This window comes from Schistocerca nitens, chromosome 7, assembly GCF_023898315.1.
Source record: "Schistocerca nitens isolate TAMUIC-IGC-003100 chromosome 7, iqSchNite1.1, whole genome shotgun sequence".
Taxonomy (NCBI): domain Eukaryota; kingdom Metazoa; phylum Arthropoda; class Insecta; order Orthoptera; family Acrididae; genus Schistocerca; species Schistocerca nitens.
In genome coordinates, this window is record NC_064620.1 from 76764185 (window position 1) to 76836273 (window position 72089).

Sequence of the window (72089 nt, forward strand, 5' to 3'; positions counted from 1 at the left end):
ATTTATTAGCCCCAATCCATATTCACCCACTATGTTTCCTTCTCTCCCATTTCCTACTCTCGAATTCCAGTCACCCATGACTATTAAATTTTCGTCTCCCTTCACTACCTGAATAATTTCTTTTATATCATCATACATTTCATAAATTTCTTCGTCATCTGCAGAGCTAGTTGGTATATAAAATTGTACTACTGTAGCAGACGTGGGCTTCGTGTCTACCTTGGCCACAATAATGCGTTCAATATGCTGTTTGTAGTAGCTTAACCGTACTCCTATTTTTTTATTCATTATTAAACCTGCTCCTGCATTACCCCTATTTGATTTTGTATTTATAACCCTGTATTCACCTGACCAAATATCTTGTTCCTCCTGCCACCGAATTTCACTAATTCCCACTATATCTAACTTTATCCTATCCATTTCCCTTTTTTAAATTTTCTAACCTTCCTGCCCGATTAAGGGATCTGACATTCCACGCTCCGAGCAGTAGAACGCCAGTTTTCTTTCTCCTGATAACGACGTCCTCCTGAGTAGTCCCCGCCCGGAGATCCGAATGGGGGACTATTTTACCTCCGGAATATTTTACCCAAGAGGACGCCATCATCATTTATCCATACAGTAAAGCCGCATGCCCTCGGGAAAAATTACGGCCGTAGTTTCCCCTTGCTTTCAGCCGTTCGCAGTACCAGCACAGCAAGGCCATTTTGGTTATTGTTACAAGGCCAGATCAGTCAATCATCCAGACGCCCTTGCAACTACTGAAAAGGCTGCTGCCCCTCTTCAGGAACCACACGTTTGTCTGGCCTCTCAACAGATACCCCTCCATTGTGGTTGCACCTACGGTACGTCCTTCTGTATCGCTGAGGCACGCAAGCCTCTCCACCAATGGCAAGGTCCATGGTTCATGGGGGGATACTTACAGTAATACTTACAGTACTACTAGCACTCCCACATTTACTATGTCATTTATGTACTATATCAAAACTATCAAGCAGTAGTTTTGGTAGCGCGAAACTCTACATACGACTAACACTGCCAGAAAGAGAAACCCGAGACGGAACTGTGCTGTACTGAATGGAAACTTGAAGGCGAAAAGTAAAACGGACTTTATTCTTCCCGCCATGAAGTGCCGTGAGTGAAAGGACCAAGTTAGTTCCGGACAAGACACACAGTGCACACCACCGAAATTTGTAGTTTTGTGCACTACTTTCAGTGCGACATAGATAAGTGGGACAAGAAACCAAACTAAATGCAACAAATGTGTAACGAGCCGCCGGAGACCATGTGTTCCTAGTACCAAAATACTCTGAATGTATCCCTGAACAACCTCTGAAGGTTTATCGGTAGAGTTCCGGTTTAGCCTACACATTACACACAAATATTTGAATTTTTGAACTGTGTGTATTAAATGGACATGTAGAGAAACAGGTTTTGAAAAATCCCGATTTGCTTCGGTTTTGAAGCGTGAGGCTTGTAAAAGATTCTGATTTTGTTTATAAATAGCCTTGCGATCCTATCAACAATTTCATTGACCCAGTATTTCTTTGTTTATTAAAAATCGGTCACAGCCTTTGTGCTGTGTTTGCTTGAATTTTAACTGTAATTTATTTATATGTTATAGCTATAGTATGAGTTTAGTATTTTTAAATCTGAAGTTTAGTCAGGCACCGAAATTTGTTGGAAGTATTAGCTGGTAAGTTTTGCGACCTCGTTCATGGATAATGAACCCTGCAGGTTTGGGGACCACTGAGCTACGTCGTAACTATGTAAAGCATTTAACGACCTGGAAAATTGTACGCAGCTAACAGACGAGCGCTGAACGAACAATAAGCTACCTCTCGACGGCTGCCTGTGTTTACCCTCCCTCCATTGTTTCAGCTATTCGTGAGCTGTTCCAGTTGTTTTCTCCGGACAGTGGGTCAGCAGCTCCAAGTGAGTCGTGGAAGCCTCGCTGCCTCTGTAGAACGGCCAGACGGATTAGTGTCGTCGCTGATGCGTCACTGGCCTACGGTTGCTTTCGCCATTTATTTTTCACGAAGTCCACATCAGCTTCTCTTCAAATCCTTGAAAATCTACGTACCTCTCTGCCTCCTACAAATAATTAATTATGGCCTTCTTGGCACAGTGTAGGAGCTGTGTCTGTAATAATTATTTTATTTGCAGATAAAGTGTATTTATTAATGTAAGTTAATACAAAATACTACCGCTATACATTTATGCAGTGCTCTCGTATAGGGAAAAGGATGGCTGAAAGTCCTGTAACGGTTAAATATGTAAAAAATGCCATTCATGCTGTAAGGTCTCACACCCAAATTATGTTCAAGCGACAGGAAAATAGCTGAACAGGAAGGGAAGATTAGAGCCCTTAGGGCTGAACGGGATAGTACTAGTAAGGAACTGTTGAGGAAGGGTGAAGACAGAGGGAAAGTGGTAGCAAGGAACAGGGTCCATAGAAAGAGAACAGTATCTGACAGTTTCATAATTGCTAAAAAGAATAGATTTGCCTTGCCACCTCATTTAACTAAGGAAGAGGGTCAAGCAAATGAAAGTGTACTTAATATACAGCAGACTTTCACCAGGAAACCAACTGTTTCAAAGAAAGTAGAAAGTAGGACGGTTCCGTTGTTAGATAGTAACCATGGAAGAGGTGTGGGTCAGATCCTGCAGGAAAAATTGGGTTAGGTACCAGGTCACAAGTTTTTTCAAGCACAGTGCATGTCTTAGCGATGTGGTAGGGGATGTAGGATCATTGCGCAAGCGTTTGACAAAGCAGGATCATGTTGTGATAGTGGGTGGAGGGGGAAACGGTACTGATAGAGATCAGGGCTAAAATATTGAGCGTGATCTTGTAAAAATAGCATCTGCAGCGAACCATACAAATGTTGACTTGGATCCTCTTGTCAGGCGATATGATCAGACCAAACTGAGTAGCTCTGTCAGGAGGTTCAATATGGAATTAAGTCAGCTACTCGGGCTATTTTGTCAGGCATGGGTTTGGTTCCTGTTGATACTATTGGTAAGTGCGACTTTACAATGGATTCTTTGTTGTACTATCAGTCAGAAAGTGGGAAGGAAACTATTGTTTGTGGGGAAGTATTACTTGTTCCTTTCAGTTCGATATTCGTTACTGATTTTCCTACTCGGATGGTACAAGAAAGTAGCATACTGACAAATAATGTTTTTATAGACCAAAATAAATTTAATCGAATGACAACTTTTCGTGTTAAGAATGGTCTTTCTGATCATGATGCGCAGCTAGCTACACTGTATGACATAGCTCCATACGGTATGTAAAACAGTCCTCCAAATTATTATACTCAGGTTACGATTTAACAAATGAAAATTTTAGGAAAAACTTGCAACTGCTAGACTGGGATGAAGTGTACTGGGAACCTGATGCTAATATAAAATTTAAACCATTTTGTGATACCTTTGTGGGTGTATTTGAAAGCAGTTCCCCTAAGAAAACAGTGAAACATAAGCATGAGAAACTTCCCACAAAGCTGTGGCTTCCTAAAGGGATAAAATATCTTGTAAACAGGAAAGGGAAATGTATCTTACAGCTAGAAGGAGTAAAGCTCCAGAAACAAACAATATGAAAGCTGATGTCCTCTAACAAGAAAAGTGATTAAAAAGTCCAGAAGTATGTGCATTATATCTGAGATTAACACAACCAATATCAAAATTAAATCAATTTGGAATAATGTTAAAAGGGAAACAGCGCAACCAACAGCACAAGGAGACTGTATTTCTATCAGACCCAATAAAAGGTTTGTTAACAAAAAGTCAGAAGTAGAAAATATTTTTAACAATCATTTTTAAATATTACAGAGATAATATTATCCAGCTGTTCCTTACATAATGCAAGGCTGTACATGGAAGATCCAATACCTATGATTATCATATAATTGAAATTCAACCCACTTCTCCTACTGAAACTAAGAAAATAAAAAAGCTCACATGCACTTCTAATGGAGTACTAAAAGCTTGTTCCTGACAGGTAATTAGAATTCTCAGCCACATATATATTAGCTCAGTTTGCAGTTTGATATTTTTTGTGATCTCTCAAAGGCTTTTGTCTTTGTGAACCGTGTGAATCATAAAATTCTTATAAAGGGATAGAAATACCTCGGAGGACGTCTAATGAACCTGGGCTTGTTTCAACTACACACGGAATTCAGTTGTGTTGGCCCCACTGCATTCGACTTTGTTCATTGCACATGCTTGTGTACATATTTGATAATTGTTTCCATTTCAAAACTCTGTTGGTCTTTGTCATTGAGGCTGTGGATGGCAGATATCACTTCGGACCCTAAAATGACATATTTGGCGTCGAAACTACAAGCATGTATTGAATGAACGACGTTGAACTGAAATACAGCAGTTGATTTTAATCATCATTATTGAAGTACCGCCCATTTTCTCCCGTCAGATGGACCCTGATGTCGGATGCTATGATGTCATGTTGAATGCCAATACTGGCCCATTAGTTCGGTAGGCCGTCTCACCTGAATGATGCTGAAGCTCGTAGGCAGGTGGACTAGCCATCAGTGGATGCTAGTTTGTAGTCATCTTAAAATTGGAATATTTTTGAGCTTTTTTCAGTTTCTAATGTATTTTTAATTTGTTATCACTTCCATTGTAATTGCTGAAAACAACAGATGTTGTTTGTACTATGGAATATATTTTGTAATCTACATGTAAAGCTGTAACATGAAGGCCCTGTTAAAAAATGTAAGGCAACAGGCCTGTAAATGAGCAATAAATCAAATCAAATCAAAATCAAATCACTCTTGGTTACGGATTGGCGGTCATCACATCAGGCTGCAAGAGTATGACCAGTACTAGAACAGTCTCACACAGGATATTACAATGTAATAATCAGAGAGTTGAGTATAGATGACATGAAAGCCATCGATACTACTGATCGACTGACTCTAGGCTACGAGGATACAATATTTGTGGCGTCGAGGAGGGGCTTTGCTGCACGACGTCATTTATAATGACCAATTGGTCTCGCTCATTACGAGTCGTCAGCACTCCTCAGCTTTGCTGTACTGGCTTAATCAGTTTGTTTCAGCATCATAACTGCTTCGCCAAACCTCTGGCAGGTGTTGTTGCGTCCTGCAAAAAAAAAAAAAAAAAAAATGGCTCTGAGCACTATGGGACTCAACTGCTGTGGTCATTAGTCCCCTAGAACTTAGAACTAATTAAACCTAACTAACCTAAGGACATCACAGACATCCATGCCCGAGGCAGGATTCGAAACTGCGACCGTAGCAGTCGCACGGTTCCGGACTGCGCGCCTAGAACCGCGAGACCACCGCGGCCGGCTTGCGTCCTGCCTGGTGCTTCTTACATAATGTTACGAGAGTAACGGAGGCAAGTTGGGCTGCACTTGTCTTACGTTTTTCCACTGACCTCCCTTCTGTCCCGAGCTAGAGTCTCTTTCCAGCACACAGTTTAAATGGTTCAAATGGCTCTGAGCACTATGGGACTCAACTGCTGAGGTTATAAGTCCCCTAGAACTTATAACTACTTAAACCTAACTAACCTAAGGACAGCACACACATTCATGCCAGAGGCAGGATTCGAACCTGCGACCGCGAAAGGCGGAGGTGTCGAGTTCGAGTCTCGGTCCGGCACACAGTTTTAATCTGCCAGGAAGTTTCAAATCCTGTGACTTTCGAGCACAGCATTGGAAGTCTGTTGCTTGACACAGTTACGTCGGTTAAATTTCTATGCGTAAAGTTGCAATCGAACAAGCACGTGCAGACGGTATTAAGGACGGCGAATTGTCGACTTCGATTCATTGGGAGAATTTTAGGAAAGTGTAGCTCATCTATAAAGAGAATTGCGTGTATGACACTACTGAGATCCTTGTATAGATCGAGTGTTTGGGATGACCATCAGATAGGATTAAAGGTAGGCATCGAAGCAATTTGTTATCGGTAGGATCGATCAGCACGCGAGTATAACAGAGATGCTTCGTGAACTAAAACGGGAATCCCTGGAAGTAATACGACATTCTTTTCACGGAACACTGCTGAGGAAATTTAGAGAACGATTCTGCTGCCATCGACGTACATTTAACGTAAGGACCACGGAGATAAAGTAAGAGAAACTAGGAGTCGTACGGAGACTCATAGACAGTTGTTTCTCCCTCGCTCTATTTGCGAATGAAATAGAGAATCAAATGACTAGCAGTGCTATAAGGTACCCTCCGCCATGCACCGTACGCTGGCTTGTGGAGTATGTAATGTAGATGTATTTTCCGACAGCCAGCCAACATAAAATATGATTCATGAATGAGAAATTCGCTGGGTAATTTTTCATATGTGTAGACTGTAAATAGCCTTCCTGCTGTCTACATTATGCCATTTTCTTATGTACAGAATGTAAACATGTTACTCATGGCTACATTGTGCCATTGAGCTGGAATCTAATCATTTGTACGCACAAGCATGTATTACAGGGGATTTACGTTAGACTGTTTTGCACACCGCTTTCTTGGTGTTGCACTTTCATGGCCAGAAGTGTAGCCGAGCTGGCAAGACGCCACAAAATCTTCCCGGACAAAGCCACGTACCCGCAGGCTACAGACAGTGCATTAACACATACAGTCGCGGACGCTCTGGCAACAGGTGGCGGAGGCTCCTCGCGTTAAGTAGTATTACAGCGGTGGCCGCTTGATCCCGAGGCGTTAGTGCGGCCTGTGTCGCAAAGAGGCAACACCAGAGGCCACTGTAGTAGAAGATAGTGTAACATTTACTGAATTTACCGTCGGTGCTTGGCAGAACATGAAAATAATATTAAAATGAAAACAGCTGCTAATGTTCTGAAAAATTATATCTACACTCCTGGAAATGGAAAAAAGAACACATTGACACCGGTGTGTCAGACCCACCATACTTGCTCCGGACACTGCGAGAGGGCTGTACAAGCAATGATCACACGCACGGCACAGCGGACACACCAGGAACCGCGGTGTTGGACGTCGAATGGCGCTAGCTGCGCAGCATTTGTGCACCGCCGCCGTCAGTGTCAGCCAGTTTGCCGTGGCATACGGAGCTCCAACGCAGTCTTTAACACTGGTAGCATGCCGCGACAGCGTGGACGTGAACCGTATGGGCAGTTGACGGACTTTGAGCGAGGGCGTATAGTGGGCATGCGGGAGGCCGGGTGGACGTACCGCCGAATTGCTCAACACGTGGGGCGTGAGGTCTCCACAGTACATCGATGTTGTCGCCAGTGGTCGGCGGAAGGTGCACGTGCCCGTCGACCTGGGACCGGACCGCAGCGACGCACGGATGCACGCCAAGACCGTAGGATCCTACGCAGTGCCGTAGGGGACCGCACCGCCACTTCCCAGCAAATTAGGGACACTGTTGCTCCTGGGGTATCGGCGAGGACCATTCGCAACCGTCTCCATGAAGCTGGGCTACGGTCCCGCACACCGTTTGGCCGTCTTCCGCTCACGCCCCAACATCGTGCAGCCCGCCTCCAGTGGTGTCGCGACAGGCGTGAATGGAGGGACGAATGGAGACGTGTCGATTTCAGCGATGAGAGTCGCTTCTGCCTTGGTGCCAATGATGGTCGTATGCGTGTTTGGCGCCGTGCAGGTGAGCGCCACAATCAGGACTGCATACGACCGAGGCACACAGGGCCAACACCCGGCATCATGGTGTGGGGAGCGATCTCCTACACTGGCCGTACACCACTGGTGATCGTCGAGGGGACACTGAATATTGCACGGTACATCCAAACCGTCATCGAACCCATCGTTCTACCATTCCTAGACCGGCAAGGGAACTTGCTGTACCAACAGGACAATGCACGTCCGCATGTATCCCGTGCCACCCAACGTGCTCTAGAAGGTGTAAGTCAACTACCCTGGCCAGCAAGATCTCCGGATCTGTCCCCCATTGAGCATGTTTGGGACTGGATGAAGCGTCGTCTCACGCGGTCTGCACGTCCAGCACGAACGCTGGTCCAACTGAGGCGGCAGGTGGAAATGGCATGGCAAGCCGTTCCACAGGACTACATCCAGCATCTCTACGATCGTCTCCATGGGAGAATAGCAGCCTGCATTGCTGCGAAAGGTGGATATACACTGTACTAGTGCCGACATTGTGCATGCTCTGTTGCCTGTGTCTATGTGCCTGTGGTTCTGTCAGTGTGATCATGTGATGTATCTGACCCCAGGAATGTGTCAATAAAGTTTCCCCTTCCTGGGACAATGAATTCACGGTGTTCTTATTTCAATTTCCAGGAGTGTATTTTGACACTAACCGTCTTTCGGCTTCTCAGGCCATCTTCAAGTGACAACTGGATGTCGTAAACACAAATAAACATGATGTGTGACTTACACAGATATTACTTGTACAGAAAATACAAAAGTGACTAACAAGGGAACCTCCCCATCGCACCCCCCTCAGATTTAGTTATACGTTGGCACAGTGGATAGGCCTTGAATAACTGAACACAGATCAATCGAGAAAACAGGAAGAAGTTGTGTGGAAGTATGAAAAAATAAGCAAAATATACAAACTGAGTAGTCCATGCATCAAGGATAATCGGAGTCCAGCAGCGCCGTGGTCCTGTGGTTAGCGTGAGCAGCTGCGGAACGAGAGGTCCCTGGTTCAAGTCTTCCCCCGAGTGAAAAGTTTATTTTCGCAAAGTTATTATCTGTCCTTTCGTTCATTGACGTCTCTGTTCACTGTAATAAGTTTAGTGTCTGTGTTTTGCGACAGCACCGCAAAACCGTGCGATTAGTAGACGAAAGGACGTGCCTCTCCAATGGGAACCGAAAACATGATCGCAAGGTCATAGGTCAACCGATTCCTCCACAGGAAAACACGTCTGATATATTCTTTACGACACTGGTGACGGCATGTGCGTCACATGACAGAAATATGTTGTCGACCCACCTAACTTGTTCACTTGGCGAATGGGTAAAAAGATTCTTCTACCTTGCGCGATTTAGGTTTTCTTGTGGATGTGATAATCACTCCCAAAAAAGTGATGCTACCATAAGAGTTTGTCACATAAACTGCAACAAATGAATGCAACAGATTCACAGTCGCACAGTTTTCCCGGTGCTCTGTGAAAACATATGTTTTTAACGTTTTGAAATTTTTCCTTGTGTGGATCGTCAATTCCTGCATATGTCCAAGCCAATCTGAACATGTCCTGGAATTTTGGAGAGCGGAGTTGATTATATAAAAAATTAAGCTTTTCACTTGAAGGAAGACTTGAATCAAGGATCTCTCGTTCGGCAGCTGCTCACGCTAACCACAGGACCACGGCGCACCTCGGCTTATACTATCCTTGATGGTGCTTATCTTGGGCATGGACTACTCAGTTTGTATATTTTACTTATTTTTTTCATAGTTCCACGCAATATCTTCCAGTTTTCTCGATTGATCTGTGTTCAGTTATTCAAGGCCTATCCACTGTGCCAACTTATAGCTATATCTGAGGGAGGGTGCGATGGGGAGGTTCCCTTGTACGCGTGGACATAGGATCCATAAGAAAAATATCAGAATAGCTACAGTACCTAAAAATATGGTACTGAAATTTTGTAATGGAGATACATATAACAAAGGATGAGAAGTAAAATGAATTAACAGTCGGAATCTTGTATTTGTAACTAAAAATTAATTTAGCAAGGGAGAAAATGGAAACTGAGTCTCATAGTCTAATATTAATTCTGTGTCATGTGTTTGGTGATTCCCATTACTACCACAAGGGTCACCTTTCTGCTTTCTTTGACAGAACGTAAAAGTTCACATTTTACATCATATGGATGCCAACATAGTTCAACAGACAACGATTCGTGCCTAATATAGAAACAAAAATCACAGTTCGACAAACCACGAATGAATTTTGAAATAATCCAGCTCGTCAAAGACAGTGATGCATAGTTCACGTTGGGAAGACACGCAACGAGTACACCTTGTATTTCTTACACTTGTGTCAAATAGGATTAGGACACGTATTCAAATGAAATACCATTTTGCCAAGTGATGAATTCACTGGTGTGCAAAACTTACGGACGAAAATAAATTCCATGATGTGTCACTGCCAAATAACATGGCTCGATGAAACGGGGATCATGCATAAAAAGTAGTGCTACAGTGTAGTACAGGAGGTAAGTAGAATGAGATTTTCACTCTGCAGCGGAGTGTGGGCTGATATGAAACTTCCTGAGAGGGTAAAACTGTGTGAGGGACCGAGACTCGAACTCGGCACCTTTTCCTTTCGCGGGCAAGTGATCTACCATCTGAGCTACCCAAGCACAACTCACGCCCCGTCCTCACAGCTTTACTTCTGCCAGTACCTCGTCTCCTACCTACCAAACTTTACAGAAGCTCTCCTGTGAACCTTGCAGAACTAGCACTCCTGAAAGAAAGGCTATTGCGGAGACATGGCTTAGCCACAGCCTGGGGGATGTTTCCAGAATGAGATTTCCACTCTGCAGCCAAGAGTGCGCTGATATGAAACTTCCTGGCGGATGAAAACTGATGGTAGAGCACTTGCCCGCGAAATGCAAATCTCCCGCGTTTGAGTCTCGGTCCTGCACACAGTTTTAATCTGCTAGGAAGTTTCACAGGAGGTAACTGACAGAACCGCGCAACGAGGTGGACATAAATGACGCTTTTATTCAGAGACAATAATTACACTGATGTTTCAGTGATTCATGATGGTGCCTCGTACATGACGAAAGGCGGGACGTGGTTCTTAGTAAGATGCGCGACCACCGCGGACGTGTGTAAAGTGCACGTGCCCCTATTCTGTACACAAGGTTGTTAAGGAGTCCTCGTGGTGGGGCTGGATTGTCGTTGATGCGTGTGAACTTGCTGCAACAAGTCTCGGCAACGCATTCCACGCGCGTTACATCGGATGTAAGTGAAGAGAACGGGTGGGGCAGTCCATTCACTGAACATCCTCTTGTTCCAAAAGATCCTCCATATGCGCTATTCCGTGTGATCGCACACTGTCATCCACAAAAATGAAACCAAAACCGAACAGTGTCCCTATAACGTTGAGCAGTGAGAGTAAAGTTTTAAAACATTTTGAGATCAGTACACCCATGAAACGTTACGCCTCCTATGACGGTACTGGGCGCTACGCACTGCAAAAATTCGCTGCAAATGATGAAAATATTTATAGAGTTGGTGTTGGTGTTGTTCTCTCATTTCTGATAAGAAAGTTTAGATTTAATAGTTAGCTCGAGCCCCCATGTGCTAGTGGTCGAAAGTATATATATTTGTTACACATAACACTCAGCTTAATTGAGTGGCCCCAGAGATATGCCTGGTCTCAATGTTTGGCTACGTTCTTCGTCATAAGGTGCCAGTCCATGAAATATATATATATATATATATAAAAAAACAATGCTGCAAGTATTGCGGTGAAATTTAAAATATTGAGTACTCACTTTGATTTATCATTTGAACAAGTAGATCGTTCCTATTTTTCCGTGAATAGGCTTCAATGTATTGACTAAACTCTTACAATGCAGTCTGAGGTGCTTCTACGTAAGCGCAGTCGTTAATAGCTGATACTACAACACTTCACTATATAATTCATATGTCGCGATCACGCTACTCGACAGTCTGTTCACAGTTCACAGAATACACTGTTGTCTGTTGTCCTAAAGCCTATACTGCGCTCAACGTGACTATTTTCGAACGTCGCTACATGCATACTTGTCTCCAATCGCGGCTACCATCCCAATACTACTCCTAGTAGGGCGGCACCTCCCCGGCTGTTAGCGTCGCTCCAACTCAACCCCCACACCCCGCAAAGACGGCCACCCTATACACCTTCGAAACGACTGCCTAACTCAAAACAATGTTTGACAAAAAAACTACGAATATTCTAAAACTAACTACAAAAACACATATGGTAAGTTGAAGAAGATGGAAATTTTCCGGCCAATAACAAATTAAAGTCCAATTTTTTGAATCTGCCAGAGTTTTTTCACAACTAATGTTCTTGTGGCATGATTTTGCTTTTCCCGTATTTTTGATACTAAACATGATAAACAAATAAAAACACATACTTAATTACTCACCTACGTCTTTAAACTTTAGAATGCTGCTGCCAGTTTCGTCTCTTTAAATTTATTTATCACCAAAAACACTGTGTCTCTCAGTTGAATCCCATGCTCCGACCTCTCATTCAAAAGTGGTACGTATTCTGCTAAATCGGCTAAGATTGCTCGATGCAGCTCTTCTAGCCGCATCCGTAAACACTTTGTTCATATTAATCGGCCAAAGTATTGCTGAGGTATTATTCCATAAATTTACAATTTCTAAGACAACAATAACATTTAAGCTATTACATATTTTTGTGGCGCGTCTAGATAATTTAGCTTTACATACTTTTCTGTACATGAGTGCCAACTCGCATTTCCGTGTCACTCTTACTTCTGGTTTTCTCAATTTTTCTCTGGCATATTAATTCCTCCAAGAGCGCATACATGGCCATACGCTCCCCTGTCCCCTGACAAGCTTCCGGTAGGGTTTTTCCAAGACCGCGTAATCGCTAGCCGCTCGCCACGGCCCTGTAGCAACCGCCAGCCACGTACTCAGCGGCGGAAAACTGCCGCTCTAATCTCCCCCCACTGCTTGTACGCACACACTCCTCACACCATAAAACGTGGACCACAGAAGAAGGTAATGTTCTTTTCCTATGGTGCATTACGTACCCTCGTAAGGCGAGAGCTGGGTGCTCATAATGCACCAAGGAACTCTGTTGAGTACGTTCGTTTTGGTGGTCCAGGTTTTATAGTGTGAGGAGGCATAGTGGTTCATGGGCGTACTGACCTCCAAATCTACACTCCTGGAAATGGAAAAAAGAACACATTGACACCGGTGTGTCAGACCCACCATACTTGCTCCGGACACTGCGAGAGGGCTGTACAAGCAATGATCACACGCACGGCACAGCGGACACACCAGGAACCGCGGTGTTGGCCGTCGAATGGCGCTAGCTGCGCAGCATTTGTGCACCGCCGCCGTCAGTGTCAGCCAGTTTGCCGTGGCATACGGAGCTCCATCGCAGTCTTTAACACTGGTAGCATGCCGCGACAGCGTGGACGTGAACCGTATGTGCAGTTGACGGACTTTGAGCGAGGGCGTATAGTGGGCATGCGGGAGGCCGGGTGGACGTACCGCCGAATTGCTCAACACGTGGGGCGTGAGGTCTCCACAGTACATCGATGTTGTCGCCAGTGGTCGGCGGAAGGTGCACGTGCCCGTCGACCTGGGACCGGACCGCAGCGACGCACGGATGCACGCCAAGACCGTAGGATCCTACGCAGTGCCGTAGGGGACCGCACCGCCACTTCCCAGCAAATTAGGGACACTGTTGCTCCTGGGGTATCGGCGAGGACCATGCGCAACCGTCTCCATGAAGCTGGGCTACGGTCCCGCACACCGTTAGGCCGTCTTCCGCTCACGCCCCAACATCGTGCAGCCCGCCTCCAGTGGTGTCGCGACAGGCGTGAATGGAGGGACGAATGGAGACGTGTCGTCTTCAGCGATGAGAGTCGCTTCTGCCTTGGTGCCAATGATGGTCGATGGGTGTTTGGCGCCGTGCAGGTGAGCGCCACAATCAGGACTGCATACGACCGAGGCACACAGGGCCAACACCTGGCATCATGGTGTGGGGAGCGATCTCCTACACTGGCCGTACACCACTGGTGATCGTCGAGGGGACACTGAATATTGCACGGTACATCCAAACCGTCATCGAACCCATCGTTCTACCATTCCTAGACCGGCAAGGGAACTTGCTGTACCAACAGGACAATGCACGTCCGCATGTATCCCGTGCCACCCAACGTGCTCTAGAAGGTGTAAGTCAACTACCCTGGCCAGCAAGATCTCCGGATCTGTCCCCCATTGAGCATGTTTGGGACTGGATGAAGCGTCGTCTCACGCGGTCTGCACGTCCAGCACGAACGCTGGTCCAACTGAGGCGGCAGGTGGAAATGGCATGGCAAGCCGTTCCACAGGACTACATCCAGCATCTCTACGATCGTCTCCATGGGAGAATAGCAGCCTGCATTGCTGCGAAAGGTGGATATACACTGTACTAGTGCCGACATTGTGCATGCTCTGTTGCCTGTGTCTATGTGCCTGTGGTTCTGTCAGTGTGATCATGTGATGTATCTGACCCCAGGAATGTGTCAATAAAGTTTCCCCTTCCTGGGACAATGAATTCACGGTGTTCTTATTTCAATTTCCAGGAGTGTATTTTGACACTAACCGTCTTTCGGCTTCTCAGGCCATCTTCAAGTGACAACTGGATGTCGTAAACACAAATAAACATGATGTGTGACTTACACAGATATTACTTGTACAGAAAATACAAAAGTGACTAACAAGGGAACCTCCCCATCGCACCCCCCTCAGATTTAGTTATACGTTGGCACAGTGGATAGGCCTTGAATAACTGAACACAGATCAATCGAGAAAACAGGAAGAAGTTGTGTGGAAGTATGAAAAAATAAGCAAAATATACAAACTGAGTAGTCCATGCATCAAGGATAATCGGAGTCCAGCAGCGCCGTGGTCCTGTGGTTAGCGTGAGCAGCTGCGGAACGAGAGGTCCCTGGTTCAAGTCTTCCCCCGAGTGAAAAGTTTATTTTCGCAAAGTTATTATCTGTCCTTTCGTTCATTGACGTCTCTGTTCACTGTAATAAGTTTAGTGTCTGTGTTTTGCGACAGCACCGCAAAACCGTGCGATTAGTAGACGAAAGGACGTGCCTCTCCAATGGGAACCGAAAACATGATCGCAAGGTCATAGGTCAACCGATTCCTCCACAGGAAAACACGTCTGATATATTCTTTACGACACTGGTGACGGCATGTGCGTCACATGACAGAAATATGTTGTCGACCCACCTAACTTGTTCACTTGGCGAATGGGTAAAAAGATTCTTCTACCTTGCGCGATTTAGGTTTTCTTGTGGATGTGATAATCACTCCCAAAAAAGTGATGCTACCATAAGAGTTTGTCACATAAACTGCAACAAATGAATGCAACAGATTCACAGTCGCACAGTTTTCCCGGTGCTCTGTGAAAACATATGTTTTTAACGTTTTGAAATTTTTCCTTGTGTGGATCGTCAATTCCTGCATATGTCCAAGCCAATCTGAACATGTCCTGGAATTTTGGAGAGCGGAGTTGATTATATAAAAAATTAAGCTTTTCACTTGAAGGAAGACTTGAATCAAGGATCTCTCGTTCGGCAGCTGCTCACGCTAACCACAGGACCACGGCGCACCTCGGCTTATACTATCCTTGATGGTGCTTATCTTGGGCATGGACTACTCAGTTTGTATATTTTACTTATTTTTTTCATAGTTCCACGCAATATCTTCCAGTTTTCTCGATTGATCTGTGTTCAGTTATTCAAGGCCTATCCACTGTGCCAACTTATAGCTATATCTGAGGGAGGGTGCGATGGGGAGGTTCCCTTGTACGCGTGGACATAGGATCCATAAGAAAAATATCAGAATAGCTACAGTACCTAAAAATATGGTACTGAAATTTTGTAATGGAGATACATATAACAAAGGATGAGAAGTAAAATGAATTAACAGTCGGAATCTTGTATTTGTAACTAAAAATTAATTTAGCAAGGGAGAAAATGGAAACTGAGTCTCATAGTCTAATATTAATTCTGTGTCATGTGTTTGGTGATTCCCATTACTACCACAAGGGTCACCTTTCTGCTTTCTTTGACAGAACGTAAAAGTTCACATTTTACATCATATGGATGCCAACATAGTTCAACAGACAACGATTCGTGCCTAATATAGAAACAAAAATCACAGTTCGACAAACCACGAATGAATTTTGAAATAATCCAGCTCGTCAAAGACAGTGATGCATAGTTCACGTTGGGAAGACACGCAACGAGTACACCTTGTATTTCTTACACTTGTGTCAAATAGGATTAGGACACGTATTCAAATGAAATACCATTTTGCCAAGTGATGAATTCACTGGTGTGCAAAACTTACGGACGAAAATAAATTCCATGATGTGTCACTGCCAAATAACATGGCTCGATGAAACGGGGATCATGCATAAAAAGTAGTGCTACAGTGTAGTACAGGAGGTAAGTAGAATGAGATTTTCACTCTGCAGCGGAGTGTGGGCTGATATGAAACTTCCTGAGAGGGTAAAACTGTGTGAGGGACCGAGACTCGAACTCGGCACCTTTTCCTTTCGCGGGCAAGTGATCTACCATCTGAGCTACCCAAGCACAACTCACGCCCCGTCCTCACAGCTTTACTTCTGCCAGTACCTCGTCTCCTACCTACCAAACTTTACAGAAGCTCTCCTGTGAACCTTGCAGAACTAGCACTCCTGAAAGAAAGGCTATTGCGGAGACATGGCTTAGCCACAGCCTGGGGGATGTTTCCAGAATGAGATTTCCACTCTGCAGCCAAGTGTGCGCTGATATGAAACTTCCTGGCGGATGAAAACTGATGGTAGAGCACTTGCCCGCGAAATGCAAATCTCCCGCGTTTGAGTCTCGGTCCTGCACACAGTTTTAATCTGCTAGGAAGTTTCACAGGAGGTAACTGACAGAACCGCGCAACGAGGTGGACATAAATGACGCTTTTATTCAGAGACAATAATTACACTGATGTTTCAGTGATTCATGATGGTGCCTCGTACATGACGAAAGGCGGGACGTGGTTCTTAGTAAGATGCGCGACCACCGCGGACGTGTGTAAAGTGCACGTGCCCCTATTCTGTACACAAGGTTGTTAAGGAGTCCTCGTGGTGGGGCTGGATTGTCGTTGATGCGTGTGAACTTGCTGCAACAAGTCTCGGCAACGCATTCCACGCGCGTTACATCGGATGTAAGTGAAGAGAACGGGTGGGGCAGTCCATTCACTGAACATCCTCTTGTTCCAAAAGATCCTCCATATGCGCTATTCCGTGTGATCGCACACTGTCATCCACAAAAATGAAACCAAAACCGAACAGTGTCCCTATAACGTTGAGCAGTGAGAGTAAAGTTTTAAAACATTTTGAGATCAGTACACCCATGAAACGTTACGCCTCCTATGACGGTACTGGGCGCTACGCACTGCAAAAATTCGCTGCAAATGATGAAAATATTTATAGAGTTGGTGTTGGTGTTGTTCTCTCATTTCTGATAAGAAAGTTTAGATTTAATAGTTAGCTCGAGCCCCCATGTGCTAGTGGTCGAAAGTATATATATTTGTTACACATAACACTCAGCTTAATTGAGTGGCCCCAGAGATATGCCTGGTCTCAATGTTTGGCTACGTTCTTCGTCATAAGGTGCCAGTCCATGAAATATATATATATATATATATATATAAAAACAATGCTGCAAGTATTGCGGTGAAATTTAAAATATTGAGTACTCACTTTGATTTATCATTTGAACAAGTAGATCGTTCCTATTTTTCCGTGAATAGGCTTCAATGTATTGACTAAACTCTTACAATGCAGTCTGAGGTGCTTCTACGTAAGCGCAGTCGTTAATAGCTGATACTACAACACTTCACTATATAATTCATATGTCGCGATCACGCTACTCGACAGTCTGTTCACAGTTCACAGAATACACTGTTGTCTGTTGTCCTAAAGCCTATACTGCGCTCAACGTGACTATTTTCGAACGTCGCTACATGCATACTTGTCTCCAATCGCGGCTACCATCCCAATACTACTCCTAGTAGGGCGGCACCTCCCCGGCTGTTAGCGTCGCTCCAACTCAACCCCCACACCCCGCAAAGACGGCCACCCTATACACCTTCGAAACGACTGCCTAACTCAAAACAATGTTTGACAAAAAAACTACGAATATTCTAAAACTAACTACAAAAACACATATGGTAAGTTGAAGAAGATGGAAATTTTCCGGCCAATAACAAATTAAAGTCCAATTTTTTGAATCTGCCAGAGTTTTTTCACAACTAATGTTCTTGTGGCATGATTTTGCTTTTCCCGTATTTTTGATACTAAACATGATAAACAAATAAAAACACATACTTAATTACTCACCTACGTCTTTAAACTTTAGAATGCTGCTGCCAGTTTCGTCTCTTTAAATTTATTTATCACCAAAAACACTGTGTCTCTCAGTTGAATCCCATGCTCCGACCTCTCATTCAAAAGTGGTACGTATTCTGCTAAATCGGCTAAGATTGCTCGATGCAGCTCTTCTAGCCGCATCCGTAAACACTTTGTTCATATTAATCGGCCAAAGTATTGCTGAGGTATTATTCCATAAATTTACAATTTCTAAGACAACAATAACATTTAAGCTATTACATATTTTTGTGGCGCGTCTAGATAATTTAGCTTTACATACTTTTCTGTACATGAGTGCCAACTCGCATTTCCGTGTCACTCTTACTTCTGGTTTTCTCAATTTTTCTCTGGCATATTAATTCCTCCAAGAGCGCATACATGGCCATACGCTCCCCTGTCCCCTGACAAGCTTCCGGTAGGGTTTTTCCAAGACCGCGTAATCGCTAGCCGCTCGCCACGGCCCTGTAGCAACCGCCGGCCACGTACTCAGCGGCGGAAAACTGCCGCTCTAATCTCCCCCCACTGCTTGTACGCACACACTCCTCACACCATAAAACGTGGACCACAGAAGAAGGTAATGTTCTTTTCCTATGGTGCATTACGTACCCTCGTAAGGCGAGAGCTGTGTGCTCATAATGCACCAAGGAACTCTGTTGAGTACGTTCGTTTTGGTGGTCCAGGTTTTATAGTGTGAGGAGGCATAGTGGTTCATGGGCGTACTGACCACCAAATCTACACTCCTGGAAATGGAAAAAAGAACACATTGACACCGGTGTGTCAGACCCACCATACTTGCTCCGGACACTGCGAGAGGGCTGTACAAGCAATGATCACACGCACGGCACAGCGGACACACCAGGAACCGCGGTGTTGGCCGTCGAATGGCGCTAGCTGCGCAGCATTTGTGCACCGCCGCCGTCAGTGTCAGCCAGTTTGCCGTGGCATACGGAGCTCCATCGCAGTCTTTAACACTGGTAGCATGCCGCGACAGCGTGGACGTGAACCGTATGTGCAGTTGACGGACTTTGAGCGAGGGCGTATAGTGGGCATGCGGGAGGCCGGGTGGACGTACCGCCGAATTGCTCAACACGTGGGGCGTGAGGTCTCCACAGTACATCGATGTTGTCGCCAGTGGTCGGCGGAAGGTGCACGTGCCCGTCGACCTGGGACCGGACCGCAGCGACGCACGGATGCACGCCAAGACCGTAGGATCCTACGCAGTGCCGTAGGGGACCGCACCGCCACTTCCCAGCAAATTAGGGACACTGTTGCTCCTGGGGTATCGGCGAGGACCATGCGCAACCGTCTCCATGAAGCTGGGCTACGGTCCCGCACACCGTTAGGACGTCTTCCGCTCACGCCCCAACATCGTGCAGCCCGCCTCCAGTGGTGTCGCGACAGGCGTGAATGGAGGGACGAATGGAGACGTGTCGTCTTCAGCGATGAGAGTCGCTTCTGCCTTGGTGCCAATGATGGTCGATGGGTGTTTGGCGCCGTGCAGGTGAGCGCCACAATCAGGACTGCATACGACCGAGGCACACAGGGCCAACACCTGGCATCATGGTGTGGGGAGCGATCTCCTACACTGGCCGTACACCACTGGTGATCGTCGAGGGGACACTGAATATTGCACGGTACATCCAAACCGTCATCGAACCCATCGTTCTACCATTCCTAGACCGGCAAGGGAACTTGCTGTTCCAACAGGACAATGCACGTCCGCATGTATCCCGTGCCACCCAACGTGCTCTAGAAGGTGTAAGTCAACTACCCTGGCCAGCAAGATCTCCGGATCTGTCCCCCATTGAGCTTGTTTGGGACTGGATGAAGCGTCGTCTCACGCGGTCTGCACGTCCAGCACGAACGCTGGTCCAACTGAGGCGCCAGGTGGAAATGGCATGGCAAGCCGTTCCACAGGACTACATCCAGCATCTCTACGATCGTCTCCATGGGAGAATAGCAGCCTGCATTGCTGCGAAAGGTGGATATACACTGTACTAGTGCCGACATTGTGCATGCTCTGTTGCCTGTGTCTATGTGCCTGTGGTTCTGTCAGTGTGATCATGTGATGTATCTGACCCCAGGAATGTGTCAATAAAGTTTCCCCTTCCTGGGACAATGAATTCACGGTGTTCTTATTTCAATTTCCAGGAGTATATATATATATATATATATATATATATATATATATATATATATATATATATATGACATCCATCTATACAAATTTCCGTTTTCTGGCGGACACACGTCCAGGTCGTCCGCTTACAGTAACCTCTCAAAACTCTGCCATCTCTCTCTCCACATCTACCAGTGCTGGTGGCTCATCTCCAACTGCGCAACGCTACGCGCTGTTCACATCCAACTGCCCAACACTACACAAGCGAATATTCCAACAATGAGTCCAACCAGCCACAGGCTGCATACAGCACAGTCAGTGATTTTCATACATGTGGCGTTACCAACATAAGAACCTAAACAGCCTACTTACACAATATATGGTGCAAAGTAAATTTCTACAGCTCTTATTCAAAACCTCTCCCTCCCTGTGGAAATATTTAAGTGAAAATAATCATTTAAGGCGAGTTTTGTAGAAGACTGCCATCCAGCTTTCTTTTGTCTTAATGACGCACAAGCGGCCGTTACGTGGAATGTAATTAAAATACTAAATATCGCGATTCACTCTCAAGTCAACATAATAAATACTTTGAATATTAACTGTGATTTTCATTCATTAGTGTGTGTGTGAAGCTGATTTTATGTGAACGTTTACGGAATTGCGTACATAAATTTAACCGCAATAGGCAACAAGGCTTAAGTTTGCTTCAAGATATCTTGGAGTTTGCAATTAAATTTATATCTGTGAAGTGAACACTTAATCAAACTGGAACCATTGTGACATAAATGAAATTATTTATCGTGAGTACAAACCCTTACACTAGTTGGGTGGCTATATCATTTCTCCCTCCGCAACAATTAATTTATCGGGCAATAGTAGCAATAGTTTCACGCTACTTCAGATTGTCTTTGACCTAGCCGCGAGTTTGGAAAAGTAATTAAACCTTTTCAAGCATAAATGTACTAATTTTTACTGATATTTTTACCTGCATACCAACTCTTAGTATCGTCGGCGTATATGTAAGGCTCATTTACGAGCGTGTGGAATATTCGCGGTGCAACAGTTGTATGACGTCGTGGTCTCCTGACCTTCATAGCTTACATATTCCGCCCTCACAATCATATTCTGCACATCAAGACGCTTCATTCGAACCTGAACTCGATAAGATAAAGTCAATGTTGTATAAATTCATGTAAACGATATGCAAATAACAAGTGCGCACCGGGGTTGAAATACTGGAGGCTGGTGTACACACATACATTGCAGACACGACGGTCACAGGAGCTTTTAGTTCGAGAGAGGCAGACCACACACCGGAGGCCGGTCCCTTCAGAGGACAAGTCAACCTTGGCCGCCCGTGGAGCAGATAGCGTGTGCCCGAGTGAAAGGGGGAAAGACCCCATCTTCCGCTTAAAAGCAAATTCCGCTACATGGTGTGGGAGCATCCAACCTATGCATTCTTTACACGTAGCACACAGTTTCAGAGATTTTCACAGGAAGACAGCAAACGCCAAACGCCGATACTACAGATTTACGGATTGGTTGCCTTAAACGATACGTCATTCTCCCGTTTCAGAAGAGCAATGCTGATTGGCAAACGATATTTCTGATGCCTTGAGCTGAAGGAGTAATGGAAGAGACCAAAAGATATACCCTTCACATCTGGCGTGGAGAGGCGCCGTTCCGTTGTCGCTCTTGGAGCGAGGAACAAGTCTCTCCTCAGTACTTCACTGGGAGAGCACCTCTGTCGAGAGCAAATCGAAGTACGACTCTATATTGAGTTCTTGTGATTAAGCGTTGTTCACTGTGTTGGCCAAAACACTTATTGTGCGGTGTGAATGGACAGAGTTATAGTTAAACGCCTGCGAGCGAATTTTTTAGTGGCATCACGGTGGACTGGTTATCTGACCGGTGTACCATGCCAATAGTTAGACTAGGGGCGAATAGGAATCCTTGACTTCATCAAGGCGTAGGGAGAGTTTGATTGGCGAATGTCAATCCAGATAGAACGAGAGTTATCTTATTTGTCAGCAGGGAGCGGCGCAGACAGCAGTGATCGCAGCATACGGTATTGTGCACTACAGCTATTGCGAGCCCCATATTTCCTCCACAACAGTAAACTTCACTGCATTTCACATGTGACAGCCTCGACTGTACCTAGCAACATTCTAAAGGATAATTATTCAAGTTGAGTAGGCGCGCCTCTCAGCTATTCTGCCAACTCAATAACAATCTTAAACTTTGCATAGAAATTTCATTAGCGAATCCTATCCTTGAGAGGCAACTTCACATTCCGAAAAGAACCAAGATGTAACTTGTTCAATTCATAACTAAAAGTGCCATTGTGATTTCTCAGAATTTTTGCAAAATAAGTAATAACTTTCGTTAGTTTCATGTTTTTCTTACACTAACTAACACTACTCGAATACCCAAGTATCCCACTAGTTACGTAAGAAATTTTGTGAATTTTTGTGTCATTTTCTTACAGCGGACGACTCCAGAAGATATTTATTGCTGAAAGTTTTTCAGGCATTTCTCTTTAGAACGTTAGGAACGTCTGTCTGACTTCTGTAGTAGTGTGGATGTGGAAATTGCATCTTGCAGGAGCCACAGGGTCTGCTGTTACACAGTTTCATGCCATGTACTCATGACCCCATTGAAAGGCCCTTGTCTGTCTCAAAAGGACTTTAGTCACTTATTCCTCTGCTTAAGTGGCTTATCTTTATGCGAGAATCGCAAGGCATACCTTAAGCAAGTCACTTAAACGCTGAGTTGAACTAGCCAATGGGAAGGCTTGGTAGGCGCTATGGTAGTTAGATACAACGAGCTCTCTATTCCTCTGCTTTGCGCTGTGAGGGCTTGAAGTTTAGCATACACTCTTTGTTTTGTGATTAAAAATGGGCGCGTGGAAGCGACGTCGTTCTGGATTATGGTGAGGTGGTCGCTTGCTTGCACTGCATTTGCGCAGTGCTAATTTGCGGAACGTCAGATATGTTTACACGAGAAACTTTGCAATCTTATTCAGGGTAGGCAACATTAGTTCTTTGTTGAAGTTCGCAGTTCCGTTAGAACACGTGTGAATCAATATCCTATTTCTATTCATGACAGTCTTGTTTGTATGCTGATCCACAGCCTAGATACAAATCGTAAAAGTAAACATTGCTGTTCTAGATTACACAAAACAATGTTTTCATTTACGGAATTTCTATTCGCTCACTCGGGCTTGCAAGTTGATTATCTCATTACTTTTCCATTTGATGAATACTATCATTAACGTTATCAAGAATATATGATGATTCGCTAGATTGTAGAACGAAGGAAGACTAGCGTATAACGTCCCGTCGACGTGGAGATCAGTAGATATGGAGGAAAAGCTTTGATTATAAGAAAGAGTAAGGAGGGAAGTGGACTGCGTGCTGTTCAAAGAATCATCCAGAAGTTTGGTTGAAGTGGTTTAGGTAAAATCTAGTAAACATATGAACACAGCTAAATGCAAAGCTAAAATATGGAAATATTATAAGAGGTCAGATAAAGGCGTTGCGTTGCAGCATTACTTTTTAATTCATATCTAGACGTAGTTGTGAGGGAACGGTAACAAGGAATTGTAAAGCTGAAAATAGAATACAGCTTCAAAGGAAGAAATTTTATGAAAGCTATTACGCTTGCTGACAACCACGTTATAGTTGCCGATAGTAAAGATGACTTACAGAACGCTCTATGTGAACTATATATAATAGCAAAGCAACATAATTTAAAAATATCGACAAATAAAAATCAGGCCCATGGCCTTCCGGGGCTCACAACGTTTAAGATGTACATTCGAATCAGGAAACAAAGCTGTTGAACAATTTCATACCTTCAGATTCCTGGTCTGTGACGTAATTCCTGGTCTGTGACGTATGTCTTCTCGGCGAAGTCAATTCTGACAAAAAAGGAAAAGCAAAGAGAGATTCAATGTGATGTCTGGCACCGTGGAAAGAAAGCTCAGGAGAACTGCACGAGAGGATACAATGTTAAAATTTTTCAATGTTATGTCAAAATAGATTAGAAACTCTAGAACGCATTTGCATTTCAAGCAGCAAAGATGAAATTTTTATGAACAGTCCAGATAGTACAAGACACATTAAAAAAAATTGAAATAACGGAAAGAACATACAGAAATAATGGGCGATGAATATAAAGGAAAACGATATAGCACAGTCCTAAAGGAAGGTGTGTGGATCAAGAAGATGTAACGGACCAACTGGTCTATTGGTTAAGGGAAGATAAGAAATAAAATTTCATTGCTTTCTGTCCTTCCTGATATTACAGTTTTAGTAGTTAGTATGTAAAGTATCTGTATGATGAGAAGTGACTGTGTATTTTGTAATTTTTGTTACAAGGAGCTTTATGCCTGAGACCATGAGTGGAGTAAATCTCTTTGGTAACTAGACCGCATTTGCTAGCCGATTTCGTTACATTGTACTGTTGACAGTGGCAGTCTACGGAGAGGTTATTTTCGGAATTGTGTATTTCCATGTCTGTATATACGGAGTAAAGTAATAATTATCATTGTTTTTCCGTTTGCTGCAATCGCTAACATTTCCTCAAGATGCTCAAGACAAGTTATGAACTTGGTGAGTTGTTATATTACAGAGACTAAATTAATGCTTATCAAATCTTAGACATCTCACACTTGCCACGTGTTAAGGAAATTGCTTGGTCAGAATTTAAATGGACTGCATCAAGGGATATTCCTGGTCTCATCTCATCAAAGTACAATAAATGGCCTTTTCTCTCTATTCTTATGCTCAGCTAGTTGTTTCTACGATGCTGTTTAAGAAAGCCATATAACTGCATACATGTATTAAGTCTTTAACCGCTTTGGTTAAAATGTAAGTATAGTTTTGAAATAGATTTTGATTCGTACGAGCATCCCGAACTTTCAGATGTTCTTTTGACGATTAAAAACGTCCTTAACACGACCAATGTTACGTGCATTGGACAGTCGGGTGGATTATCATTATCAGAATACACGAACTGCACAGTGATTTATGGTAGGAATTGCATAGGAGCGCATTGATAAAGCACCGTGATTTATTTCAGAACAACATGCAGTAACGCGATTTATTTCAGTTACTACTGCAGAGCAGAGGACACCTTCGTTGCGCTGGAAAGGATTAATGTCAAGCCGAAGACAACCATTGTCTGGTGTGTTTATGAAACAATTAACTTTGGTTTCTGTATAACTGCCAAGTATTATCAGTGGTTTTAAATGTTTTAGCATACGATAGTTAGCATTATAAAGTCTTGATTATTGAAAGAGATATAATTATTTCCCATGTTCAAATCACTGAGTGTTACAGTAAAGGAAGCAAGTACAAGTTACCGTTCTCAGTTTAACGTAATAAAGAGTCGCAGAAAAGGCAAACAGACACTAAGTTACAACACCACAGTGTGCAACAAAATTAAAGGAACACCCTTTCGAAATCCTGTAACTGTCGTCTATTCCGATGCGGAAGTTTCAAATGTGGCTCAAGGGTGCCTGCAACGTTCCTTTGTAATAGGGCAAAAGCATGGGGCCCTACGACGTCACACTACGGCTCGGGGGTGTTTCAAACGACATGGTGTCGACATACACAGCTCAGAAGTTAAGGTGAGTTAATGATGCCACACTGGCAAATTGGCACCATATTTCACCACAGTTCTGGCCAACGCCAGCGTCGACTGTCACCACGGAACGAAGGTCGTCATACTGCCTCTTCCCCACATTTAACCTCTTCTTTTGCCGCCTCTACAATGGAAGTCGGAACTACAACACACTGCGTTGAAATCGAGCTGTTGGTTAAAGGTGGTGTAGTGCTTCGGGATATTTGTAAACATCACAACACACCATAGGGAAGCCGTCGACAAGAGATGCTCGTGAGTAAGTTTTTTTCAAATGGCTCTGAGCACTATGGTACTCAACTTCTGAGGTCATTAGTCCCCTAGAACTTAGAACTAGTTAAACCTAACTAACCTAAGGACGTCACACACATCCATGCCCGAGGCAGAATTCAAACCTACGACCGTGGCGGTCTCGCGGTTCCAGACTGCAGCGCCTAGAACCGCACGGCCACTTCGGCCGGCCGTGAGTAAGTAGAATAAGGATAAATGAAGTGTGAAAGGGAAACTGTGTGTTTTCCTTTCTTGTATGCAGAGAATGTGAAGCAGTGGCAGAGCTGGCGGGAAGGGGACCAGTAAAAATAGTATTGCAACCACTGGTCGTCCGGGAGTCATTTGGGCCATGTTGTAGCAAGTGCCTGGATACGAGAGCCATGGAGTAAAGGACACACCAACAAGGGCGTAGTGAACATTTGAACAGCAGTAATTTTTTATCTGTGTTTTGTTTGCTCTCACAGGTCCTAAGTAAGCATGCACGGAAGTTTTTGAATGTAGTTAAGGGAGTGGTATTACCGTAGCAATTGTTTGTTGTGTTGTTAAAAGAAATAGTGAAAATGTTGGGCAAAATGTACCCCTGATTGTGAGAAATGTGGCTATTTATTTAGTAGCGCAGTGGCATTGCAGGAATCTTCACTGCAGTTGGATCGACAGGGAGGTGGCACGGAAGGATCCGGACCATCAAACAACTACTCTGAGAAGAGAGGATACAGGTAATACTACTTTCATCTGGCGGTGTATTGGGGTCGGCAAAATATTGCCCAGTTATATCGGCCAGGGACAAAACGTCCCGCAAGTGCTGGTATACGACCCACCACAAACCCTACAAAATACACATCAGTTGGTGGAAGAGGAAAAAATACACCCCAGTGAACGAAGGAAATACTGCAGACACGCCGCTGTGTAGAATGGACGCGAAGAGGTCTCAGGGAGGCCGGCCGGAGTGGCAGAGCGGTTCTAGGCGCTACAGTCTGGAACGCGCGACCGCTACGCTCGCAGGTTCGAATCCTGCCTCGGGCATGGATGTGTGTGATGTCCTTAGGTTAGTTAGGTTTAAGTAGTTCTAAGTTCTAGGGGACTGATGACCACAAATGTTAAGTCCCATAGTGCTCAGAGCCATTTGAAACCATTTGAAACCTTGGACGTTTCAACCCTGCCCTAACGACAACGTGGGACTGCAGCTATATTGAATGTGACCTGACCGCTTTGGAGTAGAACAGGGCAGAACTACAACGGACCGTTCAAAACCATTAGATGGAATTCGAACCTGATTCGAAGCAGCGAAGACATTTTATGATTTCTCAGCGCTTCTGCTTCGCGTCTTGCTGTGACGTGGTGAAGGGGGATATGTTACATAATCATGTGCATGAATAAAACGTCAAAGGATTTCTCTACGCCGCTCAATTCGGTGACACTCTTGGTGCCACCCGCGCACCTTTGTTGAGCACTTTAAAAATGTGCCTGTCGGAAAGTTCGATACCAGCTTTGTCTCTTGGCTGCTCCAGTGCCTGAAGGCAGGCGAAACGCACCCAAGGAGTGGCGAATGGGTTACCTAACCGTCAGGACTGTAATGAAATCTGGTGTCAGTGTGATATCATTAACCCGTCTGAAAGCTCACATGGACTTCTGAACTGTGGATGTTTCCACATTTGTCAGCACCTTGCTGTTTGGAGCGCCTCTGAGCTCGCGGGTTACGCCACAGGGCTTCATTACAGAGGATGGTTGTAAGCATCTTTGAGCTAAATTTCAAACTTATAAGTGGGAGACAATTGCTAGGTCTCCAAAAAGTAATCATTTACAGCATGAGATTTTCACTCTGCAGCGGAGTGTGCGCTGATATGAAACTTCCTGGCAGATTAAAACTGTGTGCTTTACCGCGAAAGCCAAATATCCCGAGTTCGAGTCTCGGCATGCACAGTTTCAGTTGATATGAAACTTCCTGGCAGATTAAAACTGTGTGCTCTACCGCGAAAGGCAAAAGTCCCGAGTTCGAGACTCGGTCCGGCACACAGTTTCAATCTGCAAGGAAGTTTCATATCAGCGCACACTCCGCTGCAGAGTGAAAATCTCATTCTGGAAACACCCCGCAGGCTGTAACTAAGCCATGTCTCCGCAATATCCTTTCTTTCAGGAGTGCTAGTCCTGTAAGGTTCGCAGGAGAGCTTCTGTAAAGTTTGGAAGGTAGGAGACGAGGTACTGGCAGAAGTGAAGCTGTGAGGACTGGGCGTGAGTCTTGCGTGGGTAGCTCAGATGGTAGAGCATTTGCCCGTGAAAGGAAAACGTCCCGAGTTCGACTCTCGGTCCGGCACACAGTTTTAATATGCCAGGAAGTTTCAAGTAATCCTTTAATTTCCCAGTGTAGTTTCTCTAATTTACAGCAACAGAACAACAAACAACGATAAGGTTTCGAATTTACAACTTACAGCTATTAAGTTTCCATTCGCAGTTGCTACATCACATTCCACATTTAGAGCGCATCGTCTCGGAAGTTCGGTACAGATTGAGAGTGTTGCATTATCACATTACAGTTGGAAAGCGGCAGTAGCGAATAGCTCACCGCAGTTACAGCCTAAATATTCCACTGACGTCGAAATTAGAACACTGCACATGATCGTTACGTAACTGGAAGTACTCATTCAACGTGACAAAGGGTGTACACGGGTGGTTGCGTAATTTTTGTGCTGTGCGTCGAAATCTTCCGCGAAGTTTTGGTATTTTTCGACTTTGTGCCTCTCTGGTGGAATGAATGATTGTGTAGAATCTCCTTGCCAGAGAGACTCGCGGTGCGAATGTTGTCCGCGAGGTGGTGTGTGACGGGCAGCGATGGGAGTCTTGAGTTAGCAGCGGCACGACAAAGGTGGTGACCGGGACCCTGTGCTGGGAGCAGTCCATGTATGTGCTGGGAAACGACTTGGCCGCACCTGGGGTGATAGCGCGGCCTAGTGGTAGTTGAGAGTCTTTTGCATGCAAGAGCGCTTAGGTTGCACAGCACCGGTGTCGTCCGAAGGAGATCGGCGGATAAAGCAACGGTTGGAGGTCTGTACAGCCGCCTCTATACTGTCGCTGCGCCCTGGTTTCATTGACACTCGTGTAGTGGATAACTCCACGTGGAGCTGAACAACTTTATTACTGAGTACTTGCCCATTTGTGTGTTAATGTGGTTCGCCTGAAAAATTGTAATTCAGTTTGCCCTTCTTGGGCGCCGTTATTTCACTGTTTCATGGTTGGTCATTTGTTTGTTTTAGCTGTTAGTCTTACAAGATTGTCATTGAGTTTGCCCTCTCGGGGGGCATTATTTTGTATGCAAGTGTGGCACCATTGATAACTGATTCGTTTCTCAGGTCTCATCACGCCAATTTAATGATGTGTTCAATGTATTGCCAGGAAGTGTGAAATAAAATAAGATTGCAAGATTACGGGTCTGTAAATCCACTGAGGCATCAGCGCAGATTTGTTCTCGAGCTAAGTAATTACCTTTTGTAATTGAACAGTTCATATCTCTTAAATTGGCGTTCATGTGAAGGAGTTTGGCACCTAAACTTGTTTTGAGATTTTTCAATACTGCTGCACAGTAAATGAGCAAATTTTAAATTGCGGCACGAGACAAACTGCTGTGTACAGAACTTGTGATAAGGGGTCCTGCTGCAATTTGTTGTTGTGTATTTCAAGTGCTGTTACTCAACTAGGTATATCTTAATAGTGTTTTTAGGTTTTAATTGCGTTCAGTTTGTTATTAAAAATGTTTACGGGTTACTACATGCGTTTTACGATATCATTGGGGATTTTAAATTTATTATCACAAGTAGTTATCGAACTTGAGTTGAAACTTTTACCTGATTCTACAATTCAGTTTGGCTTTAGAAAAGGTAAGGCACTAGAGAGGCAATTCTGACGTTGCGGTTGATAATGGCAGCAAGACTAAAGAAAAATCAAGACTCTGTCATAGGATTCGTCAACCTGGTAAAAGTGTTCGACAGTGTGAAATGGAGCAAGATGTTCGACATTCTGAGAAAAATAAGGGTAAGCCATAGGGAGAGAGGGTAATATGCGATATGTACAAGAGCCAAGAGGGAACAATATACGTGGACGACGAAGAACGAAGTCCTCGGATTATAAAGGGTGTAAGACAGAGATGTAGCCTTTAAACCCTACTGTTCAATTTGTACATCGAAGAAGTAGTGCTGGAAATAAAAGAAAGGCTCAGGAGTGGAATTAAAATTCAAGGTGAAAAGATATCAGTGATATGATTCGCTGATGACATTTCTATCCTGAGCAAAAGTGAAGAATACGTCGTCTGCTGAACGGAGTGAACAGCATATTGAGTTCAGGACTGAGAATAAATCGAAGAAAGACGAAAGTAATGAGAAGTAGCAGAAATGAGAACCGCGAGAAACTTAACATCAGGATTGATGGTCACGAAGTACCTGAAGTTAAGGAATTCTGCTACCTAGGCAGCAAAATAACTAATGATGGACTAAGCAGGGAGGGCATCAAAATCGGACTATCAATGATAAAAAGGGATTTTTGGCCAAGAGAAGTCCACTAGTATCAAACATATTCATTAGTTTGACGAAGGAATTTCTGGAAATGTACGTTTGGAGTACAGCATTGTATGGTAGTGAAACATGAACTGTGGCAGTCCGGAATAGAAGAGAATCGATGTGAGATGTGGTGCTACAGACGAATGTTGAAAAAAAGGTGGATTGATAGGATAAGGAATGAGGAGGTTATGCGCGGAATCGGAGAGGAAAGGAATATATGGAAAACACTGATAAGAATGAAAGGATGATAGGATATGTGTTAAGACATGAGGGAAAGCCTTCCATGGTACTAGAGGGAGCTGTAGAGTGCGCAAACTGTAGAGGAAGATAGAGATTGGAATACATCCAGCAAATAATTGAGGACGTAGGTTGCAAGTGCTACTCTGAGATGAAGAGTTTGGCACAAGAGAGAAATTCGTAGCGTGCCACATCAAACCAGTCAGAAGACCGATGACACCCCCCCCCCCCCCCCCAACAAAAAAAATTGCTTTGGGCTCAAATTTAACACTAATGTCTCACTGGTATCTTACTCTTGATGCTGGAATAGTGTAAATATTATTCATTAAAAGTAAGCCTGGTAATAGCTACCCTTTAAGAGAAGAAAGAAATAAAAAAGGGAAGGACTCAATACTTTTTCAAAAGTGTTGATAAGAATTGTTTGTTAATCAATTTGTTGCAAAGGACTTCTGATTTAATGATACCTTCACACCTTACCGCTACTTCGTAGCTCCTACCATTCCAATTTTATAACAGTCCTGTATTTCTAAAAACGCTACCGCTCTCTAATCGGTATTCCGCACGAAAATTGTGACGGTAAGAGAGGGCCCTATGGTGACTTATGCCCTTCCTGGTGAGGACGGCCCGCGGACGGAGGACTTCCTGCTTGGCTCCGGTAGTGGTGCTAATTCTTCGGGACACCGTGGGCGGCGGCGATAGCGGCGTGATGGATCACCTGGAGGAAAGCCAGCCTCAGGTACAGCGTGTACAGGTAGGCGCCGCGGGCGCTGCATGCAAATGCAGCGCGCCCTGTCTGCGGCTCCAGAAAAACAGCCAGCCGCGTTCTAATCGAGAACTGCCAGCGCCAACACGGTCTTCCGTGCCCGGCCAGATACCGGGCGCGGCCGGGGATTTAAGAGCAGCAGCAGCAGCAGGGCTCCAGATAAGAACTGTGCTGCGCGAATGGAGCGTCTCTGCCAGTAGCCGGTTTATTTTGCACCACGTGTGGGCTGCGCTTATTTAACGCAAAGAACCGGTCCCTCCCTAAAACTTTTTAGTCCTGCATTTCAGGCGGTCTTTATTTCTTACTATAGCGTGAAGACAATAGAGAAATAAATTGAGCAGTAAGATGAGTTTACACGACAGCACCTTGTGCTGCGTCCCCTTGCTGCAATGTGCGACTGCCCTGACTTTTCTGACCTGTAATCCACACATTAGCATCCTCTAGTACCTTCAGACGTAATCAACCATATTTACAAACACATTGTTTCTCGGTAATATTTACTGATAAAATTATCTCTGGCTTCCAGCCACGTTAAGTGCTTAAAAGCGGCGAGCTTCCAGCCGAGTACTCCTGGGCCATTGTCAAATGGTGACAGTCGAATGACAACCTGTTTATGGAGCACTTTGGGAGCATAGCCCTCGATGTGCCTCCTGTAAAGCATGGATGCTTTTATGTTACTTCGACGACACTTTTGTTATTTTGTCTCGCGGACGTGAAAAGCTGGACCACATCAGCAGCATCCACGACACCATAAGGTTCATGATGGAGGTAGAGACAGAAGCTGACTTGCTTTCTCTTGACGTCCCCCTCCGCCTTAAAGAAAACAAGTGTTTCAGCCACAGTTTTTACCTGAGTTCCACCCTACTGCGTGCTGTCAACTCTCCTCACCGTTCGCAGAAAAGTTCTGTTCTGAGGACCTTAGTGCATTGAGCGGAAGCCGTCTCGGACGCTGAAAGCCTTACGAAGCAGCTGGGCCACTTGCGAAAAAGTATTGAAGGAAAACGACTGCACAAGCCCCAGATCTCATAAGCTATCTTGCTGAAGAAACCTAAGTTGTTCTGTGGCTGAATAACACGAAAGATTTGCCGGGTCCTAAAAGTGCATAAAATCGATTCAGTCTTCAGGGCCAGAGCTAAAAGTCGCCCCCTAATGAGGCACCATGAGTCAAAACAGGTGCTACAGGCGAATGTTGAAAATTGAGTGGACTGATAAGGTAAGGAATGAGGAGGTCCTGCGCAGAATCGAATAAGAAAAGAATACGTGGAAAATACTGACAACTAAAAGAGGCAGGATGTTGGGACATCTGTTAAGGCATCAGGGAATGACTTCCATGATACTGTAGAGGGCAAAAACTGTAGAGGAAGACAGAGATTGGAATACATCCAACAAATAATTGATGACATAAGTTGTAAGTAGGCTGTTTATGTTTTCTTATTGGCAACGTTACGTAGCGCTCTGTATGAAAATCACTGACTGTGCTGTGTGCAGTCTGTGGCTAGTTTGCATTGTTGTCTGCCATTGTAGTGTTGGGCAGCTGGATGCGAACAGCGCGTAGCGTTGCGCAGTTGGAGGTGAGCCGCCAGCAGTGGTGGATGTGGGGAGAGAAATGGCGGAGTTTTGATATTTGTAAGAATGGGTGTTATGAACTCTTACATATATTATGACTTTTGATGACTATTAAGGTAAATACATTGTTTGTTCTCTATCAAAATCTTTCATTTGCTAACTATGCCTATCAGTAGTTAGTGCCTTCCGTAGTTTGAATCTTTTATTTAGCTGGCAGTAGTGGCGCTCGCTGTATTGTAGTAGTTCGAGTAGCGAAGATTTTCGTGAGGTATGTGATCTGTGAAAGGTATAGGTTAATGTTAGTCAGGGCCATTCTTTTGTAGGGATTTTTGAAAGTCAGACTGCGTTGCGCTAAAAATATTGTGTTTCAGTTTAAGCACAGTCCTGTATAATTGTTCAAAGTGGACGTTTTATATGTCGACCCTTAGCCTAGGATACCTCAATGGAATCTTCTGATTTTTTTCTTGTAGTTTGTGTAATTAGTGTCGCTATTGTTTATTGCTAGCGCGTAATTATAGAAAGAATTTCCTTTGTAGTTGCAGTCTTTCATTGTTGTACAGTAAAACAGGTGTGGCACGCATGTAGATTTGCACCAAGTATTTCGCAGCTGCGCTTGCAATTAACTAGATATTATTTTCAGTGCTATATTAATGTGTTCTCTTATTTTTGCTCATCAAATTGTGCTTTTCTGTGTTGACGTGTGAAATATTGTGACAATAATGGCGTGTGAAAAACGTAATACTAGGCTCCAAAGTAAACTGCGAAATGACAGTGAAGACGAAAGCAGTGTGTTAGTGCCACCATGTAATGAATTAACTAATATTCAAAGTAGTATTTGGTAACTGTGCATAGGGAAATGGAGTGGGCATCAAATAATGGTGTAGACAGTGAAACAGGTAGTGAACAGGGAAGCATTATCGATCGATCGGTCGGCCACAGCTCGCCTCAGGAAACCGAAATGACAGGACACAGTTTCGCAAATACTGTAGATTCAGGTTTTGGGTCCTCACCGTTTTCTCAAATAAGTCAAGACACATTTTCTGCTTGTCAAAATGTGAATGTTGCCGGTGCCAATTCACTGCCGAAAAGCACTGAGGAACATGTTTCAGACACCAGTGCACTGTTATTACAGTTAATGCAACAAATGGGACAAAGGCTTCAAAAGTTAGACACAATGGAACAACACCAGAGACAAACACAGCAACAGTTAGTCACAATGGAACAAAATCTTCAAAAGTTAGACACAATGGAACAAAATCTTCAAAAGTTAGACACAATGGAACAACATCAGAGACAAACACAGCAACAGTTAGACGCAATGGAACAAAATCTTCACACCACACTTGAACAAACACGTGAAGATTTAACTACTGAGTTACATAAAATCGAATCGAAATGTCAAAAAGTCTGTAACGACGTAAAAACACAAATTTGTGAGCATTTTCAACCTATTTTTTCGCGGCATGAAAATGCATTACAGAATCACGAAGCAGCCATAAAAGAACTGCAAATTATTGTTCATGAAAATCATGAGACCTTGCAAGCTAAAATTGTCTCAGTTGCATCTACCGATTCGGTTACGCAACTTGCAAAAACCCAGGAAAACTTAAAGGACACAGTAGAAAGACACATGGAGGAAATTAGTTCATTATCAGAGAAAGTCGTTGAACTTTCGGATCAGCTAAATAATTTATCTACGAAGGTAGATGATAATCTGAATGACACAAAACCGGTAGTCTTTAATGACACAGAAGAGTGCGAACAAGTTAGGAAATTCAAACAAAATCAGAATCAAATTAATACGCAACACCAAAGAGAAATCCGGGAAGTACAAGATCAGTTGACACAGTTAATACAAGAATTACGTATTTCAGAGTACACTCGCGCTCCAACACGGGAAGAGGGACTTAGAAATACGGAAAAGCCACAAAATAATAACACAGGACACTTCGGAAATTATGAAAGAAATTGGCAAGGCACACCGAATTTTGAGATGGAACCGCCGAAACGACGTAACAATGACCGACATCCGACTCGCCGACATGATGATTTTGACTATAAGCTGTTCATTACTACACGTAAATTCAAAACGTTTAAGAATTCTGCCAACGGCATTTATCCACAAGCGTGGCTCCATCAATTCTCTCATTGTTTTCCTCCCAACTGGTCATTGGAGCACAGGTTAGAATTTATGTGTGGCTACTTGGAGAATGAACCAGCTGTAATTATGCGATTGGTCATTCACGATTGTCACAGTGAAGGAGATTTTTATCATGCCTTCCTCTCAGCATATTGGTCTCAAGCTTCACAAGACCGAGTAAAACATAGCATCATAATGATGAAACATTTCGAACAATCTGAATTTTCCAGTCTTGTGAAATATTTTGAAGACATGTTGCACAAGAATCAGTACCTGTCAAACCCATACAGCCCCTCAGAACTCATCCGCATTTGCTTAATCAAATTGCCTGAACATTTACGACATATTATTTTGGCAGGACGTTGCAAAGACGACATTGAAGCTTTTCAGGGACTCTTACAAGAACTGGAAATTGACACTGACAATCGCGGAACGCGAAAACAGGAGCTCAACAATTACAGATCACATCCGTCACAATTCCGCGATGACAGAAATAATACACGACAAGGCTGTTCTTTCGACGTAAATCGTGACCATAACAGACAACACTCGTATGACAACCATTGGCAGAGTAGTAATAATTACAGGGAAAGATCACCTCTCCACGGTAATGACTATATCAGAGACAATCAGAGAAACAGACAATATGGGAACCAAAATAATTATTATCAAGGGAGACAGAATAACTTCAGATGCAACGGTCCAGCGCGCAGTTACGATTCAGGGAGAAATTCTCCACCACGTGACCGACAAGAAAGAAACTATGGAATCTACCGACATGACGACAGACGATATGATCGTAACGACAGACCTGAATTGCATCAGAACTGGCGGGATTCGAACAGAGCAGGGCCCTCTCGACAAGGTGAATTTGTAGAAGTTAGGTCTCCAAATCCTAATAACGACGCGCGCCAACAAAGACACAATAGGCAATGACTCATACCGCTGGCAGCCACAAAACGTATTTATGAAACTGACGACGCAGCTGCCGTAACTAGTAATTACGTAAAAATGGAAGATATTAGGGACATCTTACTCCAGGAACACGACGTAAAACATAACGACATTGCATATCCTGTGATTCACATTACTGTAAATGACGTAAAATTTACGGCAGTACTTGACTTTGGCAGTCCCATTTCAGTAATTAGTGAAACAGCTTTTAGCAAATGCAACAAATCGAACGATTGCCCCACACTTCCGTTACGTAAGATTAAATTACAAGGTGCAATCGTTGGAAAAAGTGTAGATGTACGCCAACAAACCAACTTAGAATTCTTTTGTCAAAGCCACAGCTTCTCTATGAACTTCCTTATTGTTCCATTATTGTCGACGGAAATTATACTGGGAGTAGACTTTTTGAGTGAATACAAAGCAATCTTAAACTTTCACGATGCTGAAATAAGTTTAGAGAAAGAAGGTAAGTCAATAGCTTTCAAATTTGAAGATTGGCTCTCAAACCATGACGAGGAAATTAATCGGCTTTACCTTCTGTTAGACAACAGTTCGGAATTTTCTACGGAACTATACAGTAATAGTCACTCTGCAAGTACTGACAGGGATGATATCGACGACACATTTCATACTAATGAGTTAATTCAGAATGAAATTCAAACAATTGAGAATTGTAATGACACTGATAGGCAGGACTTTTTGAGATTTTACAAGCGCATTCCACAGTTTTTACTCACAAAACAGGAACAATCAAGGGATTTCAATACCAATTTCGTGTTCGTGAGCATACTAAATTTTGTGTTAGACCATACGTAATTCCAGCACATTATAGGGACCGTGTTAGAAGAGAAATACAATCTATGCTTGACGAGGGAATTATTGAGCCTGCAGTAAGCTCATACAACAATCCAATACATGTTGTTGAGAAAAAAAATGGATCGATCAGGCTTGTCTTAGATTCGAGACAAATCAATACTATCATTATTCCTGAAACAGACAGGCCGCAAACGTTGGAAGAACTTCTTCAAAATTTTAATGGTGTAAAAGTGTTGTCTTCCATTGATCTCAGATCCAGTTTTTATCAGATCGAACTTCATCGAGAATGTAGATAATACACAGCTTTCCTTTGTTTCGGCGTTTGTTATCAGTTTCGGAAACTTCCTTTTGGTTTGAACATTTCTTCGGCAGCATTCATTCGCGGGCTAAATTCCATATTACCTGAGTTCTTAAAACGTCACATCACCTTATATGTGGACGATATTCTAATAGCAGAAGCTTCATGGGAACAACATAATCGCATCCTCAACAGTTTGTTACGTATTTTTGCAGAATCTGGAATTACAGTTAACTTGGAAAATCTGAATTCGGTAGGTCAAAGGTGAGGTTTTTGGGACATATTATTTCTTCTGAAGGCATTCAGCCGGATTCTGATAAGTTAGAAGCAATCAGAGCCATTCCAGTTCCATCCACAAAAAAACAAGTCCGCAGTTTTCTAGGTCTCGTAAATTTTTACCGTCGTTTCCTGCATATGCAAATTCTTGTTACACCAAAACTTTGTTCTCTCACTGGAAAAAATACTATCTGGAACTGGGACGAGCAATCATAGTTGGAATTCAATTCTTTGAAAGAAGCGTTACTTAACGCGCCAATACTAGCTCATCCAGATCTGTCACAAGATTTCTGCCTTAGCACGGGTTCTTCTACAGTCGGTCTTGGTGCCCATTTATTTCACGAAGCCATAGAAAATGACACTACCGTTCAGAAAACCATTGCTTTTGCTAGGCGAGTGCTAACAAAATCTGAAAAAAAAATATTCCGTTACTGAATTAGAAGCTTTAGCTATCGTTTGGGCATTTAACAAATTCCGTTTCTTTCTTTCTGGTAAGCACGTAAAAGTATACAGTGATCATCGTGCATTACAATTTCTTATGTCTTCAAAATTAAATCATGACAGGTTAAAACGTTGGGCATTGTTTCTGCAAGAATTCCACTTCACAATAGTCTACATTCCCGGCAAGGAGAACATTGTTGCGGACGCACTGTCACGCGCACCGGCTGGGCTTGAGAAAAGTAACACAGAAGGCCACCTCGAGAAAAATTTCAGTATTCTTTACATTCAGAAAGTCGCCTTTGAAAACTTCATCACCACATCTTTAAAGGACATTGCTCATGAACAAGATAAAGATCCGATTTGGAAAGACATCAAGAGCAAATGGCATGAAAAGACACACAGATTCGGCATTATTATCTGGTTAGAAACAACATACTGTTCAAACGCTGCACTGTTGATGACAAGCTATGGGTACTTTGCATTCCTGACGATTTTGTTAATAAGCTCATTTGGTACATTCATTTCAGCTACGCACATTTTGGTCCACGAAAATGTTATCATTTTCTTCGAACGACTTGTTATTTTAACAATATGAAAAGAGAATTCGAAGAGTCTTGTCTATTCGTAAACTTTGTCAAAAGGCGAAACCATCTACTGTCTCACATCGTGCTCCGTTGTTTCCTATTATTCCTTCTAAATTAAAAGAATTTGCTGCTGTTGATCTCTTGGGGCCGCTTGTCAGAACATCTAATGGATTTTAGTACGTTCTAGTCGCTGTTGAACTTACTTCAAAATTTGTTTCTTTCACTCCGTTACGTAAAGCCACTGGACGGTCTGTATCCAACGCCTTTGTTAAAAATTTCTTAGGTGAAGTTGGACACGTTAGTAAAGTCATTTCAGGTAACGGACCGCAATTCAGATCTGCTGTTTGCTCATGCATGCTTCGGAATCGTAAAATCAAACCTGTTTTTATTTCATTGTACTCACCACATTGTAATCCCTCCGAACGGATTATGAAAGAAATCAATAAGCTTTGCAGACTTTACTGTCACAGAAAGCATCAGCATTGGGACAGATATTTACACTTATTTCAAAACGTGCTGAATGAAATGCCTCATGACTCCACTGCTTTACCACCTACTCTTGTACTGAAGAATGAAGAACCACCGAACAGAATCAGAGAGCTTGTACCTTTCCCGAATACACGTAAACTTCGACACAAAGACATAATTGACTTGGCTCTTAAAAATATAAAATCTGCAGCAGACAAAAGGAGAAAACTACACGGTAAAACAAATGCAAAGAAATTATACATTGGTCAGAAAGTTCTCATTAAAGCTCATTCATTATCACATAAGAAGAAACACATGAGTCACAAATTCTTTCTAGTTTACAATGGACCTTACAGAATCCGACGTATACCCCATGATAATTGCGTTGAAGTTGAAACTCTGCGTACTAGGAAGAGTAAAGGATTACACCCCATTTCACATGTAAAACCGTTTATTGAAAGATAATCTGCTTTTTAACTTTGTCTTTGCCATAAAACTTTTCACTTCACATTTCTAGTATGCATTGTCAGACTTAGAAACTGTTACCATGCAACAATGTTTGAAGTTAAATATCCAATCAAGAACCAAGAGAACATATTTAAACAGAAATTACGAATGCATTGTTATAGTGAACAGACGTCACAGTGTTATTGTGTGTGTACATTCCTGCTTGTTAGTTGCACGATTACGTAACGACTATAAGGCTTACATACTTAGGACATATACCAGTACTGCTTATGAGATTTTAATGCAACATTTTGGTTTACTTGAAAATACATTCTGGCTTTAAAGTACTTTCTGTGAGATACCAGATGACACAGTGGTTAGTTTATGTAACAGCTACACGATTTTATCACGACGCTACTAATGAGTGACAATATACAATGTTGCTTTTGCAGTGTTTCTGTTTTATTTCTGCACAGTTTTTCTGTATTATTCTGGAAAGTAAAACATGTTTTAGTAGTAACTTTGTGGTATAGCTACAATGAGACAGCCTTTTTCGTAGTTCAACAATACGTTACATTATAGAACTTTCTTGATAACGGTAAGGTACGTAATAACTACGGTACCCATACGCAAAGCATTTCACTTTCGTTTATGATGAGGCAAGTATATTGACTTCAGCAGAACTTTGCTTACAGAGGACGATAACTACGACACGTCCACAGAATTATCTTACAGCCAGACGCACATTTAGCGCTACAGGACACGCATTTGAGAGATTAATTTGTACTTAAGCCATTTATTTTTCAAGATTTTTGAATTACAAAGAAAGTTTTCCATGATACATTTCATACCATTGCTGTAATCTGTAACACCTGAGGGTATGATTACATTAGTCCTCAGGGGGGTACACGCTTACTTTGTGTACCATGTGTGTGGCAAACACAAGGAGCCCTAGCTAATATGGTATTTGCTTATACAACTTTACACTTCGGAAACATATTTCTCTACGACATAAATTACACAGCTATCTGATCATTTAACTGAGAGACAAAAATTTTTTTTACTACATCAGTGACACATGTTTACGCAATTACACAGTTGGGTAACTTCACATTTATGAAATTGTATTTTGTATGTACTTTGTGAACTGTTCATACTTTTTCGGAATCATTGTGATACTAAGAGAGCTTTGAATGATGTATTTGGTAAGGGAGCATGATTGTAAAGTACGTTTGAGGTAGATGACACTATTGAAATGAGCAGAGAATTTTTTTAGGTTTTGAAGTTATTGCAGAAAGCTACGACGTTTTTGAGATTTGACTGAGGTGTTATGATGTTATTTTTACGATGATGATGTGTATTATGCTGCTGAGGTATGTTTATGGTCAACAAGCTGATGCTATATGAGGAATTTGATTATGCTATGTAGCTGTTATGATGAAATATTGAAGAAGTGTCAACGAATATTTATATGTGTAATAAGGTAAGGAGTGACAAACTTATTGAGCAAAGAAAGAAAGCATGGCAACAGATGCAATCTCAGAAAAATGAATATAATGGGCAAAATTTCCTGAGTGTAAGAAAACTAGTGAGTAAAAACCTCAAAAGAATTAAAAAAGCACAAGAAGATCAACTCCTTTTGCAGATCAACGAAGACTTCAACAAAAACAAGACTAGGAGCTTTTACAGAACTTTTAAACAAAAAATAACCAAGTACAGCCCACCGACACTCCAATTACAAGATAAAAATGGTAATATTGCACACAACAACAGGGATAATTGCAAAATTTTGAGGGAATATTTCAGAAACCTTCTCAACTGTAAAGAACCAATTGAAAAAATGGATTTCAGCAACTCAACTTCAACAAGTCCTAACTCAGAACCACCCACCGTCGAGGAACTACAATCAGTCATTTTGAATCTCAAAAACTATAAGGCTTCGGGAGAGAACCAAATTACAGCTGAACTGTGGAAAAATGTCAATAGAAATGCCATAGAATCTCTCCAAAACATATTTGAAGAAATATGGAAAACAGAAAGAATTCCGGATGAATGGAAGATGGCCCTCATTCACCCAATTCATAAGAGGGGATCCAGAACAGACCCCAACAATTACAGAGGGATTTCGCTCCTTGACGTAACATACAAAATACTGTCTAAAGTCCTTTTGAACAGAGCAGAACCCCAGCTAGATTGTCAACTTGGAGAATACCAGGCAGGCTTCAGAAAGGGAAGATCCTGCCCAGAACAAATTCTAAACCTCAAAAATCTTATGGCCTACCAAAAATCGAGAGCAAAAGCGTATGTCATCACATTCATTGACTTTCAAAAGGCGTACGACTCCATAGACAGGGAATCTCTAATCTCCATATTAAAAGAATTGAACCTAGACAATAGAACTACAAACCTAATTAGAGAAACCATCACCAACACATACTCCAAAATTAAATTTATGGGAGAACTCTCAGACCTATTTGAGATAAAAACTGGAGTACGACAAGGTGATGGACTCTCTCCATTGTTATTTAACTGTGCCCTAGAAAAAATAGTAAGAGAATGGAACAAGAAAATCAATAGTGGAATCCGACTAGGAACAAAAAACAAAGGCATCAAGGTTAATTGCCTAGCATTTGCAGATGATATGGCCCTACTAGCTGAAACATGGGAAGAAGCCAAAGAACAGATCCTCGAATTACAGAAACAAGCAGAGAAAATAGGCCTTAAAATTTCTTTTGAAAAAACCAAAATAATCACAAATATAAAAAAGCCAATGAAATATCTTAAAGTAAGAGACCAAAAGATCGAAATTGTTAAAGAATTCAAATATCTTGGTGAATGGATTAGCTGGAACGACCTTGAGAAAAAAGCAATAGAATTAAGAAGAAACAAAGTTGAACTAGCCTTTCAGCTTACTAAAAATACTTATAATAAAAAGTCCCTCTCATGGAATTCAAAAATAAAACATTACAACACTGTCATTAAACCAGAAGCACTATATGCAGCTGAGACATTATCTATCACTAACCATGGCCCAATTGAAAGGCTAGAGATCAAAGAAAGAAAAATATTGAGAAAAATTTTAGGCCCCAAATTTCATAACGACAAACTAATTCATACCAAAAATGAAACACTCTACAAAACCACAGAAAAACTTTCGGATACAATGAGGAAAAGAAGAATTGAGTTTTATGGGCACATTCTCAGAATGAACCCAAATAGACTTACAAAAAGGATGTTTGACTACTTCAGGAATAAAAAATCCAAACCAAATTAGTTTATCCAAACAGAGAAAGACTTAAGAGAACTACACATCACAGAAAAAATGCTCACAGACAGGACCGCAAAAATGATAAGCAAAGACAGAAAAGAGGAATTCCAGCTCCAAAATAGGAAGAAAAGAACGATTGTCATCTCTGATGAGGAAAGAAAAGCAAGATCAGAAAGAATGAAGCAGTACTGGGCGAAAAGAAAGGCACAGAACACACAGAAGTGATTGATTCAACGTACCCCAAAGTTGGGTGAAACGAAGAAGAAGAAGAAGAAGGTAAGGAGTAATGAATAGTGGTTAGGGACTCTGACTTGTGAAAAAGGATGTTGGAAACCAAGAATCGTGCTTTAAGAGTTACGAAATGTGTGTAAATGCATGAATGTTTCACAATGCCAGCAAAAATTTTTTGGACACTGTTATATTCATAAGATTTTGTATCTACATATTTGCAACGCAAATTCTCGACCTGTGAAATTTTTTTATATGAGACTGCCACTGTAGCGGAAACTGCTCTCGTAAATATTTCCGTAAGAAAGTTAAGTGACCACCTGCACGTAATGCGTCGTGGGCACGCAGCTGTGTCAGGCACATGGAGAAAAAGCCATTAGTGTGTGCCTTTCAGAGGCACAGGTAGAAAAAAAAGAGGCCATTATCCTCGCTATTGACACTCCTTTGTAGAAAGCATAGCAAATACGACACGCTCAAACTTGAAAACATATGATTATACTGTGGAGCTCTTAATTTATGATATTTACTAAAATGACTAATGAAACGATGAGAAACATTTCATGGCTATTGTCTTTCTAGTTGAAAGTTTGCTCATTTTGTTTAATATCTAGTTTCTAGCTGCACTGCAGCATTGGTTAAAATAAAATTTTATGGATGTACTAATATAGATACTTTATGCCTACAGATAGAGTAAATAATAATTTTTTTCAAAAAAATGAGGGAGCACAAAAAGACATTTACCTTCACAGGAACTGCATTCATAATTTTCTTTTCAAGTACTTGGTAATTTATTTTGTAGAATAAGTTGTGGTGCACCACTTTAATGACATAGATATTAAGATGTGAATAGACATTTCCCTTATCTGCATTGTTGTCTTTACTGTAATATTTTTCTGCTTGAACTTTGTCATGCTTAGATATAATTTATTGCATTTGCTTCTGCTGTTTGCCAGGCATAATGTTACTGAATTTGACTTTGTATTACGCTGTTAAGCCGGTTTTACTACGCATTTATTTTTCTTGTTTGCTGCACAGTGCCTTATATTAGTTGTAATACTGCAATTGCTTTGCCAATTTGAATTTTTTGTGATTGATGTTTGTGTTAATTGTTTTGTGCTGCTGCATTGCCTCGTCCCTTAGTATATATATCTGAGCTCAGTAGATTTAAGTTAGCTTAAAATGGGGTAGGCTATATAAGAGAACGAGATGTGATGAATTGGGAGAAATGCACTGAGAAGCTATAAGAATATGGTTTACCCAACAAAGTATTTTGAAAGAGGATATGAACAAAAAAGTAGGTTTTAGAGACAATAAGTTTAGGTAGGATTTTCTTGGAAATAAATGATGTAAGATAATGGAAAATAAATAATGAGGTAAGAAATATGTGAACATATAAATACAGAAAGCATGCTTGGACAGGATTTTTTTGGTGGAAACAAATGTTGAAATAAGACGAAAGATCTATGGAATGAAGTTTTGGGTTGGACTGCAGAACCAGATGTCACACTGAAAACGAACCCTGTCTTTCCTTTTGTATTATTTTGCTATGTGTTTATGTACCATTGTGTATTTGTGCTTTAGATGTCTTTATGTGTTTAGCTAATAAGATTTTCGTTGTAGAATTTTTCTGATAATATGTTATTTACTTTGTAAAGATGTTTAGACGTTATTTATTGCGTTTTGTTTTAATGCTCATGTGTGAAGTTGATGTTTCGAAAGTTTCTTTTATGTATGTACTCATGTCATAATTACTGTAACACTGATGTATATGTTATTTCGATTCTTTTGTAAAGCCTGTACTACAAATGTTATCTGTATTGTTATGTTCTTTAATGATGTATTTTGTACCTTTGTAATTGTATTCTTATGTTATAAAATTGTAATTGACACCAGTTCTTCATATTATTAACTTGTAAGTTGCATTTCACTGCACACGTTTCTGTTGGTCATAGTATTTGGACAATATGTGAGAAGTAGGGACTGTTAGTGTTTGCACATGTGTTAATAATTCAACAAGGGACTGGATAACAGCATTGCTGGTTCTAAGGACAATTCCAAAAACTTTGTGAGTGCACAAGTGGTGGTTATGGACTTGCTATATCATCTGCAAGACTCTTCAATGGCGATTGTGCACCTGCACAGTCGCAACAGATGGCTGCTGGCCATCTCTACAAGGACTACAGTGGGTCTGCATCTTTGATGACCCAACAATACCATTATTTCTGCAAGGACTACAGTGGGTCTACACCTTTGCTGACTCAGTGGGTCTGCACCTCTGGTGGCCCACCAATACCACAATCTCTACCAGGACTGCAGTGCGTCTGCACCTCTGATGGCCCACCAATACCGTAATCTCTAACAAGACTGCAGTAGTCTACTCTGTGATGACCTACGTACCAATATGCTTCAAAACTTCGACTGACTCTGCGGTTGGTTTGCTCTGTTGTGACCCATTACCTGTCTGCATGTCAAGAGTCAGCACTGTCTTTTCGTTGGAAGGACAACACTACTTCTTCAAGACTGCATGGAAATCCATTACTTCCGTGTCCATTTTCTTCTACTGCTCAGGCATTGAGAAAAACACTGCTATTTTACTGTGATGAATGATCAGGACTGTCTTTATGGACTGTGAGAAAATTTTAGCTTTTGACCAACATTGTATCAATAAGTGTGTGCATTTGATATCTTTGTTATTGTAATTATGAAAAATTTTATCAAATCATTATTGGCCACTGCCCAAAACAATTTGTAAAATTTTTTGTGGGGAGCATGGGGGCTATGTAAGTAGGCTGTTTATATTTTCTTATTGGCAACGTTACGTAGCGCTCTGTATGAAAATCACTGACTGTGCTGTGTGCAGTCTGTGGCTAGTTTGCATTGTTGTCTGCCATTGTAGTGTTGGGCAGCTGGATGCGAACAGCGCGTAGCGTTGCGCAGTTGGAGGTGAGCCGCCAGCAGTGGTGGATGTGGGGAGAGAAATGGCGGAGTTTTGATATTTGTAAGAATGGGTGTTATGAACTCTTACATATATTATGACTTTTGATGACTATTAAGGTAAATACATTGTTTGTTCTCTATCAAAATCTTTCATTTGCTAACTATGCCTATCAGTAGTTAGTGCCTTCCGTAGTTTGAATCTTTTATTTAGCTGGCAGTAGTGGCGCTCGCTGTATTGCAGTAGTTCGAGTAGCGAAGATTTTGGTCAGGTAAGTGATCTGTGAAAGGTATAGGTTAATGTTAGTCAGGGCCTTTCTTTTGTAGGGATTTTTGAAAGTCAGATTGCGTTGCGCTAAAAATATTGTGTGTCAGCTTAAGCACAGTCATGTATAATTTTTCTAAGGGGACGTTTCAAAGTTGCAAGTGCTACTCTGAGATGAAGAGGTTGGCAAACCAGATAAGTGATAAAAAAAGGTGAGGCCTGTGAAGGACGATGTAGGTCTCAGAACGCCAGGAATGGACAGTTTCTTTTTGGACAGACTGTACGTACTACTGAACAGCGCGGTGCAGACCACGAGAGATGTTTTCGCCTAAGTTATCTTCAGAAATCAGCAGTAGTGGAACATACTCTAGAAAATGGATACTGCATTGCGTTTGCCGAGACGTTTTTATTATACGGACTAGTAGTTCATGCGACAGCGTTATAAAAGAAACGATCGAGATAAAAATTTCCGACAACACCGGCGGCTTGCAGCTAAGCGCAGCTCGGAATCCGTCCATCAGAAGGTTGAAGCGGGCACGGCAAGCGCGCAACGAAAACGTTACCATATACAGCACTGGAGCGAGCCCCAGCCACGTCATTGAAGGCAGCGCGGCTGTATAAGAGCAGCAGCAGCAATCATTCGACAGTCACCACTCGGCAATGGCCGAGGAGCACCTGGCCGAAAGCTCCTGGATTTTTAACCATTTGACGCGGCTGGAAGCTCTAGAGAATTTTGACTTCTAGCGTAATCATCGTGATTATAATCACTCTACTAAAAGAAAATGTGTACATCTTTATACATACTTCGCAAAGCATGGCGGAAGATACCTTGAACAACTACTACAGTTCGATTAAATTTACCTGAAAGTTGACGTCCGTCGCTTGCCGCTACAGTGTTGTCACGTCGGCTACCGCTCGGTTATAGGGGTTACAATAACATGGCGGGTCATTTCGTAAGTGCTGTTAATGTGTAACGCAGAGGAATGTTGGAGATGACCATCGTCGTGTTTGATAGGAATGCGAGGTGCTCTGTAGACAGCTGATTTTGAGAGACTCAATTGTCGCAGACCACGCGTTTTGTAGGCCTGAAATTAAAGTCCTAACATAACCATTACCTCTTCATGTCCAGTGTATCCGGCGAGTTAAGCTAGCGTCTACGAGCAACCCCTAGACAGAAAAACTTTAGTTTCACCACTAAAAGCAAACTGTAATTTCTCGCTACCATTGGTTACCTGAAACTCTCCTCGCTTTGGCTATACGACCTGTCTCGTTACCAAACGATGAGCAGCCCTGGTTGGCAATTCTTCGCAGGTTATAGGCGACACAGACATATTACGAGGGCCGTTCAGAAAGTAACCTCCGGTTGATTTAAAAAAATACACCAAGTTAAATACAAATATTTTAATATATACATCTTACAACTACATCTTTGCACTATTTCTCTACATAGTCTCCATAGCGATTGAGGCACTTATCGTATCTCTTCACAAGCTTTGAAATTCCTTCTGCATAAAAATCACCCGCTTGTGCCTGGAGCCAGCCTGTGACCGCATCTTTGAGCTCTTCGTCGTCATCAAACCGCTGTGACCCGAGCCATTTCTTCAAATGCATGAAGAGGTGATAATCACTTGGCGCCAGGTCTGGGCTGTAAGGTGGATGGTTGATAACGTCCCACTTGAAGGACTCAAGAAGGGCCGTTGTTCTGCGAGCAGAGTGAGGTCGGGCGTTATCGTGCAAAAAAACGATACCGGAAGTCAGCATACAACGGCGTTTGTTCTGTATAGCCCGTCGTAACTTTTTTATTGTTTCACAGTACACGTCTTGATTAATGGTCGTACCACGTTCCATGAATTCAACCAACAACACCCTTTTGGCATCCCAAAACACCGTTGCCATCAGTTTTCTGGCAGAAAAATCTTGCGAGGCTTTTCTTGGTTTGGTAGGCGAATTTGAATGTGCCCACATCTTTGATTGTTCTTTTGTCTCAGGGTTCACGTACTTAATCCAGGTTTCGTCACCGGTCACGATTCTGTTTAACAATGGTTCTCCTTCGTCCTCATAACGTGACAGAAAGTCTAATGCAGAGGCCATTCTTTGAGTTTTGTGGTGGTCGGTAAGAATTTTGGGCACCCATCGTGCACAGAACTTACGGTAACCCAATCTTGCTGTCACTATCTCGTACAAGAGAGTCTTAGAAATCTGTGGAAAACCAGTAGACAACTCCGACATTGAGAAACGTCGATTTTCACGAACTTTTGCATCAACTGTCTGAACGAGTTCGTCAGTCACCAATGATGGTCTACCACTCCTCTCTTCATCATGAACGTTTTCTCGTCCACTTTTAAATAAACGTACCCATTCACGGACAACTCCTTCACTCATAACTCTTGGTCCGTACACGGCACAAAGCTCACGATGAATAGCTGCTGCAGAATATCCTTTGGCTGTAAAAAACCTTATGACAGCACGCACTTCACATTTGGTGGGGTTTTCTATTGCAGCACACATTTCAAACTGCCACAAAAACCAAACTAGCGCTGGTACGGCGTTCACTCGACCACGGCTTGATGCCGACTGACCTGTTGAGTGCGTGAACGCACAGATGGCGTCGCTACTCCCCCCACAACCCGCACTGTGACCAATCGGAGGTTACTTTCTGAACCGCCCTCGTACAAACGAAAATCGAATGATAGGAGGGAAAAGAAGAGCAAATAAAAACGTCATTACGATGATGAAAATGACGAGGGGAAGTATTAGAAATAAAAACTACATTTAAACCATTTAATATTTTTAATCTGGCCACACGGCAGCGACACGCTGCAGCAGTTCGTCGAACATCTGAATGGTGTACATCCAAACATAAAATTTACATTGGAGGTAAAGAAGGAAGGGAAGTTACCTTTTTTAGATGTGTTGGTAGAGCGAAAGCCGGATGGACGACTGGGCCATTCTGTGTACAGGAAGCCAACCCATACAGACTTATATCTGCATAGCCATAGCTTCCATCATCCGTGTCAGAAGAGAGCTATGCTGAATACTTTAGTACACAGAGCCAGGACTATTTCCGACAAGGACCACCTCGGTCCCGAGATTAACCATTTGACGACTGTTTTCAAGAGGAATGGTTATTCTGCCGGTGAAATTAAATCAGTATTGTCCAAGAAAGTAAGACACGATGCCTGCCACATACAAGAAGAGGACCAACACATAGCGCGGCTTCTTTTTTGCGGTGCTACAACGAGCAAGATAGCCAGAGTCCTGAAGAGGCAAGGAATAAAACCAGTTTCCCGACCACCTAGGAAAATTAAGGAAATGTTGAGACCAGTCAAAGATAGTCTCGGCTTAAGAGTGCCGGGAATTTATACTATTCCTTGCAAATGCGGCAAGAATTACGTGGGCCAGTCTGTAAGAACCGTTGCCGACCGCTGCATCGAGCACCAACGCCACCTGAAATACAGGTATTTGGAAAAATCAGCAGTGGCTGAACATAGCCTGCTTAACAAGCATAAGATTTTATTTGAAGAAACCAGAGTAATAGCCCACACATCGAATTACTGGGACTCTGTGATCCGGGAAGCAGTTGAAATTAGACTTAGCGATAATAACTTTAATAGAGACAACGGCTATGCACTTAGCAACACTTGGAAGAGTGTACTGGATAAAGAAAAATCGCAGAGAAAAACTTCTCGCACTTTACCTCCTGATTCAAGGGATGGCGCTGCAAGCAACGCGGGATAGCAACTACATCTATGGAAGTAGAGGGCACCACTTCACTACGCGCCATATCGCTGACGTATTCCAGCCAATCAGAAGCCGTCCTAGTTCACGACAGTCAGTTTTAGCCCTGACGACGACCATGGAGGTAGTGGTCGAAAGCTTGGAGTTTTATCCTGATTTGACGCGGCATGTACACCGAGAGATTTTTACTCAAGAAATACGTCGCGAAAGACTTCGTAGCCATTTAATATCTGATTACAATGAAAATTGAAGTCTTTTGATTAAATTTAGAAATTAAAAAAAAAGTTCAGTGCATTTGACAAAACTGGAACATACCACCTGCGTCACGTCAGCGTTGCATGCTAACCACTGCGGTACTACCACCAGCACCACTATACGGGGCGAGTGCGTTATATTTATGACCGTGGTGACCCTATCGCGACTATGAAATGCACCCTTCGGCGTCACGCAACGTCGTGCTAAGTTTTTTTTAACGTAAGCTGATCTCTGTGATTATAGTAAATGTATATGAGAGCTGAATCGTGTCTTGTGCGGAAGAATCTAGTCGTGTTTGTTACTGCTGCGAATGATACGTGTGTATTTCGGTATCATCATTTTGTGTGTGTGTGTTGTTTCTGGTGTGGTTATCACGTCTGATGAAACATGGAATGTAAGGTCCGGATACAGGCTTCGGGATCCAAATACATAAGCTAAAAAGCCACCTAGAAATTGGAACTGACCAGTTGTTATGGCAGTTTGGCAACGGGCAACGGTTCGGACGTACCGTTGAGCACTCTGATTGGAGGAAACCAGCTCCAACGCGTGAAGTGTCAACTATCAAGTAATTGTAATCGGACTATAGTCATTCGCAAACGGGACGGCGGGAAAAATGATTATTTGTCTCTGTACGAGCACTTTCTCATGGTCCTCGCGCAAAATGCCCGTTTGCGACAGCAGAATCGTTCTGCCGTCCCAGACGTCAGTTTTATAAATTTTCCTGATAGTATTTCGTGGAAAGAACGTTGTATCCCCTCTAGGGTTTCTCATTTGAGTTCACTTACCATCTACATAATACTCGTCTGTTGAACAGAACTACGGGCAACAAATCTAGCAGCATACTTCTGAGCTACTTTGATGTCTTCATTTAATCCGATCTGTAAGGGTTCCCAGATATTCGAACAGTACTCAAGAGTGGGTCGCACAAGTGTCGTGTAAGTGGTCTCCTTTGTAGATGACCTACACTTTCCTGAAACTGCAGTAGACCATTTACCTTCCTCAGTACCGTCCTTACGCGATCGTTCCATTTCAGCGGTACGCCTTGAAACAGTCATGTTCCGAAAAAAAAAAAAAAAAAACAGAACACCTTGAATGGCTAGAGATAGCGTGTTCATATTCACAGGACATGTACAAAATGGTTCAAATGGCTCTGAGCACTATGGGACTTAACATCTATGGTCATCAGTCCCCTAGAACTTAGAACTACTTAAACCTAACGAACCTAAGGACATCACACACATCCATGCCCGAGGCAGGATTCGAACCTGCTACCGTAGCAGTCGCGCGGCTCCGGACTGAGCGCCTAGAACCGTTAGACCACAGTGGCCGGCACAGGACATGTACACGAGCATGTTCTGTAGTAAAGATTGTAATTTGAACCATGTTGGCCCGCGGGTTCGAGGTCGACATCGATATCGCCTACGGCTCTCGTTGTCACTATAAATCGCACATAATGGATCAGTGTAACTTCAGTAGGCGAGCAGGAAGCCTCGCAGACGTATGCGCGAACCGTATAGCCAAATCAACGAGTTTGAAACAGGGTGCACTATTGGGATGAGAGAATATGATGCATCCATCCGAGACACTGCTGCTCGTGTGAAACGAAGTCTTTCGGTGATGCACAGGTGTGTGCAGTATGGTTCACGGAAGGCTGTAGAAAACGACGAGATGGGTCACGTCGCACCGTCCATCTCCAGAGAAGTTCGACACCTCAACCGAATGGCACTGCAGGACAGGTTTGCGTCCTCCTCGGCTCTGGCGCAACAGTGTAACAGTGTAACACATAGAACACTTCAGTCCAGCCATTTGTAAACCGTGTGAATCATTTGTACAACAGACTACAGCTTAAGCGGTCATCACCATAGGCTTCCTGCCTCATTTGGTGTGCCTCTGTTAAGTTTTTCTTGAGTTTAACACAAAATTTAATGCCGACGCATTGCTCCTCTAATTCTGCTATCTTGAAATTCGCGAACTGTGCGGCACAGCTTTCTCCTCAGTATAGTACTGAATAATATCTAACAGACATACAGCTATGAAACATCCGGCAGATACACATTGAAGAGAGGCATGTGCAGGGACGCCAACCGCATTTCGCTCCAGCATACCATTGGCGCGAAATTACAAATGAACTGCTTTTTTTTTTTGAACAGACGTCGTATGTTTGGTCCGAGACAACTACATTTCTGGGCCGGCACACTCCAAACTATGATGAGTTTTTTCCCCTCGAAGGACCTGCACGGATAATCCGTTTCTTCTTCTCCGTAATCGGGAAGGGGGACATTTTGAGTAATAAGAGAAACTATGGGGAGAGACTAAACCGTGAAATAGCACATCCTAAATTACAAATAATTAACATAGGAAGCCATCTGAAATAAGTACTTCCAAAGAAAGGCACACGTTAAAGGGAGATAGCTAACGTATAAATTTTAAATAAGGTGGTTAAAAAGATGTCACATATCGCTACAGGAGTTAGTGATAAAAAAGACTTGGATGTCTATAGATCAACTGCAGCGGGTATGGACAGACAGACTTGCGAAGTTCTTCTGAACAATGAGCCGTGGCGCCACTGAGTTAGCAGACTGTTCTGTCTGGCGCCACTGGCTCAGGTGTAGTATCGACTATTCCTCTTGTGGCAGCCGGCCGTTGTGGCCGAGAGGTTCTAGGCGCTTCAGTCTGGAACCACGCAACCGCTACGGTCGAATCCTGCCTCGGGTATGGATGTGTGTGATGTCCTTAGGTTAGTTCGGTTCAAGTACTTTTAAGTTCTAAGGGACTGATGACCTCAGATGTTAAGTCCCATAGTGCTCAGAGCCATTTGAGCCATTTGAACCTCTAGCGGCCCCATAGCCAATAACTATGAGGAAGAGTTGGTATCTGTGGGTTGTATCCTTAGGAGGTCTTTGCTTGCCGATATATATACGGGGTTCGCTGGCCCGAGAGGGTCCACCATCCTCCACACCTATGAATCCCTCATCCGCCCTATCCTTTTTACACTCATCCGGACTGGATCTCCGCCCCCCTACCTTTTATAAATCCCTACAAATCCTTGAACGCCATGCTCTCCGCCTCGCCTATCGCATCCGTCTCCCCTCCCCCACACGGATCCTGTATGATCTCATCTCCTTCCCCCACCTCCTCCTTTTCCTTGAAAGGATACGGATCCTGTACACCTCCCGCAAACTCGATCCTCCTCATCCGCTTGTATCACCCATCTTCTCCCACCCCCGCCCACTGCCGCACCTGTATTCCCACGTCCCACCCAGTCTCCATCTCTCCACCCTCCTTATCCTCTCCCAAGGTGGCTTCCGCCAGCTCCCCCTCCCTGATGATGTCCTCATCCCCTCCATCTAGCCCTCCTACCAACTTTGATCCTCCCTCCCTCTTCCTGTGTCTGTTCCTTTGTGCTCCCTCCTCCCTCCCTTCTGCCTTTCTCCCCACTCCTCCCCCGGGCCTCCCCTCCCCTGTCCCTCTACTCCTCCTCCCATCTCCTCAGCCATTGGCATCTTTGTTCTCCCCTCTCTACCCCCCCCCCCCCCCCCTCACCCTTCTTCCTCTCTTGGCAGGTCCCCAGACTCGCACACGCTACGTGGACTTTCGCGCGCCGGCGCTTCTACGTTCACTTGTGCCGTCGGATTCATCAGTGTTATGTGCGCCGTGTCAACGTGTTTTCAGTGTCGGTATCGTCGAGTGTGAACGGCTCCGTGTTTTTTGTGTATCTGTGACCACTATTATTTTGCCCATCACTTTGTCTTTTCTAATTCTCCATTCTGTGTACTGCTATTGTTACCACTATGGCTGAAGAGCGGCATAGCATGCCGCTGACAGCCTACCTGATTGTTCAGGTATTAAAATAACAATAAAGGAAAAAAGAAAAAAGCCCGAGAGGGAGGCACGAAGTTTGGGGATTGGCGGTAGCGTCGCGACAGGAGGTGGTCACGAGTTCCGAGCGGCCGAAGCCACGAGCTGCTCAAGGAGGGCCTGCGCAAAGTGAAGATACCGGAGTACTTCACCGGGGTCAGCGTCGACTACAAGCAGCAGGCCGACATCCCGTCGGTTGGTCGGCAACATTCGTGTCGGACGACCGCTCGTGGCCTGGCTGCCCTCTTCTACCTGGCTCTCTTCGGCACCACTCCGTAACCACTGCGATGCACCGAGGATCCATGGAACTGCTTGCTGATAAAGGGGAGTAACATTCTGTAATACTCGTGGTGATTTGTATCATTGTCTATGTGCCCTACTTACTATTTTCTGGTTTGTACCCGACCACCAGAGCTTTACTCGATCGGCTCTTTGGTCGTAAATACAGGCAGTAGTGTGTGTGTGTGTGTGTGTGTGTGTGTGTGTCTGTGTATGTGTGTGTGTGAAATCTTATGTGATTTAACTGCTAAGGTCATTGGTCCCTAAGCTTACATACTACTTATCCTAAATTATCCTAAGGACAAACACACACACCCATGCCCGAGGGAGGACTCGAACCTCCGCCGGAACTAGCCGCACAGTCCATGACTGCAGCGCCCTAGACCGCTCGGCTAATCCCGCGCGGTTGTAGGCAGTAGTATGGTACTAAGACACTATTTGTCGTTTGAAAATTGGTCCGGCTATTATATTGCCTTTTCCTTCTGGTTTGTACTCGGTCATTAATGTTTTAATTAATCAGCTCTTGGTCGTAAACACAGCCGGAACAATTGTACTAAGGCACAAGTTGCCATTAAACAAAAGAGGGACCTTGTGGTTAGATTTAACTGTTAACCGCTTCAATTCTTTGATTGTAATTGCATTTCTCCGTCATTAGTTACAATCTGAGCAACCTGCTGTACTAAGCTTTTCGTTTCTGTGTGTGAAAGACAGTGTCATTATTGGTGTATTTTTGGTGGATCATGTGGTTCCGCCGAGTGAGTTCTCTTGTAATAATTATTCGCAAGTAATGTTTTAAGACGTTTCTTCAGAGCGATGTTAATAAATGACATTTACTTTAACTTTGAAAATATTAACATCCAACTGTCACCAGAGCTTTCGTTCAAATAAAATTGTCAGAAGGGACGGGTTGGAATCTAGTCGCACCTTGGTTGCCGATAGAAATTAAGAGGTTGGTTGCTTTGAAGTAAGCCTTGTCATTGTCATATTGTTTGCTAATCTGTTTGACCTTCAAGCACAGGTGCGCGTCTTAACCCCGAAACTTTGGACATGTAGCTTTCTAATTAAATGTTAAGTCATCTGTTTTGATTAACTGAAACACTCTTGTCATCAGTGGTGCTTATATAGTTTTCATGTGTTGAAGAAGGGCATTTAATGAGACAGACTGTGTCCAGCGCGATATTAAACACCGCTGTTTCATCCGATAACGGGCGGCCTGCAGGTCCGGCTGTCTTGTAATCATTGTCATATTGTTTGCTCTTTTGCAATACAGCACTTCAGATTTCTTTTGCAGAGATTAAAAGCTTATTCAGCTTAAGGTTTATGGTCAAAAGAATTTTGCATATTTGTTCTTTTCGTTAGAGAAAAGTTCATGGTTAAATTTTTCGATTGTCTGCAAAACACAGTTTATATATTGTTGAATTAACAGGTTTCTTTGAAAGAAAGTTATATTGGTGGCTAATACCTTCCACGTTTTCCTTAATTCCAGTTTTCTGAAAACTGTCTTGCGCAGCTAGATCGACAGCCCATATGCACTAGAAATATTTTAGGCCTTATTCCTACAAAAACTCCTGAACTCAACGACAGCGACTTTGAAGATACAGGAATTAGTAACCATGATCCCATCATAGTGAGTTAAGTTACTGAGCAGTCCTAGTAGTACTGCTGGACAAAAATTTAAGAATGCTCAAACACATTAAAATTATATGCATTTATTGAAAAGTAAATTAACAACAAGCAACAGTTTAAATAGACAGAATAAATCCAAATGACAGTGGCGTTGGCAAACTACGAATGGCAAAGCCTCCAAAGAAACATCCTCTACGGCCTTGCTGGCTGCTTCCATCACAGAATACATTAAGTCTTGTTGGGGACAGACAGAGTCAAAAACCCACATATGTTAAAAAACAGCAGCAAAAGGCTCCTATCCGAAGACAAATATTACGAAAATGTTCCTGTTTATTCATGAGACCCTTACTGCAGAGTGTGGTACCAGCTGCCTCATTTACCTTCCTCAACGCCTTTAAAATTATTCCCAAAAATTTTGGCATGCAAACATATATGCGATTCTTTTTAGTGTGAAACTCACCTCAGACTCCCACAAGCTTCCCTAACTTGTGACTCACTCACACTCACCAGTCCATCGCTGTAAGTCGCTCATAGCCATCCACTTCCAGTTGTTCTTTCTTACTTACTCATTGAGCCCAACTCTGTCTCATTATCTCTTTGTACCTCCCTGTCATTGTCTCCCGTGTCACAGCCATAGCCATAGCCACAGCCTCCCTCGTTTTGTGATACTACTACAATCTCCTCTCACTGTCTCCCAATTTCTCTTTCTTACCGCTGCTATCTAATTCCTTCGTTCCTACTACCGCTGTCACTTCTCACTTTCACTATCTCTCCCTCCCTCGTTGTCGTTGCCATATACTCTGTCTCTCAAGGAATTGTCTCCTTCATTCTTTTCCTAGAACTGTCACTGACAACTACTTTCCACTGCCACCGTGTTCCTCTCTTTGCCCCGCACTGCTATTGTCTCTTCGCTCTCTCTATAACACAAACACTGTCTACTATCTTCCAGTATTTATTACTTCTCCGTCTCTTTAGCACTGACACTATCATCTACTCTCTTACCATAAAAAAGGGCGATAAATTCGCATACCAAAATTTTTGGGAAAATTTATGAGGGTGCTGAGGAAGGTAGAATCAGGCAGCTAGTATCTCACTTCTTAGTCAAATACTTTTAAATAAACAGGAACATGTTCGTATTTTTTAAATTCCGATAGGAGCGTTTGTCCGCTGGTTCTCTTCTTTTCTGCAGCAGGGCATGTAACTTGTACGAAAACAGATATACTGATCAGTAAAGTTTGGATAGTTGGCTTATGTCAAATTGAAATTAAGTAAAACCAATTTTATACCTCATACCGGATTTTGTGTACAAAACTTTCTTCACGTGCTTCAGTACTACAACATGGTGCGCCCAGATGATAACAAATACATTTTACAGCATATTTCTCCGTTGTGTATCACTTTATGAACTACGTTTTCGCCTCAGATCGGATATTACGCGCATATTTTACATGTATAAGTAGGGAAATTTTGCACCGCTGTAAGTCGGAAACGGATAAAGTTATGAAGAAAACTTTCGAGACTGTTGGAGAGCGGGATGTTAGGAATATATAGCAAAAATTTCAGCCATTTTCTGTGCATAGCCGTTTTGGACTCCTTGACTGGGTTTTGGTCCATTGGTGATGGCGAAAATATAGTTAAAACCCTTTTTGCGGGGTTTTCCGAAGAACTGTCCTTGAACTAATGGTGCCTCCTTAAGTTCCATCAAGCCCACCGTTCACCACACCAAATGCAAAAAGAACCAAGCTATTTGCTCCATTTGCCTAAGCAAGAGGAAGTGTACAACATTCATACCTTGACCCTGTTCTGTAGAAGAGGTACACTAAGACGATCCATCTGTTTGGTATACAAATGGTCTGTAGGCAAAATCGCTTGATCCTAACTTTTTATCGTCAATATAACCCGAGATATGAGCACTAGAAAATCCCAGTTTTATGCATGGTGTTTTAGGACGTATTAAGAGATCATGCTGCCGCATATACACTGATTACAAAACGTACACAGGCAAATAACCATTCAGTATCATTAAAGGTAAACTTAGTGAAACTTAATGTAGCTAGTCTTTGGGTAAAAATGAAATTAAATTAAATGAGTTGAAGAACCAGTAATGAAACTCAATGTTCACTGGAAGAGATACGGCCAGGGGTGCCAAAGACAATTTTTAACAGAAAACGCCCTTTGCTACAAAGTAGAATTTCAATGCTTGCAACTTTTGTAAACTTGTGAGGTGGCAGAATAAATGAAGGTCAATTTCGAACCTTACATAAGGGTTTTATATATTGTATGGGTAGGTGAATATGAAACCTAACTTACTTGAGCGGTAATGAGCAGATTTTCCTATAATTACGTAATGCAAATGGGATGACACACAAACGACGGTACTAACACACCACTCCAATATAATGCATGCCAATGAGCAGAAGGTGAAACAAGCAGCGAGAGGAAACGTTTTGTGTGGAAGCCAGCGCAGGCAGATGCAGAGGCCGCACCATGGGAGGCACCACAGAAAGCTCTTAAGGGGGCGCATCCTGCAGCTGTGGGTCTGCGACCGGACAGGTGACGCATACTGCATGGCGAGTAACGGACCGCCAGAAGCAGAAAATAGGACAGAAAGAAGCTTTAGAAAACTGCGTTTCAGAATGACAAATGGATACGAACATAACCAGTGACGCATTCGATCACGTGAACTGCAAGTGGTACACATGTGATAGACACATGTAACTTTTTACGCGTCTCGAGCAGGCACAAAACGTCCGATTAGCGGAAGCGCACTGGGAAGGAGTAAAGTTCCGAGATTTTTACGCAGTTCAATGGTAGGACCATTGCATTTGGTTGAGAGAGTTTCCACAAAATAAGTGGAACGCTTTTATTGGTCGAAAAAAGCCGTGACGTGGAGAACGAAAGAACCCAGGTGGGGAGAGAGTTCGATTACGAGAAAGACGAAAGCGAAATGTTCTGGGAGTCTTCTCTGAACTAGAGTGAAGTGCAGAACGGAGCGCATAATGCTCTATATGGCACAGAGGAGAAATTTGTGTGAACACTGCTTTCACAATGGCTGACCTCCAGCTAGAAATTAGCTGTAGCATCGTTGAGCTCCAACTGTGGGGAAACGAACCATCCAGTTAGTTCATTGTTCTTGCGAGAACTGAGAGGGCATTGTTATATGTATGCTGCTCCAGCCATGCGCGTGTATGTCGCCATAGTTTGAGACTAGGGATGAGTTCATGCTTTCTCGCATATCGAGAAACATAGGGAGAGTTTGTGCTGGAAAATTCAGCAAAGGTTTAATTAGTTTTATAGGAATTTCAGAGGGTGAGAGCAGCCAGGCAGACGACAACTCATCACAGCTAAGGTAAATACCATGTGCAGAGGCGTAAAGTTGTTTGGTCACCAGCTTGCGCCCACAGTAAACTCGAGCGACCTTGGGTAATCTTTTGCTCTACTTGTCACAAAACTAACCATCCTCCGTAGACTTGATTGTCATCCTATAATTAATACCGAACTTTAAACCTGAACTGGATGATTTATCTTAGTAGTGGCCAACATCATAGCGTAATCATCAGAATGATTTTCTAAAGAAACTTTTAGTTAAAATTTAATATTGTTGTGTTTGGGATTGTTTAACTTCTGAGAGTTACAATTCAATACAGTTATGTTTAGGATTAGTTTCCTTTCAGAGGTCGACATGCGTCATTTTGAGAACTGTCTTAACATTGTCACACTGCAAACTGTGTAAAAGCGTGTATTGCCATGACAAAATTGCAGTATTAAACAATGTCTTTACAGCTTACACAGTTGTGTTTAGTCATAGAATAAGAAACCACCCAACTGTAAACCACCTAGCTGTTGATATACTTTCCGGGGTGTGAGGTCGTGGTCCAAGAACTTTTCTGCTCCTTACGTTTCGTCCAGGACTGTGTTGGACTTCCTCAGAGGCGCTGCTCCGCTGAGTCTTGCCGACTGACAGCTTGCAGCGCCTCTGAGGAAGTCCAGCGCAGTCCTGGACGAAACGTAAGGAGCAGAAAAGTTCTTGGACCACGACCTCACATCCCGGAAAGTATATCAACAGCCATGTCACCCGGTCGTGAAAGCCCTCATTCTATAAACCACGTACCATAACCTTACAAACTCAGTTCGGCTCAGTATAACCAGCCGACCGGAAGTCAGAGCCCTTTCGCTACTCGCTTCAAGCATCATAACCATTTAAACTCAAAGGAACTACAGAAGGTTTACGGCACTAAAATATGTGAGCCCGCACAATAAGAACGTTTATAAGGTATTGTTTCAACAAACACATAGCTTATATTCTTAAAACAACCAATTCTTAAACCAACAGAATCCTTAGACTCAGTTCTCAGAAAACAGTCTCGGGAAGCAGGAAGCAGCCACAGAAGGCATCTCACATGGGGAGTCTAAAAACACTGTACCAACAGCCGTTATTTTGATATTGTTTTGTTAGGAAACGAGTTTCGAAGTTCCAGTCATGTCATCTTCAGGCCTGTCAAATGAATGACATCAAGTACCACTGCTACATGTATAACACAAGGCACCAATAATCGAATCCGGTTCCATAAATATCCAAACTTAATGAGTATGTGTCTCAGAAAAATAATGGCTGTTTATACACTATTACTACATATCACAGACCGGTCGCTGTCCCATGCTCCTGAGCGCAAGATGGAGTTGTATTTACGGAAAAAAATCGACAGATGTAAAGGTAATTTCCTGTATACCCCAAGGAAGTATGATATGACCGCTTCAATATATATATAAACGTTCTAGTAGAAAGCGTCGGATGCTCTCTAATGCTGTTCGCAGATGATGCGTTTGTCTACAACAAAACAGAATACCAGGAGATACTATCGGTTTGCAGAATGACCTCCAGAGGATTGATGAATGGTGCAGGATCTGGTAATTGACCCTGAACGTAAATAAATTGCATATTGCGAATACATAGGAAAAGATATCCACTACTGTATAGCTACACTGTTGGTGGCAAACCACTAGAAACAGTATCTGCCGTATACGATTACGTGTAACTGCCCGGAGAGACCTTAAGTGCACTGACCGCATAAAATAAATAGTAGGAAAAGCAGATGCCAGACTGAGATTCGTAGGCCGGCCGGAGTGGCCGAGCGGTGAAAGGCGCTACAGTCTGGAACCGCACGACCACTACGGTCGCAGGTTCGAATCCTGCCTCGGGCATGGATGTGTGTGATGTCCTTAGGTTAGTTAGGTTTAAGTAGTTATAAGTTCTAGGGGACTTATGACCACAGCAGTTGAGTCCCATAGTGCTCAGAGCCATTTTGAACTGAGATTCGTAGGAAGAATTTGAAAGAAATGTAACTCAACCACGAAGGACGGCGATTGTTCTAGCGTTTATTGAGTATTGTTAATCTATCTGGGATCCCTACCAAGTGGGACTGATAGAAGAGACAGAGAAGATCCAACAGAGAGCGGCACCTCTCGCCTGGGAATTGTTTAGTCGGCACGAGGGCTCTACGGAGATACTCAACAAACTCCGTTGACAGACGTTACAAGAGACGGATAGTGCATCACGGAGAGATTTACTATTGAAATTTAGAGAGACCAGTTTTCAAGAAGAGTAGGAGAACATATTACTTCCTCCCACATACGTCTCGCTTGATGAACAGGAGGAAAAAATTAGAGAAACTAGAGCCAATACGGAGGCTTGCAGACAATCATTCTTTGCACGCGCTATTCGCGAGTATAGCAGGGTTGGAGGGCTGAGTTAGTGGTACACAAGGTAAGATGTAAATGAGGATGTAGATGAAGATCGGGCGTGGCTGGAAACTCCATCTGGTGTTTATGGCTGCTGATGTACATCATCTCTATTAATAGACCTTATCTGGCAATCATTCACTTTGACTACAACGGTTACTTCACTGCTAGGTGCTCTGCGTCGGCCAAGGAAGACTCCACGCATCGCTCTGCAAAAGTGCACAACCCCGCCGAGATTTTCCCTCAAACCGCAACAACAACAGAGTCGCCAGTGCTAGCACTACTCGTCTGACGTCACACAGAGTACTGCTCGCAGTCGCCGCCCAGAGTGCACTCAGCAGGGTGGCGCGTGCTCCTTTATTTTGCAAAGCCGCGACTCTATGGCCTCCTAGGAAGGCGGCAGGGTAACGCAGTCTCGAGCGTGCTACGAGATCTCTGAGAAGCCATCACGGGCTGGTTCAGTTGCTAAAGTTACCACTGAGAAGGCTTGGAGAGTATTTCTTCTAGAAAGACTAGACAGACAGGATAGACAGTGGGTAACACGCCATTTGGACTGTGAATTGGCATCATTTAGTTGCAAGACGATGGACGTACAGAAATTACGGGCAAAGTTTAAACAGACTATAAATCATACTCTGGAGAGGTATGCGGTGAGTAAGTGAGGTAAGGATGGAAAAGACCCACCGTAATTTAGCAATGAAATTCGAAAAATGCTGAGGTTGTAAAGGCTGTTGCGCTCTAGTTTCACGAGAGAACGTGCAAACGACGACGCGCTGAAGTTAATAGAAATGCGTGCGTCCGTAAAAAGATCGCTGCGTGAAGCATACAACACTTACCACCGTCATATTATAACAAAATATGTTGTCAAGAACTTGAGAAAATTATGGTCCTACGTAAAATCGCCAGGTGGATCTAAGGCTTCTATCCAGTTCTTAGTTGACCAGACTGGTCTGGCAGTAGAAGAGAACAAAAGGAAATACGGAGTTTTAAATTTCACATTTAGCAAAACGTTCACATAGAATAATTGTACAAACAAAACGTCGTTTGATCATCAAACGGGCTCCCGTAGGGACGATTTAGTAATAGGCGTCCGTGGGAACAAATGAAAGTGTTGAAAAGAAATAAGTCGTCAGGTCCGGAGGAGGTCACAATTCGTTTTTAGAAACAGTACTCTACAGCATTGACGCTTTACTTGGCTTGCATTTATCGTGTTTCTCTCTCCCAGTTGAAAGTCCCAAGAGACTCTAAAAAAAAAAAAAAAATAAAAAATAATAAAAAAAAAACCTCAAGTGACTCCTGTATATAAGAATTGACCCCTAAAGTCACAGACCAATACCCTTAACATCGGTTTGCTGCAGAATTCTTGAAAACACTCGCCGTTTGAAAGTAATAAATTTCCTTGAGACCGAAGAGATACTGTTCACAAATCAGCACAGTTTTAGAAACCATCGCTCGTGCGAAACTAAGCTCGTCCTTTTCTTACATGATACGCAGCGAATTATGGATGAAGGACAATCCTGCGAAACCCCATATTCACAGATTTCCGTAAAGCATTTGACACGGTGCCACACCGCCGAGTGTGTACGAAGATACAAGCATATGGAATAGGTTCACAGACATATGAGTGGCTCGAAGCCTTCTTAAGTGATTGATCCCGATATGTTGTCCTCGACGGCCAGTGTTTGTCAGAGACAAGGGCACGGTCAGAAGTGCCCCAGGGAAGTGTCATACGACTGCTGTTATTTCCTGTTTACGTAAATGATCTGGCGGACGCAGTAGGCAGCGCTCTGTGGCTGCTTACTGAGGATGCTGTGATGCACGGGAAGGTGTCGTCGTTGAGTTACGGTAGGAGGATAGAACATGACTCAGACAAAATTTCTAGTTGGTGTGATCAATGACAGCTAACTCTAAATGTAGAAAAATGTACGTCAGTGCAGGTGAGTAGGAAAACAAACCCATAATTTCAGAATATAGCGCTAAATGTGTGTTGGCTGATACAGACACGTCGATTAAATATCCAGGCGTCATGTAGCAAAGCAATATGAAATGGAATGAACCCAACAGGATAATAGAAGGGAAGGCGAATGGTCGACTTCGGTTTATCGGGAGAATTTTATGAAGGTTTGTTTCATCCGTAAAGGAGATCACATATATGAAACTAGTGCGATCCATTCTTGAGTACTGTCCGGGTCTTTGGGATCCGTTCCAGGTCAGATTGAAGGAAGACATCGAAGCCACTCAGAGGCGGGTTTCTAGAGTTGTTGCCGGTAGGTTGGAACAACACGCAAGTATTATGGAGATGCTTCGGGATTTCAAATGGGAATTACTGGAGGGAAGGCTACGTTCTTTCCGCCGAGCACGCTGAGGAAATTTATAGAACAGCCATTTGAGGCTGAGTACAGAACGATTCTACTCCCGGCAACATATATTTCAAGTAAGGACTAGGAAGATAAGATTAAAGAGGTTACGTATCGTACGGTGGCTTATAAATGCTCGTTTCTCCCTCGCTCCGTTTGCAACTGAACGGGAATGGAAATGACTAGCAGTGGTACGGGATATCTACCGCCACATACCATACTTTGGGTAGCAGAGTGTATACGAGGTGTGATTGGAAAGTTTTAAGAATGGGCTTGTAATTGTACAATGGTGATATTTACTGTGGTGTCACCGCCAGACACCACACTTGCTAGGCGGTAGCCTTTAAATCGGCCGCGGTCCGTTAGTATACGTCGGACCCGCGTGTCGCCACCATCAGTGATTGCAGACCGAGCGCCGCCACACGGCAGGTCTAGAGAGACTTCCTAGCACTCGCCCCAGTTGTACAGCCGACTTTGCTATCGATGGTTCACTGACAAATTACGCTCTCATTTGCCGAGACGATAGTTAGCATAGCCTTCAGCTACGTCATTTGTTGCGACGTAGCAAGGCGCCATTACCAGTCACTATTGATGCTGTAAAACATGTACCGTCAAGAGCGATGTTCACCAATTATGGATTAAAGTTAAGTATTCCAGAAGCAACGTACCTTCTTTACTAGTCTCATTTCCGTGTCCTGTTCCAGACCTCACGCCAGCCTGCGTGAGCTTAAACGCGTGCCAAATCGGCTTCCTCCTAGTGGATTGGCTGTCTTGCCAATCCACAACATTTACATGCTACTGTGAGGCATCTCCTTCAAAATACTCCCCTTCTGACTGAACGCACCGACTCAAATGGTGTTTTCACTGTTGGAAACACTCCTGGAAATTTTTTTCCTGAAGTGTGTTAAGAACCCTCTCCGTATTTGCCTGTATGTCTTCATTTGAGTCAAATCGCTTCCCTTTCAGAGGAAATTTCTCTTTAGGAAACAGGTAGAAGTCCGCATGGGCCAAATCAGGGGAATATGGCGGTTGTGGAAGCAAAGGAATTTTGAATTTGGTCAACAATTGGGTGATGGAAAAGACACAATGAGTCGGAGCATTGTCACAGTGTAGCACACAACTCCTGCCTTTCCACAATGCCGGCCTTTTCCTCTGCAGCCTTTCGCGCAAACGCTCAAGGACACATTTGTAGTATTCCCGGTTAATTGTCTGTCCTCCAGGGGTGTATTCATGATGCACAGTACCAGTAGAATCGAAAAAAATCACCAACATTGTCTTCACCTTCGACCGACATTGCTGTGCAATTTTCGGATGTGGTGACCTGGAGCCTTCCACTGCAAAGACTTCACTTTAGTTTCAGGATCATATCCATATGCCCACGATTCGTCACCTGTAATTACCATTTTTAACAAATCTGGGTCATTTTTAGTCCGTTTAACCAGTTCTTGGCACACTTCAGGTCGGTGTTATCTCTGGTCACTTAACAACGCTTTTGGAATGAATTTTGTGGACACTTGACGCATGTCCAGATCTTCAGTTAAAATTGACTGGATTGCATAGAAACTTAAATTCAGTTCATAAGCCGTCTCCCTAATTGTAAGTCTACGATCAGAGCGCACTAAGTCGTGAACTTTCACATCTTCATTCCTTTTTTGAGGTGAAAGGACCGCCGGACGGGGGTTCATCTTCAAATGAATTGCGTCCATTTTTAAATCTGTTGAACCAGAAAAAACATTTGACTGGCTCATGCAGGTATCTCCAAAAGCTTTATTTAATAGTTCTTAAGTCTCAGAAACTCATTTCCCAGTTTTAAAACAAAATTTCACACAATCTCGTTGCTCCGTTTTTAAGACCATTTTCACTCAGAATTCGGCAATAAGCCCTAACAGACCCGTACTCAACCAGCTGCCACACCGAACTGAATAAAGGAAACGCCCGGCTGGTCCCGGCGGAGGTTCGAGTCCTCCCTCGGGCATGGGTATGTGTGTATGTCCTCAGGATAATTTAGGTTAAATAGTGTGTAAGCTTATGGACTGATGACCTTGGTAGTTAAGTCCCATAAGATTTCACACAAGTTTTGAAAGGAAACGCCGTTTCCTGTCAGAGGACGTTCAAGGACAAGGCAATGACTCACTCCCCAACCTCCGTGTACCTGCCTGCCAAACCAGGAAGCAGCAGCGGATCCATTCTTAAATCTTTCCATTCACACCTCATATGTAGCTGTAGGTGCAGAATGTTAATTTGACGGGCACTGGCTGTGTGTAGTGCCAAACTTCACCTTGTCGGTGTATCCCTGTCCATAAAAGCATTCAACTCAAACAAAAGCTTAATTTTAACGGAAAGGCCGCCCGGTGTGGCCGTGCGGTTCTAGGAGCTTCAGTTTGGCACCGCGTGACCGCTACGGTCGCAGGTTCGAATCCTGCCCCGGGCATGGATGTGTGTGATGTCCTTAGGTTAGTTAGGTTTAAGTAGTTCTAAGTTCTAGGGGACTGATGACCACAGATGTTAAGTCCCATAGTGCTCAGAGCCATTTGAACCATTTTTAACGGAAATGTGTGCTGTCCTTAGATTAGTTAGGTTTAAGTAGTTCTAAGTTCTAGGGGATTGATGACCATAGCTGTTAAGTCCCATAGTGCTCAGAGCCAATTAACGGAAATGACAATTTCATTGATAATTAGAAGCTTTACATTGTTACTACATATTAACTCAACCAAATGAAGGAAAAATACACACGTTTCTTCATTATGTGTTTATCACCTTGGATGCCCTCACATCACACATAAAGCTGATGTCTGAGTCTGCACATCAATTCATTTCTGAAGTTTTTTAATTAATTTTTGTCCTAAAGTACTTCATTTTCTTTAATATGATAATCAAGTTTTATCAACAAACCTATGAGAGTGTGGCATCTCTATGATAGCAACATTAATGTTCAACTTAGAAGTCGAAATACGAGAGGTTTCTCTGACACGCCCAGTTTGGATTAAAATTAAAAAAAAACTGCAAAATAGAAGTCGACTTTTCGATCAACTTATATTAGTCTTCATCTGGGCTCTCAATCTGCTAATTCTGCCGACGAGAATCATTACAAGTCCATCGTAAATGTCATTTACTATTACAGAATTATGTAGCCTAGCCCCCAAAAGGAAGTTATTCAGACTCGCGAGTAGACAGTCAGTAGTCCAGGAGAATTCCAGTGCATGCTGTTCAATGCGAGGGAGACCAGATTTGAGTCACAAGTACCAAACGACACATGATACAACATGATGTGTCTCGGGCTGTTTTTATTTATTTAATTTTATTTATATGGAAGGTGTGTCAAACAAGTTCAGCCGATTTCTTCTGTGTGGATGAAGGCAGAAACTTGAGAAGGATTGTAACACATGCACTGAAATTACAAGTTTATCTTGGGATCAGTGGTAGATTCATGTGTTACAGGCAGAGGTTTCTCGAGATCCCTCGCCAGTCCATTAGACAATAGTGGGTCAACCAAGGTGTCTATAACACTGATCCCGAAGGTGCTTTGGGTCCTCCTATTCATCTAGTGAAATTGGGTTACAGCTGTGTGGCGTGATTTCTTAGAGTGTACAGCCTTAAAGATGGAACAGTAGTAAAGGTCGTGCGCACTTTGCTTGGCACCGTTAGCGTTCAAGATCGCCTGATCTTACGGCATGTGACTCTTTTCTGCGAAGGTTTGTGATAGACTCGGTGTATGTACTTCTCCTGTAAATAGCTCTGTGTGAATTGGGACACTGCATACCAGCAACAGCGATTGCAATAACTCCTGACTTGTTCGCAAAAGTATGAGACACGTTTGGTCAATGTCTGGACGTTTGTCGTGCGTCTGATGGAGGAAATATCGAACACTAATTTTTGTGAAATGTATACGAATTCTTTGATCCTAAAAGTGATTGTAAAGAGTACTAAAATATTGTATTTGTATGGGCATGCGCATAAAAGATACACCTTTGTAAAATCAAATTACTCTTTCTAAAATGAGAAGTTAGCAGTCTTTGCGTAAGTTAAAATTCTTCCCAAGTTCCTGTCTTCATTCACTTAGAAGATATAATATTGTGAAAGCGAATGAATCTTTCATCTACATCTACATACATACTCCGCAATCCACCATACGGTGCGTGGCGGAGGGTACCTCGTACCACAACTAGCATCTTCTCTCCCTGTTCCACTCCCAAACAGAACGAGGGAAAAATGACTGCCTATATGCCTCTGTACAAGCCCTAATATCTCTTATCTTATCTCTGTGGTCTTTCCACGAAATGTAAGTTGACGGCAGTAAAATTGTTCTGCAGTCAGCCTCAAATGCTGGTTCTCTAAATTTCCTCAGTAGCGATTCACGAAAAGAACGCCTCCTTTCCTCCAGAGACTCCAAACCGAGTTCCTGAAGCCTTTCCGTAACACTCGCGTGATGATAAAAACCTACCAGTAACAAATCTAGCAGCCCGCCTCTGAATTGCTTCTATGTCCTCCCTCAATCACACCTGACCAGTACTCAAGAATAGGTCGTATTAGTGTTTTATAAGCGGTCTCCTTTACAGATGAACCACATCTTCCCAAAATTTTACCAATGAACCGAAGACGACTATCCGCCTTCTGCACAACTGCCATTACATGCTTGTCCCACTTTATATCGCTCTGCAATGTTACGCCCAAACATTTAATCGACGTGACTGTGTCAAGCGCTACACTACCAATGCAGTATTCAAACATTACGGGATTCTTTTCCCTATTCATCTACATTAATTTACATTTATCTATATTTAGAGTTAGCTGCCATTCTTTACACCAATCACAAATCCTATCAAAGTCTTCTTGTATCCTCCTACAGTCACTCAACGACGACACCTTCCTGTACACCACAGAATCATCAGCAAACAGCCACACATTGCTATCCACCCTATCCAAAAGATCATTTATGTAGACAGAAAACGACAGCGGACCTACCACACTTCCCTGGGGCACTCCAGATGATACCCTCACCTCCGATGAACACTCACCATCGAGGACAACGTACTGGGTTCTATTACGTAAGAAATCTTCGACCCACTCACATACTTGGGAACCAATCCCATATGCTTTCCGGAAGTCAAGGAATATGGCATCCGTCTGATACCCTTCATCCATGGTTCGCAAGATATCTTTGTGAAATACTGCGTATTTTGTTTAATGTATGATTCGGAAAAAAATTGTAAGATGGCGCTCGAGCAGCTGTTGTTAGGCAGAAGTTCTGTAGCCGAAAGAAGCGCCGGAGTTTGGCTGGCACAGCTAGCAGCTGGTGCAACAGGTGTGGCTATAAACAGCACGATGCGCCTACAGTGGATCAACTTTCTCACGCAGTGGTGACCGGTTATCGACGTATGAGGACGTATGAGAATTGGTAAATCTATGCAGTCTTAATGAGACCACATACGTGAGAACAGTGATAAGCGTTGAGTCTCACGAAGGAGGCCATTTCAAATGAAATGTATTAGGAAAGGAGAAGGTAGATTTTGGTTGAATAAATACGAAATAACATTCTTTTTTTTGCATTTATTCCACCTTACGGAGCAATCAGTTTTCTTATGATCTGCGATTTTTTTTCTATTTTAAGCTTGTAACCTCATGCCATTCCTGCCATTACAGACGTCAGTTACACTTAAGGGAGTAAATCGCGTGCGCCATCTTTCTTTGAATGTTATAAGCTTTGCTCTGAAGATGATCGTATTTTAACTGTTCGTATGGCACGTTTCTCGAGTAAGAGATTGAGGTCTAGCGTAGCATTTACCTAAGCGAGCTTGCTAAACAGGCTACAAACCATATTTAGTTTCGCCGGTGTACACAGTCACCCAGCCTTTATCCGTCGCCCAAGTCTGGAAAACTACTCTGTTTTCCAAGTGAGCGAGTTGTTCATCGGGCTATAGTAACAGGTTTAATAGGAAACTACTGATTGAGATTTGGCAAATATGAGTAGTCTGAGGCGTGAGTTAGTTCTGTTAGTTTTCACTAAACGAAGTGGGCAATCAGGCCCAGTCTGCGTCATAAAATGTCAAAGCAGTCCCATACTCAGGGAATGAACATAGGCAAGCAGATACAGGAATGTTGCAGAGCCGTTCTAGACACGATCCTAATCGAGGTGGTTTGCCGTTGCCTCCCTCCAACCTGTTGCAAAGTGTCAAATGTGTCTCTGTGTAGTGTGGATGACTGAGAGGAGTAATTGCACAGTGTAGTGTAGGGAAGGGGAGAGGGCAAAACCCGCTGCCAATACGTAGTCCTCTAGAATAGCACCAAGATGGCCGTTGAGCTTCGCGTCCCCGTCCGACTAGTGGATCACCGTCAACAGTGGCACGCGCCCTTACTGCTTGAAACACTGTGGACAGGTTTGGAAATTAATCCAGGCCATTGGGGGCAAAGACTGGTGATCTGGAAATTTGCGACACCACCTTGCCGGCCAAATAACGCCAGCGAAAATTTTACACCATCAAGATTCGGACCAGAATACCTCCGAGTCGAGTGCCAGTGCACAAGCGTGTGTTAGCGACCTCGGCTGCAGAGGCAGTATGGTCTACATCATAAGCGTGTGTGTGTGTGTGTAAATCTGAAATGCTTATGTTTGGAGGTAAACTTTCCTTTCTCGTAAAATAAATGACATCATAGAGACTTCGGTAGTAATTTCAGGAAAAATAACTGACTTTTAGTTTCACGTGTGCTAGGCTGCAGTTCACTCTTACAGCTACTTTACTATATATTAAAGTCTTTGGCCCCCTCCCTCACACACTTCGCACTATTTCCAAACGAACTACTACTCGATTTTTCAGAGTGTTTCCTAAAAAGCAATTTCTTCTTTTATCTAGTTGTCCAGTAAATTTCTGTTCACGATTGTTCGATTCAGTTCCTCTAAATTGGATACTCAAACTGTGCAATCTTCTGTACCACCGCATTCCGAAAGCTTCTTCTGATCTGTTCCACTGATGTCGACCGGAAATATAATCTTAGGTAAAACTTGTTAATATTAAAGTTTATTTTAGATACTAAATTCTGTTTTAAAAAAATTCTATTTTTAAAAAAGGTTTCCTTACTATTTCAAGTCTGTATTTTATATGCTTTCTGTTTCTGCCATCGTCAGCTGCTTTGTTACCCGAGTAGCGAAAATCGACTATTACTTTCTCTTTGTCATTCCTTAATCTAATTTTCTACGGACCCCGTTATTTAATTCGACTACATTTCATGACGCTCGTTTTACTTTCGTTCACATTCATCTCATAATCTGCTTTCAAGACACTATGTATTTCGTTCAACTGAACTTTCAAGTTCTTTGTCGGCTCTGGCAGAGTTATAATGTCAGCGGCAAACTTCAAAGTTTTTGAAACTTCCTGGCAGATTACAACTGCGTGCCACACCAAGATTCGACCTCTAGACCTTTGCCTTTATCGACTGAGCTACCCAAGCACGTCTGCCAACGCGTCCTCACACCTCATTCAGGTTTTTCAAAGTTTTTGTTCCTCTTTCTGGATTTTCATTCTTCTTCCGAATATTTCCTTGGTTTCGTTTACTGTTTACTCTCCATACGGGTACTGGAACCCCAGTGTCGTACAAACTATTCGGTTGCCACTTCCCCCCATAGTTTTATGAACTGTGAAGAAGAAATTTTATGAATGCATTCTGCCTTGTTGTATCGTTGGTCGTCCAAAGCTCTTTCTAACTAATTCTAATACGGATCGCTAACGTCTCCAAATCGAAACACTGTCACCAGATTGTTGCTCTCCGTCGTAGACGTCCCCACTTTACTCGTTTTACGCGTGTGCTGTCTCTCGTCTGGGTTTAACAGCAGAATTCCACTACAACCAATGTTTCTTCGCTCACACCACATTGTC